Consider the following 72,089-nt stretch of genomic DNA (forward strand, 5'->3'; position numbering starts at 1 on the left):
GCCCTGTTTTCTACTAGTGACGCGCATTCAGTTTTTGTCATCATTTATTCCGAAAATACAAAAAATACTTCAAACCGGACGTGGAGTTTCTACACCTGGGCTCGAATGCTCCGGTTTGAATAGTAAAATGTAAAAAAGAAAAACATTTCAAAAAAATTGATTTTTTTGGCGTACTTTAAGAAATGTTTGTTGTGCATGCAAAATTTCATCACAAAAACATTGGTAGAAGGTGTGGTAAACAAATAAAATCGATGCTCTGAAAATGTTACTTTCAAACTCATTTTGGAGCTTTTTTTTTGCCATGACTTCCACCAATGTGATTTCGTGATGAAATTCTGCATGTACAATAAACATTTCTTAAAGTATGCCACAAAAAAAGTTCATAATTGTTTGGTTAGTTTTTTTATTCTACTGTTCACACCAGGAGTATTCATGAGCTCAAGTGTAGAAAGGTACTTTCGCTTCAAATCTTATTATACGTTAATTACTTGTTGCAGCTAGCAAAGCTAGTGAGCTCGGACGGAGGTCATGTATAACCTCTAGTGTGGGTAGACACTAGAGCGGTCTAAAATTTTCAACTAAGAGCATCTCCAAAGCGGACCCTCAAACCTCCCTTATATGACCGGACCACAGTATTCGGATCATTTCTGTCATTCAATGAGGACCCTTATATGTCCGCTTAGCTGTCTGGACGTATGATTCCGGTATCCTAGCAACAAAAGTGGTGGGTTTTGTGGGAGTGCGGACATCCACTTGACCAATCACATGCATGGCCTTCCTCTTCTCTCTCTCCTCCCAACTGGACACTACACCATAAATTCCACCACATGCATGATCCCCCTCTCCTCTATCTCCTTCCAACTGAATTATTTGGGAATAGCATTGGATGACCGGCTCCCGCATTATGTAGGGAGATTTTATGGTCAGCGCTGGAGATGCCATAATAGGGAGCCACTAGTTAACGAACGCTCCTTCAGGAGCCTCGCAACGATCAGCTCCACTTGGCGCACTCTCAGCCATTCGTCACGTGTCGCGCTGTGGGCGCTCCCTCCGGATTTCTTTTTTTTTCCGCACGCGTTTTCGGCTATTTTAACGGTTTTTTCCCGGTTTTTTTTACGTTTTGGTTTTCCACCGGTCTTTCTTAGCTTTTCGACCAAAAATATTTTGAAAACTTTTTTTTGCGCGAAAAAACGCGTTTTTTTGCCTTTCGCGAGAGTCATGGTTTTGCTTCCACGAGAGGCACGGTTTTGCTTTCGCGAGAGTCACGGCCGTGCCTCTCGAAAACGTAAAAAAACGCATTTTCTGTTTTCTTTTTCCTGTTGCGAGAGTCACGGTTTTGTTTCTGCGAGAGGCACGGTTGTGCTTTCGCGAGAGTCACGGCCGTGCCTCTCGGAAACGAAAAAAAATATTTTTTCCTTTCGCGAGAGTCGCGGTTTTGCTTCCGCGAGAGGCACGGTTTTACTTTCGCGAGAGTCACGGCCGTGCCTCTCGGAAACAAAAAAACTTGTTTTCTGTTTATTTTTCCTTTCGCGAGAATCACGGTTTTGCTTCCGCGAGAGGCACGGGTGTGCTTTCGCGAGAGTCACGGCCGTGCCTCCTCGGAAAGAAAAAAAACATGTTTTCTCTTTTTTTCCTTCCGCGTGTCATGGGTTTGCTTCCGCGAGAGGCACGGTTGTGATTTCATGAGAGGCACAGGCGTGCCTTTTTTGGAAAGGGAAAAAACCCGTGCTCCTGGTTCGGTTTTTTCGTCCGGTTTTTTCGGCCGTTTTTTTTTCGTGAAAAAAAGTTTGTCAAAACCTATCAACATGGGATCTATTTTTGAAGATCTCGACGCGAGGAATCCAACGGTGAAAGTGGTTTGAGATTTGGACGCACGGTTTGAGAGGTAAAACGTTTTGAGTAAATGGATCTACGAAAGAGGGAAAACTTCCAGGTTGCGACAAGTGGCGCGCTGCATCTGCGCCACTTGTTGCAACATGGGTAGTTGGAGTTATCTTTGCAACGAGTACTCCTCAACTAGTGATTTCAGCCATAATATCCTTTACGAAATTTGTCTATTACCCAACCATAAAAATTGTTTGACCCCAGTCCGCCTTCCAGGCAGCTTGGCAAGCCCAAATTTTAGGCCTACTACAACTATAAATTATGCAAGCACGAAAGTCAATAGTTATGCAATAAAATTATATCCTACTTGTGGTGCATTATTCGGTGTTAATTATGCTTAATGCTCGCTTATGAGATTATTCGTTTCTTTGTTGGGCTAGGGATAACTTATTTTAGCATTGATATTTTGAAAGACATGGTTGCTTGTTGGTATGCTTGTCGTGGTATTCTCACGGGGGAGGTGCGAGGCGACAGATGCCACAAGGGTTTAGTGTGAGGGTAAGACTGCTGCTGATAGGACCGGGAGCGGGTATGCGAGTAGCACACGCTAGTTTACCCAGGTTCGGGGCTCTCCGGAGAGATAATACCCCTACTCCTGCATGTCTAAATATATATATCTGGGGTGTACATCGGGCAGTACAAAGTGCTCCTGGAGCTGTATCTGGGATCAGTGCCACGGGCATCTGACTCTGTATATGTGTATGGCCGGAGTGAGCATGCATGCTCTTGTGGCCGAATGGTTATGGCCGTGGGTGTTCATGCGTGAGTGCATGTGTGTGCCCATGGGAGTGGATGGATGGATGTGTGCCTTATATAGGCATGGCTAGCTTACTATGTAAGCTATGTAGTGGCATGGGACAAGTGGGCATGGGGCACCATGCCCATGATGGTGTGGACGTGATGTGCATGCCTACTTGTCCCTGGTGCACTTTATAAACAATGCCCAGGGACAGATACACTGTAGATGATGTCGCGGTACGGTTGTCTTGTCGGTGCAGCAGTTGACTTCGGGCAGCCGGCTGGTTGGCGCAGTCGGCAGGCGGCCGGGTGGAGCAGTCAGACGGGGAGCCGGCAGGAGCGGCCAGGCAGTCGGACTGAGGGGCTTTGCTAGCCCCGATGTCTGGAAATGTTGTCTTGCCGTCTTCGGGGTACCCGTGGTCAATTACTCCGTCAATGCTTGAGTATATTTAAGTCCTCATGTAAAAACTAGATTATTGCTTTTAACCACATAGAAGTCCAAATGTCCATACTATAAAAGAAAAGAATATGTGATGAATATGATAGGTAGCTTTCCACAACAAATATTCCATTTTCAATTGCTACTTTATCATGATAAGTTTTATGAGAAAGAGATGTCGTTATGATGCTAGGAGAAGTGATTGAAATCATTGATCAAACTTATGCACTTTGCTAGCATTCACACTTCATAAATTATTTCTTTTATCATTTACCTACTCGAGGACAAGTAGGAATTAAGCTTGGGGATGCTGATACGTCTCCAACGTATCTATAATTTATGAAGTATTCATGCCATATTTACAATAATTTTATATGGTTTTGGTATGATTTGCATGGAACTAACCCGGACTGACACTGTTTTCAGCAGAACTACCGTGGTGTTGTTTTTTGTGCAGAAATGAAAGTTCTCCAAATGTGCTAAAACTTTTTGATGATTTTTTGGAACAAAAGAGACCCCCAAAGCTTCATTGAACGACCAGAAGGTGAAGGAGTAGGGCACAAGACACCGGGGCGCGCCTAGGCCCTTGCTCGTGCCCCGGTGGGTTGTGCTCACCTTGAGGCCCATCTTTGCGTGAAACTGATGCCAAAAAATCCTATAAATAGAGAAACCATCAGAAATAAACCTAGATCAGAAGTTCCGCCGCCGCATGCCTCTGTACCCACCAAAAACCAATCTAGACCCCGTTCCGGCACCTTGCCCGAGGGGGGAATCATCATCGGTGGCCATCTTCATCATCCCGGCGGCCACCACGATGAGGAGGGAGTAGTCCACTCTCAGGGTTGAGGGTTTGTACCAGTAGCTATGTGTTTAATCTCTCTCTCTCTCTCTCGTGTTCTTGAGATGTCATGATCTTGATGTATCGTGGGTGTAACATCCCAAATTTTCAATTTGGAATGTTATACATTAGATCATCATGCATAACATATTTTATTGCATTTTGTTTTGTGATCCTAGAAATTCTACGCAACTCAAGGACCCACAGAGAGAGTTGGGGATTCATTATTTTCATAATTGGGTTTTCTCAAATTTTGAAAATAGGATCTTTTGTTTTAATTATTTTCTCTCCGAAAATATTTCATATCAAATATATGAGAGGGGATAAAATGATTTCTCCACAAATAATGAAATATTGGAGGAAAAATATTAAAAACAAATATTTGATTTTATTTGGGTTTTATTTGATTTTATTTGAATTAGGAAAAATATGCGTTTTTCAAAAATTGCATTTTAGGCCCAAATAAATGTTCATCTTGTCCGGCTAATTTTTAGAGGACGGGAAAAATTTATTTCGGGATTTTTGGAGTCCGTTTAGTATTTCTTTTCTTTCTTTTTCTGCACATCCGATTTAACAAAAACGAACCGACCTACCGGGCCGTGTCCGGCTAGGACTCTGGCCTGGCCGACCTTTATAAGCCGGGAGGCCGAGCCCCGCAGCCCAGCCCGAGCCGCCCGCCCGCCCCGCTTAACCCTAGCCGCCGCCACCGCCGCCGTCGCCGCTGCCCGCCGACGCCGCCGCCCCGCGCCACTGCCGCCGCCCGTCCCGCCGCCGCCCGTAGCCGCCGTCGCCGGAGCTCCGCCGCCCCTCGCCGGACCTCCCCGCTGCCGGAGGTAGCCACCCGCGCCGCCGCCGGTTTTCTTCGGAAAACCGTGGGTTTTTTGGAAACCGCGGTTTGTTTTTTTATAGATCGGTTTTGGTTTTTTTCCGGTTTATTTATTTTGCGGACGTTCGTCCGTATGTTCGTTTGAACGAACGGTTTTTGTCGTTTAACCGCAGACAGCGAACGTTCGTTCGTTAGCCTGTTCGTCAGTTTTTCTTTTTCTCGGATTTTTCGCGATTATTTTCGATCGCGATTTCCGATCTGTTTTTCGTTTTAGTATAACTTTTCGCTCGTTTATCGGAATCAGGCGATTCAAGCGCCTAGAGTTTCGTCTCGAAACCCTCTTTCTGATTAACCAACTCAAACAAGTTTTTGCTACTGTAAAATTTGACTTAGGTCAATATTAGTAAACGAAGCTTGTTTCTTTCGCCGTTTGAGTTTCGTTGCTTCGTTCGATTTGACTCTTTTTGCAAACCAGAGTTCTTAAGTTGAACTTTCTGGTTAGATCTCTTATTTTGAGTTTTATCCGTGCACCTTGCTTGATTGCTTATGTATGTATTGTTTGTTCGCGATAGAGTACCCGGAGTGTGAAGCGTGCTACTACGAGTCTCTAGGTTTCACGGATAATCAGCAAGGCAAGTAACACTTTGATCATACCTCTTTACCACCCAGTTTTATTGCATTAGATCAATCCTCAAACTATTGCCCTATTTGAAATGTGGGTTTTGGGAAGTAGATGAGGTAGTACCTATTGCCCTGTTTATATCAAACCATTGGGAGTTACTTCTACGTTTGCTTATATTGCTATGCTATGCTCGTAGATGTGGATTGGGTTTGAATGAATTTTTCCATGACAGATGTGAGATTGTTAATTAATGGTTCAACTTAAGGTGGCCACTTTTATTTACATCTGGGTGGATTGAGGCACCTAGAGAACCCAGTGTTGCCTGTATTTTTGGATATCCCGGAGTACCCGTGTGATCATCCTATGGACCGCCACCCAGACTCAAAGGGATCATGAGATTATTCATGCTAGAAACTTCCGTGTGCAGCCACAAGCTATTATGGGCTCTAGCATAGTTGAGTAGGTTACATGACCTCTTGAAGAGGTGGGCTAGCAGATGTAGGGGAAAGTAGGTGTAACTGTCCACCCGGAGTAAAGAGTATTGTTTCTGAAAGACTGTGTCTCGGTCATCCGTTTCTCAAACACCATGTAGTGCGAGAAATCAAGCGGAGGCGATCGAGTCTTGTGGGGAAAAGTGTGCAAACCTCTGCAGAGTGTACAATCTAATCATGGTTAGCCGTGTCCCAGGTTATGGACATCTTGAGTATCTAGTTCTTGGATTATCATGTGAATCTCATCATCATGTTACTTAATTTAATTTGATTCGGTTAATCATGTTATTAATTGGGATTGAGTTGGAGGTACCTTCTCAATGTTTAACAACCACCATGATTGTTAAATAAAATTTATTCCTTTGTGGTAGGGAAAAATTGGCTTTTCGCAAAACTGTAACCATAGAGCTTTCCACCAGCCAAATATGCATATAGTGATAGCATTATTCTGTTCATTACTCTCTATGTGTTACATTGCCAGCATATTCCATGTGCTGACCTTTTTTCGGGCTGCAACGTATCATGTTGCAGACTTTTCAGACGACGAGTAAGGTGCCATAGGTCGTGGTCTTATACTCAGTGATGCCGTTGGAGTTGATGGACTCACTTTATCTTCCAAGCCTTCCGCTGTTATTGTTTTTAGATGGCCTTAAGCTGTATTTATTGTAAATAGTTCTCTTTTTGAGACATTCGATGTAATAAGTGTGTGATTGCTACTCTGTTATAAATCCTTCAAGTACTGTGCGTGTCAGCATTACCGATCTAGGGATGACACTGATGCATAGAGACTAGACTGTTTGAGGTCTGGTCGCTACAGTGGGCTTTGTTAATATAGTTGGATCATATGGTGTTTTCCCCTCTCTATCTTGTTGTGATGAATTGAGTTTTCCCTTTGAGATTTCGTTGTTATTGGATTGAATACTTTTATGGATTTGAGAACACTTGATATATGTCTTGCAATTGAATACTCGTGGTGACAATGGGGTATCGTATTGATTCACTTGATATATGTTTTGGCACTCAACTCGCGGATTCCCGAGGTGACATTGGGGTAATCTATGCATAGGGGTTGATGCAGTTTCTTGTCTTTGTTTCTCCGATAGAAATTTTGGGGCACTCTTTGAAGTTCTTTGTGTTGGATTGAGTATTTTGACTATGAATTTGCTTTGATGCTATTTGAAGGAAATATGCCCTAGAGGCAATAATAAAGTTATTATTTATTTCCATATATCATGATAAATGTTTATTATTCATGCTAGAATTGTATTAACCGGAAACATAATACTTGTGTGAATAGATAGACAAACAGAGTGTCACTAGTATGCCTCTACTTGACTAGCCCGTTGGTCAAAGATGGTTATGTTTCCTAGCCATTGACATGAGTGGCCATTTGATTAACGGGATCACATCATTATGAGAATGATGTGATTGACTTGACCCATTCCGTTAGCTTAGCACTCGATCATTTAGTATGTCGCTATTGCTTTCTTCATGACTTATACATGTTCCTATGACTATGAGATTATGCAACTCCCGTTTACCGGAGGAACACTTTGTGTGCTACCAAACATCACAACGTAACTGGGTGATTATAAAGGTGCTCTACAGGTGTCTCCAAAGGTACTTGTTGGGTTGGCGTATTTCGAGATTAGGATTTGTCACTCCGATAGTCGGAGAGGTATCTCTGGGCCCACTCGGTAATGCACATCACTTAAGCCTTGCAAGCATTGCAACTAATGAGTTAGTTGCGGGATGATTTATTACGGAACGAGTAAAGAGACTTGCCGGTAACGAGATTGAACTAGGTATTGAGTTACCGACGATCGAATCTCGGGCAAGTAACATACCGATGACAAAGGGAACAACGTATGTTGTTATGCGGTCTGACCAATAAAGATCTTCGTAGAATATGTGGGTGCCAATATGAGCATCCAGGTTCTGCTATTGGTTATTGACCGGAGACGTGTCTCGGTCATGTCTACATAGTTCTCAAACCCGTAGGGTCCGCATGCTTAAAGTTTCGATGACAGTTATATTATGAGTTTATGAGTTTTGATGTACCGAAGGTTGTTCGGAGTCCCGGATGTGATCACAGACATGACGAGGAGTCTCGAAATGGCCGAGACATGAAGATTGATATATTGGAAGCCTATATTTGGATACCGGAAGTGTTCCGGGTGAAATCGGGATTTTACCGGAGTACCGAGGGGTTACCGGAACCCCCCGGGGGCTTAATGGGCCATAGTGGGCCTTAGTGGAGAAGAGGAGAGGCGTCTAGGGCAGGGCCGCGCGCCCCTCCCTCTCTAGTCCGAATAGGACAAGGAGAGGGGGGCGGCGCCCCCCTTTCCTTCCTCTCTCCCTCCTCTTTCCCCCTTCTCCTAATCCAACAAGGAAGGGAGGGAGTCCTACTCCCGGTGGGAGTAGGACTCCTCCTGGCGCGTCTCCTCCTGGCCGGCCGCACCCCACCCTCTTGCTCCTTTATATACGGGAGCAGGGGGCACCCTAGAGACACTACAATTGACCGTTTGATCTTTTAGCCGTGTGCGGTTCCCCCCTCCACCATAGTCCACCTCGATAATACTGTAGCGGTGCTTAGGCGAAGCCCTGCGTTGGTAGAACATCATCATCGTCACCACGCCGTCGTGCTGATGAAACTCTCCCTCGACACTCGGCTGGATCAGAGTTCGAGGGACGTCATCGGGCTGAACGTGTGCTGAACTCGAAGGTGCCGTGTGTTCGGTACTTGATCGGTCGGATCGTGAAGACGTACGACTATATCAACCGCGTTGTGCTAACACTTCCGCTTTCGGTCTACGAGGGTATGTGGACAACACTCTCCCCTCTCGTTGCTATGCATCACCATGATCTTGTGTGTGCGTAGGAATTTTTTTGAAATTACTACGTTCCCCAACAGTGGCATCCGAGCCTGGTTTTATGCGTAGATGTCATATGCACGAGTAGAACACAAGTGAGTTGTGGGTGATATAAGTCATACTGCTTACCAGCATGTCATACTTTGGTTCGGCGGTATTGTTGGATGAAGCGGCCCGGACCGACATTACGCGTACGCTTATGCGAGACTGGTTCTACCGATGTGCTTTGCACACAGGTGGCTGGCGGGTGTCAGTTTCTCCAACTTTAGTTGAACCGAGTGTGGCTACGCCCGGTCCTTGCGAAGGTTAAAACATCACCAAATTGACAAACTATCATTGTGGTTTTGATGCATAGGTAAGAACGGTTCTTGCTAAGCCCAGTAGCAGCCACGTAAAACTTGCAACAACAAAGTAGAGGACGTCTAACTTGTTTTTGCAGGGCATGTTGTGATGTGATATGGTCAAGACATGATGCTAAATTTTATTGTATGAGATGATCATATTTTTTAACCGAGTTATCGGCAACTGGCAGGAGCCATATGGTTGTCACTTTATTGTATGCAATGCAATCGTCCTGTAATGCTTTACTTTATCACTAAGCGGTAGCGATAGTCGTAGAAGCATAAGATTGGCGAGACGACAATGATGCTACGATGGAGATCAAGGTGTCGCGCCAGTGACGATGGTGATCATGACGGTGCTTCAGAGATGGAGACCACAAGCACAAGATGATGATGACCATATCATATCACTTATATTGATTGCATGTGATGTTTATCTTTTATGCATCTTATCTTGCTTTGATTGACGGTAGCATTTTAAGATGATCTCTCACTAAATTTGAAGATAAAAGTGTTCTCCTTGAGTATGCACCGTTGCCAAAGTTCGTCGTGCCCAGACACCATGTTATGACCGGGTGTGATAAGCTCTACGTCCATCTACAACGGGTGCAAGCCAGTTTTGCACACGTAGAATACTCAGGTTAAACTTGACGAGCCTAGCATATGCAGATATGGCCTCAGAACACTAAGACCGAAAGGTCGAGCGTGAATCATATTGTAGATATGATCAACATAGTGATGTTCACCATTGAAAGCTACTCCATTTCACGTGATGATCGGTTATGGTTTAGTTGATTTGGATCACGTGATCACTTAGAGGATTAGAGGGATGTCTATCTAAGTGGGAGTTCTTAAGTAATATGATTAATTGAACTTAAATTTATCATGAACTTAGTACCTGATAGTATCTTGCTTGTCTATGTTGATTGTAGATAGATGGCCCTTCCTGTTGTTCCGTTGAATTTTAATGCGTTCCTTGAGAAAGGAAAGTCGAAAGATGATGGTAGAAATTACACGGACTGTGTCCGTAATTTGAGGATTATCCTCATTGCTACACACAAGAATTACATCCTGGAAGCACCGCTAGGTGCCAAACCTGCTGCAGGAGCAACACCAGATGTTATGAACGTCTGGCAGAGCAAAGCTGATGACTACTCGATAGTTCAGTGTGCCATGCTTTACGGCTTAGAACCGGGACTTCAACGACGTTTTGAACGTCATGGAGCATATGAGATGTTCCAGGAGTTGAAGTTAATATTTCAAGCAAATGCCCGGATTGAGAGATATGAAGTCTCCAATAAGTTCTACAACTGCAAGATGGAGGAGAATAGTACTGTCAGTGAGCATATACTCAAAATGTCCGGGTATAACAATCACTTGATTCAACTGGGAGTTAATCTTCCGGATGATAGCGTCATTGACAGAATTCTTCAATCACTGCCACCAAGCTACGAGAGCTTTGTGATGAACTATAACATGCAAGGGATGGATAAGAAGATTCCCGAGCTCTTCGCAATGCTAAAGGCTGCGGAGGTAGAAATCAAGAAGGAGCATCAAGTGTTGATGGTCAATATGACCACCAGTTTCAAGAAAAAGGGCAAAGGGAAGAAGAAGGGGAACTTCAAGAAGAACAGCAAGCAAGTTGCTGATAAAGAGAAGAAACCCAAGTCTGGACCTAAGCCTGAGACTGAGTGCTTCTACTGCAAGCAGACTGGTCACTGGAAGCGGAACTGCCCCAAGTATTTGGCGGATAAGAAAGATGGCAAGATGAACAAAGGTATATGTGATATACATGTTATTGATGTGTACCTTACTAGAGCTCGCAGTAGCACCTGGGTATTTGATACTGGTTCTGTTGCTAATATTTGCAACTCGAAATAGGGACTACGGATTAAGCGAACATTGGCCAAGGACGAGGTGACGATGCGCGTGGGAAACGGTTCCAAAGTCGATGTGATCGCCGTCGGCACGCTACCTCTACATCTACCTTCGGGATTAGTATTAGACCTAAATAATTTTTATTTGGTGCCAGCGTTGAGCATAAACATTATATCAGGATCTTGTTTGATGCGAGACGGTTATTCATTTAAATCAGAGAATAATGGTTGTTCTATTTATATGAGTAATATCTTTTACGGTCATGCACCCTTGAAGAGTGGTCTATTTTTGATGAATCTCGATAGTAGTGATACACATATTCATAATGTTGAAGCCAAAAGATGCAGAGTTGATAATGATAGTGCAACTCATTTGTGGCACCGCCTTTTAGGTCATATCGGTGTAAAGCGCATGAAGAAATTAACTCCATACTGATGGACTTTTGGAACCACTTGATTATGAATCACTTGGTACTTGCGAACCGTGCCTCATGGGCAAGATGACTAAAACGCCGTTCTCCGGAACTATGGAGAGAGCAACAGATTATTTGGAAATCATACACATAGATGTATGTGGTCCGATGAATGTTGAGGCTCGCGGCGGGTATCGTTATTTTCTCACCTTCACAGATGACTTAAGCAGATATGGGTATATCTAGTTAATGAAACATAAGTCTGAAACATTTGAAAAGTTCAAAGAATTTCAGAGTGAAGTTGAAAATCATCGTAACAAGAAAATAAAGTTTCTACGATCTGATCGTGGAGGAGAATATTTGAGTTACGAGTTCGGTCTACATTTGAAACAATGCGGAATAGTTTCGCAACTCACGCCACCCGGAACACCACAGCGTAATCGTGTGTGCGAACGTCGTAATCGTACTTTACTAGATATGGTGTGATCTATGATGTCTCTTACTGATTTACCGCTATCGTTTTGGGGTTATGCTTTAGAGACGGCTGCATTCACGTTAAATAGGGCACCATCGAAATCCATTGAGATGTCGCCTTATGAACTGTGGTTTGGCAAGAAACCAAAGTTGTCGTTTCTTAAAGTTTGGGGCTGCGATGCTTATGTGAAAAAGCTTCAACCTGATAAGCTCGAACCCAAATCGGAGAAATGTGTCTTCATAAGATACCCAAAGGAGACTGTTGGGTACACCTTCTATCACAGATCCGAAGGCAAGACATTCGTTGCTAAGAATGGATCCTTTCTAGAGAAGGAGTTTCTCTCGAAAGAAGTGAGCGGGAGGAAAGTAGAACTTGACGAGGTAACTATACCTGCTCCCTTATTGGAAAGTAGTTCATCACAGAAACCGGTTCCTGTGAGGCCTACACCAATTAGTGAGGAAGTTAATGATGATGATCATGGAACTTCAGATCAAGTTGTTACTGAACCTCGTAGGTCAACCAGAGTAAGATCCGCACCAGAGTGGTACGATGATCCTGTTCTGGAGGTTATGTTACTAGACCATGACGAACCTACGAACTATGAAGAAGCGATGGTGAGCCCAGATTCCGCAAAATGGCTCGAGGCCATGAAATCTGAGATGGGATCCATGTATGAGAACAAAGTGTGGACTTTGGTTGACTTGCCCAGTGATCGGCAAGCCATTGAGAATAAATGGATCTTCAAGAAGAAGACTGCCGCTGACGATAATGTTACTTCTATAAAGCTCGACTTGTTGCAAAAGGTTTTCGACAAGTTCAAGGGATTGACTACGATGAGACTTTCTCACCCGTAGCGATGCTTAAGTCTGTCCGAATCATGTTAGCAATTGCCGCATTTTATGATTATGAAATTTGGCAAATGGATGTCAAAACTGCATTCCAGAATGGATTTCTGGAAGAAGAGTTGTATATGATGCAACCAGAAGGTTTTGTCGATCCAAAGGGAGATAACAAAGTGTGCAAGCTCCAGCGATCGATTTATGGACTGGTGCAAGCCTCTCGGAGTTGGAATAAACATTTGATAGTGTGATCAAAGCATTTGGTTTTGTACAGACTTTTGGAGAAGCCTGTATTTACAAGAAAGTGAGTGGGAGCTCTGTAGCATTTCTAATACTAGATGACTCGTTGCGCCAATGGCGCAAAGGCCGAGAGGGAGCCAAGTATTGTGAGAATATTTAGACACCCAAGTCGAAAACCAAATGTGGCCAACACTCCCGCATCCTCTGCTTGGAAGACGCCTTTTCTCACTGGATCTAACATAGATACATGATTCTTCAAGAGCAAATTTCAGAGAAAATATAAAGCATGGGCGACTTTAAGTTGTACTATTGAGACCATACCACCATATCTTCATTTAGCTTCTTTGGAAATCTAAAGGTCTAAAAGGACGGTACATGTGAGAAGCTGTGAATCCACAACAAAAAACTAAACTAACTTCCAAACAAACATTTCAAGTTTGGAAGCCACAAAGAAGCAACCCAGATCTCTTGTTGTAGTGCAGGTTCAAGAAAATGGGTTGAATGACCATCATAGCAACATGTAGAAGCAGCAAAAATATAGGCTTGGTGTGTAACTGATCATGAAAGATAGCTTGGTCAGTTTCTCCGTTGTTGGCTTATACTGAGCAAGAACATCAGCCTGCAGAGAAGAAAAATGGAGCACTGCTTTATTCTGCGGTACATCCACAATAGTACAACAAATAAAGTAGTTAAATGTGCACTAAGATGTAAGACCTTTTAGATCATTATTTTAGTGATCTAAAAGGTAAGTAGTGACCAAAAGGTGTTGTATTAGTTTGAAGAGGGAGTACTTAATAAGACTGTAAGCCAGTACATCAAAGTAATGACGGCTTCCCATTGATTTGATCAAACCAATAGGACAAAGGGAAGGTGAAACTTCAGAAGACCATATAAATTGACCGCGATGTCTTAATTTAAAACTCTGAAATGAAGTAATAAAGATTAAGTATGAATGTTGTCACTAAAAAAGCATTAAAAAATGCAGACCAGCCAGCAGTGCATCATAATTAGTGGTTCATCATGGGCAAACCAGGCATCAGTAGCCTAATAAGTTAGACGGAAAAAATGCAAGAAGTCAAAGCAAATATGGTCTTCTGAAGGACCGAGCATTGACAGGTAACCGAATAATGAAGGAATATCCCCTTGAAAATCAAGAACGGTAAATTAGCATGCAGAAGTACATAGAAACAAACATTCCGCTTGGTAGAGTGTGATCTCAGTATGATGTCAATAGCTGGGACTAAGAAGGTAACCACGTAGAGTGTCACACCTAAGGGCGTTTTCTTATGTCTCTACTCTCTAGTAATACAACTCACTATTGATTGATTTAACTAAGGTATTCTTCAGCTGGTTATCTATAAAGGAAACTCACTATGCCTTTTTACCAGCAAGTAGAGAGCAACTGAAAGACTTATGTTTCTAAATGCAAGAACAAACCTCACCAGGCTGCTGTGCAAACTTATTGTCAGTGGAAGATGCTACAGCTAAGCAAAATTGGCTTGGGATTTCTTCTATGCCTGCTGCTCCCTCCTGCAGCAATTATTTAGAACAACAAAACAATTTACTGTGAGATGAGAGAAGGTACACTAAAGAAGCACATCCGTAAGTTTATATCTAATAATATAGATTCTACAAATCAATAGATCTAAAATACTCCAGCAATTGGGATCAGCTAGATCTATGTCTACATCACCAAATCAGAAGTTTAGTTACCTCTGGTTCGCTTGATAGCAGTTGCAGGTTTTCATGCGCTGAAGTCAAGAACCGACCAGCAGCGACCAAATCTGAGCACAACCATCCCTCACAATTTGAATTCTACCCCAGCAAGTACAGACACATCCTCTGCAACCTCACACAGATACGAAAGCGTCATAAAGCACACCGCACTATTCTGTTTACCAGTTGGACTGTAAGGCAATAAAGGCCATTCTCTGAACCTTCATGCAAATAATTAATCATCCAAAATGGAAGTAGCTGACTAACAATGGAGCTTTCTCCTCATATCCCTAAAGAAATGAAAAACAAGCAAATGGCTGTCATCTTTTTCTTACCCAATTCAGCATCTCCAACCTTAGGTACACATCATGCCATTGGTCCATAGCAAAGATCAATCATATCACTTGTCGAAATGATGCAGCCGCTGCAAACAATAGAGCTCTCTCCTCATACCCCTAAAGAAGTGAAAAACAAGCAAATCAAATTTTTTGTATAGAAGCACACTCACATAAGCAAACCAGAGGCAATATGCACCATGGCTTGATCAGAATGCAAGGAAACAAGAGGAGAAGAGAAAGGCCACAACCTACAAGCTAGAGAAGCAGAGCATGTCGTTGAGGCGAGGAAGGAGAGAAATCTGAATTGCCACATCGCATCATCTCGGAAGGCGAATCTAAATCGTCAAGTCGCATCATCTCGGAAGACGATAACCACAGACACACCCTCTTCCACCCCCGCTTCGTCGCGCTCTTCCTCGGCCTCCACCCCATGTCGTCGCCCTCTTCTTCGGGCAGCTCTCGCGGCTTCCAGCTTCCGTCATAATCCAGGATGCCTGATTCGCTCCCAGGCCATGAGCCCATGACCATGCTCTTGATCTATGCCACGGTGGTCGTCGCGCCGTGCCTCCGTCATCCTCGATCTGTTGCTTGCTTGGATAGGTTGTGGTGGCAGCGAGTATGTCTAAATAATCAACACACGACAAAAACAAATATCAAAGAAAACGGATGTTCGAGACAAAACTAAACCGGCTGCGGGAAATAATGGCTAATCAGTCAAAGGAGATATGTGTTGCAATTGGCGCCAGGAAGGGGACTCGACACTATTGGAGATGATGGCAAGAGAAAAAATAGTGAGCTCCACAACATGTCCAATAAGGCAAGCGCGCCGCCAAGAATCTCTCTTCCTCCCGCTGTCTCCTTGCTCATCCTCCCCGCCGCCTCCTACCGCTTTTGCTGGCCAAGAGAAAAAATGAAAGAATAAAGTTAGAAACTAAAAAAGGAGATGATAGGAAACATATCACCATGAGAACCAAATCGGACTACCAAACTCTTTTTTTAACGAGCACCATACTCTTAAGAACCATATGGCTGCAGCAAGCTCATGCTATCATGGTGTAGAACAGATATTTGTGGGTACGACACAACACGTACACTACCAAAAAAATCTACAGCCCCCAAGAATCACAGACTGAAGAAGACTCTCCCAAATTCATCTCTCTTTTCCCCCAAATTAGGTACGGACGAGATTTACTTATGTATTCTCACTATATCACTCTCTTCTCTGCATCATCTCATGTTCTTGTACTTCTGCTTGTCTGTACAAGGCTACAACTTATGGTTTATCATGTCTAGAACTGATTATGTCTTGCTTTCTCTCTATCTATTATCAGCTAGAAAGTGTAGGATTCATACTCTTTTAACTCTGCAAATCTTCTCTCTATTCTAATTTCTTGGTTACTCTCTCATTCTTTTTACTCTTAAAACTATGACTTGCTGTTCTATTCTATTCTTCACTGCTTCTTATCTTAGTGCTCTTTCTTCTAAACACGTTTAATCTCTCTTATTACTGCATATTTCAATAGTCCAATAAGGAGCGAGTCCCGAGATCCTCTCTTCCTCCTGCTAGTCTACTTCCTCATCCAAACATGGAGAAAATCATGGCACGAGCAATCAGGGCAGGAGGGGGGTTAAACGGGATCTGACCTAGATCGGGGAGAAAGGAAGAGGAACTCGTCGCGGTGGCCGGCCTCCCTCGCACCATCGGCCGCTGGGCCGTCGTCGTCGGGGAGTACCCCAAGTGCCAACATGTACGGCCTGGTGGGGATCTGCTACATCTCTGAGCGCCATGATGCCCACGAGCGTCGCCGCCATCGCCGGGAAGCTCACCTCAGATGCTCGGATTGTCAGAACTTGTCATCATAATCTTATACTCCGAATATGCATACCTAGCATGATTCTAAGTTTGGTTGTAGAAGTAATCCTGCCAATGAAGAAAGTATTGTGGTGGTGGAAACAAGCAGAAGTTAGTCTTCTTCTGGGATCTGCAATAATACTCGCTTAGGAAGAACTGCAATATACAAGGCATACATACTCAGATGAGAGAGCAGCCCGCAAAGCATTTGTGGTAAGGTGAACTGAAGTGACGCACTGACTCATGAATGTACCTCGAGGAAGACAACCTCAGAATGAACCCGTTGCTACCCATCGCCTCCGACAAATACCACATCAACAGATTGATTGGAATATCAATTCCTAAAAAGCATGATCATACAAAGGGATTTATCAGCAGACGTATACTGATTCCAATGATGGAGCTTCTATATGAAACCAAATTTTAATTATACTGAACTCTTTTGCATCAGATTAAAATTAGCAAAAAATGATTGTAAAACTAATATCATATCCAAATACAACTTTGTGCTCATCAGTATCTACAATCTAACGCAGCTGATCCATCAAAGAAAGTATATACAGTACCTACAATCGAACGCGGTTGATCCATCAAAGAACGTATATACAAGAAAGTCTAATCTAACACAAAATCTAAAGGGTAAACTAAACTTGCATCCAGTTGATAGAAAAGAAAAGGCATCACACGTGTATTGGGCAGAGCAAATCAGGTCAAGCTTAAATTTAGCTAAATATAAAAAATTGAGAATGCTAAATACCACAAAATGACTTGGCAAAGCTGATCAATACAATAATCGGCAACGGGGATGAACCTTTGTGGTCTTCGAGAGAAGAGCAACATCTTTCTCCCCTATAACTAATTATGCCTCTACACTCACAAATATATACAGGCTTCAAAGGTAAAGTGTCGTGGGTACAGGCAAGGTTACATATAGAAAGCCACATCGCTCTAGCCGCTGCCAATACACTCAGATTACGCCCGGATCTCATTTTCCTCCCTAGCGCCATCTCCAAGTCCCTGTGGTGAGGACAAGAGATGAGGAGGCATCGACTGACAGAAGGCGCATCAACGAGGAACAAAGGACACACACAACAAGTACGTGGCAGCAAGTATCGAGGGGAGCAAGGATTGGGAATAAATCACGTACTTACCTTGCTAGGGCATGTCCTAGGTTGTGGATCCAATTTGGGCAGGTCATGGGGAGAGATGGTTGTTGTGGAGGCACGAGCACCGGTGGACCGCCTTCCCTCCAGCAACAGTGCGGCCAAACCCAAATTCATCGGGGCTAAACCCGGATGTTGACCTCCTGCCTGTGACCCTTCCGTTCGAGGAGAAGCGGACGCACGCGCGGAAGGATCCGGTCGGATCTGTACGAAGAAGAGGAGGAGAGGCGGCGCTGGTGGAGGAGAAGGAGGAGAGGCGGCGATGCAGGAGGGGGTGGGGGGAGATGGTCAGGGGGGTGGAGGCGGCTGAGGTGGGAGGAGGAGGAGACGGTGGCTAGGGTTGCTGAGGGAGGGGGAGGCGTGTTTTCGATGCCTCACGCCCTGCTCGCTCGTTCTTTCCTCTTGCCCCGCTCGCTAGCTATGGCGCCCGCCGCTCGATTTATACCCCTACACGTGAAAAGACCAAAATGCCCTCGGCGGGGAACGAAATTTACAGGCAGTGGCAGCAGCACTGTTCATGGCGAGTTAGAGGCGACGTGGCTACCTTCATCCTGCCTATGACTTCTTGAGGGTTTATATGTTCAATTATATGTGGATGACATATTGTTGATTGAAAATGATATAGAATTTCTGGATAGCATAAAGGGATACTTGAATAAGAGTTTTTCAATGAAAGACCTCAGTGAAGCTGCTTATATATTGGGCATCAAGATCTATAGAGATAGATCAAGACGCTTAGTTGGACTTTCACAAAGCACATACCTTGACAAAGTTTTGAAGAAGTTCAAAATGGATCAAGCAAAGAAAGGGTTCTTGCCTGTGTTACAAGGTGTGAAGTTGAGTAAGACTCAATGCCCGACCACTGCAGAAGATAGAGAGAAAATGAAAGATGTTCCCTATCCTTCAGCCATAGGCTCTATCATGTATGCAATGCTGTGTACCAGACCTGATGTGTGCCTTGCTATAAGTCTAGCAGGGAGGTACCAAAGTAATCCAGGAGTGGATCACTGGACAGCGGTCAAGAACATCCTGAAATACCTGAAAAGAACTAAGGATATGTTTCTCGTTTATGGAGGTGACAAAGAGCTAGTCGTAAATGGTTACGTCGATGCAAGCTTTGACACTGATTCGGACGATTCTAAATCGCAAACCGGATACGTGTTTACATTGAACGGTGGAGCTGTCAGTTGGTGCTGTTCTAAACAAAGCGTCGTGGCGGGATCTACGTGTGAAGTGGAGTACATAGCTGCTTCGGAAGCAGCAAATGAAGGATTCTGGATGAAGGAGTTCATATCCGATCTAGGTGTCATACCTAGTGCATCGGGTCCAATGAAAATCTTTTGTGACAATACTGGTGCAATTGCCTTGGCGAAGGAATCCAGATTTCACAAGAAACCAAGCACATCAAGAGACGCTTCAATTCCATCCGGGATCTAGGCCAAGTGGGAGACATAGAAATTTGCAAGATACATACGGATATGAATGTTGTAGACCCGTTGACTAAGCCTCTTCCACGAGCAAAACATGATCAACACCAAGCCTCCATGGGTGTTAGAATCATTACTGTGTAATCTAGATTATTGACTCTAGTGAAAGTGGGAGACTGAAGGAAATATGCCCTAGAGGCAATAATAAATTTATTATTTATTTCCTTATATCATGATAAATGTTTATTATTCATGCTAGAATTGTATTAACTGGAAACATAATACTTGTGTGAATACATAGACAAACAGAGTGTCACTAGTATGCCTCTACTTGACTAGCTCGTTGATCAAAGATGGTTATGTTTCCTAGCCATTGACATGAGTTGCCATTTGATTAACGGGATCACATCATTAGGAGAATGATGTGATTGACTTGACCCATTCCGTTAGCTTAGCACGCGATCGTTTAGTATGTTGCTATTTGCTTTCTTCATGACTCATACATGTTCCTATGACTATGAGATTATGCAACTCCCGTTTACCGAAGGAACACTTTGTGTGCTACAAAACTTCACAACGTAACTGGGTGATTATAAAGGTGCTCTACAGGTGTCTCCGAAGGTACTTGTTGGGTTGGCGTATTTCGAGATTAGGATTTGTCACTCCGATAGTCGGAGAGGTATCTCTGGGCCCACTCGGTAATGCACATCACTTAAGCCTTGCAAGCATTGCAACTAATGAGTTAGTTGCGGGATGATTTATTACGGAACGAGTAAAGAGACTTGCCGGTAACAAGATTGAACTAGGTATTGAGATACCGACGATCGAATCTCAGGCAAGTGACATACCGATGACAAAGGGAACAACGTATGTTGTTATGCGGTCTGACCGATAAAGATCTTCGTAGAATATGTGGGAGCCAATATGAGCATCCAGGTTCCGCTATTGGTTATTGACCGGAGACGTGTCTCGGTCATGTCTACATAGTTCTCGAACACGTAGGGTCCGCACGCTTAAAGTTTCGATGACAGTTATATTATGAGTTTATGAGTTTTGATGTACCGAAGGTTGTTCGGAGTCCCAGATGTGATCACGAACATGACGAGAAGATTGATATATTGGAAGCCTATATTTGGATATCGGAAGTGTTCCGGGTGAAATCGGGATTTTACCGCAGTACCGAGGGGTTACCGGAACCAGCCGGGGGCTTAATGGGCCATAGTGGGCCTTAGTGGAGAAGAGGAGAGGCAGCTAGGGCGGGGCCGCGCGCCCCTCCCCCTCTAGTCCGAATAGGACAAGGAGAGGGGGGCGGCGCCCCCTTTCCTTCCTCTCTCCCTCCTCTTTCCCCCTTCTCCTAATCCAACAAGGAAGGGAGGGAGTCCTACTCCCGGTGGGAGTAGGACTCCTCCTGGCGTGCCTCCTCCTGGCCGGCCGCACCTCCCCCCTTGCTCCTTTATATACGGGGGCAGGGGGCACCCTAGAGACACAACAATTGATCGTTTGATCTTTTAGCCGTGTGCGGTGCCCCCCTCCACCATAGTCCACCTCGATAATACCGTAGCGGTGCTTAGGCGAAGCCCTGCGTCGGTAGAACATAATCATCGTCACCACACCGTCGTGCTGACGAAACTCTCCCTCAACACTCGGCTGGATCGGAGTTCGAGGGACGTCATCGGGCTAAACGTGTGCTGAACTCGGAGGTGCCGTGCGTTTGGTACTTGATCGGTCGGATCGTGAAGACGTACGACTACATCAACCGCGTTGTGCTAACACTTCCGCTTTCGGTCTACGAGGGTACGTGGACAACACTCTCCCCTCTCGTTGCTATGCATCACCATGATCTTGCATGTGCATAGGAATTTTTTTGAAATTACTACGTTCCCCAACACTATTTTAGTACGAACTCTAGGATAGACCGAACGGAAAGAATAGCTTTATGTTATTTTAGTACGAACTCCTGAATAGATCGAACGGAAAGAATAGTTTTGAGGTGGTTTCGTACCCTACAAACAATTTATTCTTATGTTCTCCGCAATGTAGGAACTTTGGAGTGATTCTTCATCGCACTTTGAGGGGTGGTTATATGATCCAATTATATTAGCACTGTTGAGAGATTGCACTAGCGAAAGTACGGACCCTAGGCCTTGTTTCAAGCATTGCAATACCGTTTTTGTGCCCGTTTACTATTTGCTACCTTGCTATTTTTATTTCTTCAGATTATAAAAATATATTTCTACCATCAATATTACACATTTATCACCATCTCTTCGCCGAACTAGTGCACCTATACAATTTGCCATTTTATTGGGTGTGTTGGGGACACAGGAGGTTTCTTGTATTTGGTTGCAGGGTCGTTTGAGAGAGACTATCTTCATCCTACGCCTCCCACGAATTGATAAACCTTAGGTCATCCACTTGAGGGAAAATTGCTACTGTCCTACAAAACTCCGCGCTTGGAGGCCCAACACGTGTCTACAAGAATAAAGTTGCGTAGTAGACATCAACCGCTTTGGAAGGAATTGATGAAGGTTAAGTATTCATTTCTAATAGAGGTTCTTTTATGGTTGGTGATGGCTAATCAACTAGCTTTTGGGACGACACATGGTTGAGGGATATTCCATTAAATCTCCAATACTCAACCATATATAATATTGTGCAATGAAAAGAGGCCTCAGTGCTTGAGGCAGATGATGCGGCTTGAAACCACGTCGGTATTTTCCCAAAGAGGAAAGGATGATGCAGTACAGCTACGGTAGGTATTTCCCTCAGTTATGAAGCCAAGGTATCAATCCAGTAGGATAACCAAGTAACACTATGTAAACGGTACCTGCACACAAAGAACAAATCCTCGCAACCAATGCGTATGAGGGGTTGTCAATCCCACCTTGGTAAAAAGATAGATTAAATTGTAGGTGTTTGCATAAATAGATCTGAAGAAAACACGAAATAGAATAAATAAAGAAAAAGTGCAGCAAGGTATTTTTGGGTTTTTGGAATAATAGATCTAAAAAAATATGGTAAAAGATAGATCTGAAAGCAATATGATAAAAGATAGACCCAGGGGCCGTAGATATCACTAGTGGATTCTCTCGAGAAGATAGCATACGGTGGGCAAACAAATTACTGTTGGACAATTGATAGAATAACAAATATTTATGACGATATCCAAGACAATGATCAATATATAGGCATCACGTCCAAGATTAGTAGACCGACTCCTGCCTGCATCTACTACTATTACTCCACACATCGACCGCTATCCAGCATGCATCTAGTGTATTAAGTTCATTGAGAAATGGAGTAATGCAATACGAATGATGACATGATGTAGACAAGATTTATTCATGTAGGAATAGACCCCATCTTGTTATCCTTAATAGCAACGAGACATACGTGCCTCACTACCCCTTCTGTCACTGGGTGAGGACACTGTAAGATCGAGTCCATCACAAAGCACCTCTTCCCATTGCAAGAAAAAATGATCTAGTTGGCCTAACTAAACCAAATATTCGAAGAATAAATATGAGGCTATAAATAATCATGCATATAAGAGATCAAAGAAGACTCAAATAATATTCATGGATATAGATCTGATCATAAACTCGAACTTCATCGGATCCCAAAAAACACTCTGCAAAAAGTCATTACATCAAATAAATCTCCAAGAGACCATTGTATTGAGAATCAAAAAGAGAGAAGAAGCCATCTAGCTACTACCTACGGACCCGTAGGTCTATGGTGGACTACTCATACATCATCGGACAGGCACCAATGAGGATGATGAACCCCTCCGTGATGGTGTTAGATTGGATCTTATGGTTCTGGAACTTGCGGCCGCTGGAATTGTATTTCGTCGACTCTCCTAGGGTTTCTAGAATATTTGAATATTTATAGAGCTGAGAGGCGGTGGAGAGGACCTCCGTGGGCCCCACGATACATCACGGCGCGCCAGGGGCCTCTGGCGCGCCCTGGTGTATCATGAGCCCCACGGGCCTCCCCTAGGTGCTTCCTTGGCTCCCAAGTTGTCTTCTGGTCAGAAAAAAATCTCCAAAAAGTTTCGCTGCGTTTGGACTCCATTTGATACTGATATTCTGTGAAGTAAAAAACAACCAAAAAACAGCAACTGGCACTGGGCACTATGTCAATAGGTTAGTCCCAAAAAATGATATAAAGTTGCTATAAAATGATTGTAAAACATCCAAGAATGATAATATAACAGCATGGAACAATAAAAAATTATAGATACGTTGGAGACGTATCAGCAAACCCTTTGAATATTCAATTTCGTAGGGCTTTAATTGGTGATAGATGGACATCATGACTCCATTAGATTAATGTCGATCATTTTTATCACAAACGTAAGGGTGCCAATTTACCCATGGGTACCCGCACTACTAGGAAAAGGCCTGCTAGTGGCGCACCTGTTTTGCCTACTAATGGTGCACTACAGGTGCGCCACTAGCATCACGCCATTAGATTTTTTTACTAATGGCGCACCACAGGTGCGCCCTTAGTATACCAGATATTAATGGCGCACCAGGTAGTGCGCCATTAGTATACCATACGGTGCGCCATTAGTATGCCTCCCAGGGGGCCATATTTAACCATGTGCTCTGGCTTACTAATGGCGCACTTGTTGATGATGCGCCACTAGTGTGCATTTTGCAGTGCGCCACTAAAGTGCTGGGTGGTGCGCCACTAGTATGAATATTAGGGATTTTTTCTTTTCTGATATTTGCGCAGGTTACAAAACATATTACTGCACAGAATATAGACAGCACAACATATAAACAACAGAGTTATCGAATACAATAGAAGATTAGTCTCCGAATACAATTCATCATATTAGCCTCCGAATTCAAAAGACCGAACAAAGTTAGAACATTACAAGTCTCGAAACCGCGAGTAGCGAGTTTGTCTTCACATTACAAGTCAATATCGATCATCTAAACTACCATCACATAGAAGAGAGCTGCGGTCATCACGATTAGCATCATCACGGTGAAACTGGTCTTCATCAGGTTCCTCCTCCGCTCCCTCCTCTCTCCCGCTAGATAGCACACGTATCTAGCTTCCGCCTCCGCCCTAGTGGTGTACCCTTTGTAACTATTACCGCTGAAACGGTGAACCTATCTCCGACACTCCTCCCAGTCGTTGTAGACTCCGGGAACCTTACCCTTGTACACGACATACGATGGCATCTCTATGCACTAGCCAAACAAAACGTTAGTAGCAATTCATAGACAATACATAAGCAATATATAAGTATGCAACAAAAGGATCGAAAGAGAAAAGCAAGACATTAATAGCACGATTCATGGTCCTACTAATAAATAGCATCGATTACATATAAGTTGAATGACTGTCCAAAACAATGAGACATACAAGTTCATTAAAGTTTAATATTACAACATGAGCCAATCGACATTTCAGAACTACATAGCATCACTACTTTCGACTCGACTCAGGGACCGGAGCGTGGATGTAGCCACCGTCTTTCGTGATGGTCATGAAATCGCGGGCGTTGTCAGCCTGCATTTGTAGCGTTGTTTCTATCTCACTGTTGGACGGTTGATGTCTGAGATAGAACTGCCCTGAGGTACGAAGGACATCTTGATGGATGATTTCCGCAAACTCCGACTGGATGCGAAAGAATTCTTGTCTGATGTCCGCGTCCTGGATTGCCGACAATCGTGCGGCCCAATCTTTGATATTATTTGGTAGCAGAAGGTGATTATTGTCCCGTACGATCGCCCGCATGTGATGGAGGGCGTAGTAGGCATCCTTCTGACCGCCAGGCGGCTGCTTGACGCAGGGGAACGTCGTATTGTGGGTGAAGATGTGCTTGCCCTACCTACGAACTGGCCTGCTGAAGGTGCCTCCAGATCGGGCGTAGCCGGGGAGAACATCATCAAGAACTTTCTTGATATTTGCGTAGTCTTTCTTCGACTGACGGTTCGGGTCGAAATACGTGGCCATGGAATATTTCGGGCTTAAGATGATGAGTGTGCAATGTGTGTCACTGCACAAAACACAGAATGTTAGAAAAAAAAGAACGATCGAAATCTAAGAAATCATATGTTACGGGGCGGTGAGGGGATGACTTACTCGGGAAAGTAAGGCACGAGGAAGTTATCCTTATCTGGGTTTGCCAGAATGACGCCTTCGAGGTATGAACTCGCGACTTGCCAGTCCCCAGCGCTGCCCAAGATCTTGGCACGCATGTAGAAGGGGTCGACTATCACGATGTCCGGGGTCTTGTCTCTAATGATCCGCATCTCCATACTCAACGAAAATAGCCGAACGAAGGTGTAGTGCAGCGGATGAAGGTTAAACATAGCGAAGATGTCATCAAACCGCAGGACGATCGTACCCCCGATGGCGCTATCCACAAAGCCCTTGCCCTCTGGCACCTTGGCCATGAAAACCGAGTATGCCACATCATTCTCGGAGAGACGCCGCTTCTCCAAGGAAAGAACACTGTCATCCAGACTCCGCATAGCACCGGTTGTAGCATTGAGCAGATTAGTCGGTAGCATCGGCCTACCCGCCACATGCACCCTCCTCGAGATATCCTTAGGTGAAGGTGGCCCGTCCTGAGCACGGATCGTACTCGGTGCCGGCTGGCTCGCACCGCCCTTGTTATTCTTTCGTTTCCGTCCCTTCTTCATCATCTGCTGTAATGGTATCGAGTTCTGCTCAGAGACCGCCTTCTTGAGTGTGTTGGGGCTGATAATATTCCGCACCTCGGCTATCTGAGGCTCGGTGAAGGCGGCAGCTGGAGGCGTCTCCTGAGAACTGAACGCCAGACGCAGCCTGTTGCAATTGGGTTTCTCCGCGGTACCAGCTAGATCGCGGTCGTCTTTTTCAGGGTTGGATTCTTGAGAAGGAGGCCCATAGAATTCGTCACCGTACCCATGTTCGGAAAAGTACTTATCGACGTTGGTAAATGTACCGTCGTCGTTGTCGTCGTCGTCCGGATCCTGTGCCATATGCATGTCCGGATCCTGTGCCATAGGGATGTCCGACATGTCCGGTAGCGTTGCTGCGGTCTTGCCATGGCTTGGGGACGGCACGACTGGCGGTGTTGTCTGTGGGGTGGTGTCCCCCGCCCCCAAACGAATCTGGCTCTTCGGCCAAAGCAGGGGCCAGCTTACGCAGGCGCTGAGGTGTTGGAGATATGCCCTAGAGGCAATCATGTGATGATGATATTTCCATATGTATTCATGAGTCCTTTGTATTGTCCTTGAACATCATCAATGATATGTATCAATAAGTATGTGACTTGTTTGTGGAACTATGTATTGTATGATGATTATTTTAATGGTCCCTAGTTGATAAGGTTATGCGGACACATATCCTTGACAAGTATACGACTCGGTTGATGACTATGTTTTACAAGTCATGTGCATGGAGATGCTAAACCGATAGTATGGGCTCGAGGTGGAGATCACCGAGCCGGAAACACCCACTTTGAGACGCAGCAAGATATAGTCATCTGTTAGTCTCAAGTGCAATGTCTATGCCATGTCCTAGACCTGAGGTCCTCGCATGTTCTCGGGATGAGGATCGACTCACTTATGGTCTATCAAACGCTACTCCGTCACTGGGTAGTTATAAAGGTAGCTTTCAGGTGAGTCGTGAGACATGCCGCGAGACATGGTTGACCAAGATGGAATTTGCCCCTCCTATTTGGAGAGATATTCTCTGGGCCCTCTCGAGTGATCAGATTCGGAAAGCATGGACATGCGACTTGGGTTTAAGTGTTAACCCAGTTCGGGAATCTGTATCATGGTTTCGAGAAGAGAGGTCGAGCTAACACAAGGGTGACAAGTACTCGCCTTCAGCTCGACAACAAATATCGTGAGGCAAAAGGAATGTTGCATATGCCACATTGTTGAGGTTCGTCAAACGACTTTACGCCCACATGGGAGTTGGCACGTTCTGCTAGGAGCCGCTACCAACTATCGACTCTGGTCGTGTCCATGTGTACGTGAACCTATAGGGTCGCACACTTAAGGGGCTGCAGCCCATTCGGATTGGATCTGAGTGGAAAATGGATGTGGACTCCTAATGGGCTCAAGTGTTGAGCCCACCTCGGAGGTCTATATAAAGGGGAGTGGGCACACCACTTAGGGTTGACAGCATTGAACCCTGGTTAGCCACCGCCACTCCCCATGCCCATGCCGCGCGACCGGATCTAGCAGTCCGCCGCTCGACGCTGCTCCCCGTACGTGTGGATACCTTGGAGGCATCGCATCTGCGGTGCTTGGACGAACCGTTCAAGGGAACCACGAGGTGCCGTTCGCGGGAGATCATCGTTCACGGGTCTTCGCTGTTTCGCGGGAGATCGGCAACGCGAGGAGGAGACGGCCCGGGAGATCGGTTACATGCATCACCAACTCTACTTCCGCTGTGGTGACTGCGCGTCTAGTGGTAAATCCGATCCCGTGATCTATTTCCAGCAGCATGATCTTGGGTGCGCGGTAGAAAATTTTATTTGGCGCTAGCGTAGCGTACCGCGTGTTCCAACTGTGGTATCAGAGCCTCTGCTGTGTGGTAATAGATTCGATGATATGCATATGAGATATGTAGATCGGTTCAGGTGCGGGTCGATGAGATCGGTCGCGCATGTCAGTGTTGAAGGTTGGTTTCGTGATCTTGTTTCCGTGATCGTGATGCAGAGGTCGTGACACGACTTACCCCTACCGGTCGGTTGTCCGCCATCGGGGTAGACAGTGGAACGTAAATCTGGATGCAGCACGCGAAGATCAATGAGATTGATCGAATCGAACATAGATCAACACCTTGGAAATGTGATTTCCGCGGTGTTGAAATATGTTGGAGCGGTCTCGGTAAAACGGCTGTAACTTTAGCATATGAACTCCGATTTTGCTCCACGACCTGTCAAACTGAAGCTAACAGAAAGTTGGATTAGCGGCGAAATTCTGGAACAGAAATTTCGGCGCTTCTGGCTAGGCCAAAATCCGCTTGGAAGGTAGAGTTTTAGGAGGTTTTATCTTCGGTGGTAGAACGCCTGACTTGTTTTTGCAGGGAATGACTGTGATTTGGTATAGCCCATGTATGTTGCTTGTATATTATTGTTTCATGACCTGCGTGTCATGAGTGCGGCAACCGGCAGGAGCCATATGGTTGTCCCATTATTGTATTAATGACAAGCGTGTCAACATGAGAAGCCATGTAATGTAATTTACTTTCAGTAGCTATTAGTTTTTAATAGCATAGTATCTTATGTAACACTTGGCGGTTGACACCATGGCGTGGAGATGGAGATCACCACGAGAACAACCATGCATGGGCAGACTGCGCACGTGGAGATGGAGATCACCACGCACTGTGAAAAGGGGCTATACCATATCACACATACATAAACTGCCTGTGAAAGTTTATCCCTTTTATGCACCCTTCCTTTTGCATGGTAGATGTTTTAAGTAGGGTGATCCCTCAAAGAATGTCAAGTACAAATGCCTCCCCAATTGCTGTACCTTCACATGTCAAGTATATTTAGTGGCGGGCCTATGAAGTTAGGGTGCCACTAGATCTCCTTGAAGTGATGGGTTTGTGTCGGACACTTATACGCGGAGCATTGGTTGACTTGTCGTGGCTATCAAAACAGTTTTCGGCTACGAGGCATAGGAGTTGGCGAGGCATGAGATGTCCCCAACAACAAGAGTCGTATGGAGATACGATTAGAAAGAGTTGCTTACCGAGTGATCTTGTCCTCTAGCGGCGATGCAAAAGCTCACTAGTTGACATGTTGATCTTGGATCTTGAATCACTAAATATCAACCGAGGGATGTTGATTTTACTGGGAGTAATGATCTTATTAAAATGTTTAATATGAATTACTCTTCATGAATACATGTCTTAGTGTTTTGCATATTTCTGTTGTAGATCAATGGCACCACCTCCTCAAGTTACCCCTTTTGCGTTGAAATCAATCCTGGAAAAAGATAAATTGAATGGAACAAACTTTACCACCTGGTATAGAAACCTGAGAATTGTTCTGAGGCATGAGAAAAAGGAACAAGTTCTAGAGAATCCGCTTCCAGAGGAACCTGCCGATAATGCTAATGCCACAGCCAGAAATGCCTACCAGAAACTCGTTGATGAATCAAACGAGATCAGCTGTCTCATGCTGGCTTCTATGGAGCCCGATCTGTAGCAGCAGTTCGAAAATATTGAGGCTTTTGATATGATCGAGAACCTTAAGAGCATGTTTCAAATGCAGGCTAGGACCGAAAGGTTCAACGTCTGGCGATCCTTGATGGATTGTAAGCTGAAAGAGGGTGATCCATTGAGCCCACATGTGATCAAGATGATCGGGTACATGCAAGCTCTGGATAGGCTGGGCTTCCCACTTGGGGATGAGTTGTCCACAGATAAAATTATGGGTTCTCTTCCGGACAGCTATGGGCCGTTCATCTCGAACTACCATATGCACGGGATGGAAAAGAAGCTCACTGAATTGCATGGGATGCTCAAAGTGGCAGAGCAGGATATCAAGAAAGGTACACATCCTCAAGTGTTGATGGTGCAGAACTCAACTAAGTTCAAAAAGAGCTAGTCCAAGAAAAATGCTAAGGAAAAGGGCAAAGAGAAGGAGGCAACTCCAACTACAGCCGCTGCGCCTAAGTTAGGGACGGCTTCGGGGAGTATTTGCTTTCATTGCAAGGAACCCGGACACTGGAAAAGGAACTGTAGCAAGTGGCTTGCCGAGAAGGGCAAGAAGACTGGAAGTATGACTTCTTCTTCAGGTACACTTGTTGTATATGTTATAGACATTTATCTTGCTGATGTTTCTAGTAGCTCTTGGGTATATGATACCGGATCAGTTGTTCACATATGCAACTCGATGCAGGGGCTAAGCAGAACTAGGAATGTCGCAAGAGGAGAAGTTGACATTCGCGTCGGGAATAAAGCAAGAGTTGCTGCATTGGCCGTCGGCACTATGCAACTTAATTTACCTTCAGGATTTGTAATGGAACTTGATAATTGTTATTATGTTGCTGCTTTGAGTCAAAACTATATTTCTGCCTCATGTTTGATGAGACAAGGTTATGAATTCAGTATTAAGGACAATGGTTGTTCTATTTACTTGAATAATATGTTTCATGGCTTTGCACCCATTGTAAATGGGTTATTTATCCTAGATCTTGAAGGTGAATCAGTCTATAACATAAATGTCAAGAGGCATAAGCCTAATGAGATAAATCCGACTTACATCTGGCATTGTCGACTAGGACACATTAGTCAAAAGCGCATGAAGAAGCTCCATGATGATGGAATTCTAACTTCGTTTGAGTTTGAATCATTCGAGACATGCGAGTCTTGCCTACTCGGTAAGATGACTAAGACTCCTTTTGCAAAGAGTTGCGAGAGGGCGTCCGAGTTGTTGGAACTTATACATAGTAATGTATGTGGACCAATGAGCACGGCAGCCAGAGGTGGTTTCCAATACTTCGTGACTTTCACCGACGACTTGAGTAGATACGGATATGTCTACTTGATGAGGCACAAGTCAGAAACTTTTGAAAAGTTCAAGGAGTTTCAGAACGAAGTGGAAAATCAACTCGGCAAGAAAATGAAACTTCTACGATCTGATCGTGGCGGTGAGTATATGAGCCAGGAGTTTGATGATCATCTGAAGAATCGTGGAATAGTTCCACAACTGACTCCTCCGGGTACGCCACAGAGAAATGGTGTGTCAGAACGGAGGATTCAGACCTTGTTGGACATGGTCCGATCGATGACGAGTCAGTCGGATTTACCCTTGTCATTTTGGGGATACGCTCTAGAAACTGCAGCTTTCACACTAAACAGGGTACCATCTAAGTCTGTAGATAAGACACCATATGAGATATGGACTGCGAAGAGTCATAGTTTGTCTTTTCTGAAAATTTGGGGATGTGAAGCATATGTCAAGCGACTCCAATCGGATAAGCTCACACCCAAATCGGACAAGTGCATATTCGAGGGATATCCAAGAGAAACCTTGGGATATTACTTCTACAACCGTGAAGAGGGCAAAGTGTTTGTCGCTTGACATGGAGTTTTCCTTAAGAAAGAGTTCCTCAATCGGAAGGCTAGTGGGAGAACGGTCCGACTAGAAGAAATTCGAGAACCACACGGGGACGTTCTGGTAGGTGATATTGTCACACCGGAGTTAGTCAGGGAACCCGTAGTGGAGTCGACACCGGCTCCACGGAGGTCGGAAAGGTTACGCAATTTGCATGACTGCAATGTGTTGTTCTTGGAGAACAACGAGCCGACTACGTATGCGGAAGCGATGGAGAGCCCTGATTCCGAGTTATGGCTTGAGGCCATGAGATCCGAATTAAAGTCCATGGATGACAATCAAGTTTGGAACTTGGTTGATCTGCCAGATGGCATTCGAGCCATTGAGTGCAAGTGGATCTTTAAGAAGAAAACTGATATGGACGGAAATGTCACAGTCCATAAGGCTCGACTTGTTGCTAAAGGTTATCGACAAGTTCAAGGAGTTGACTACGATGAGACTTACTCACCGGTAGCGATGCCTAAATCAATTCGGATCATTCTTGCTATAGCGGCATATTTCGACTATGAAATATGGCAGATGGATGTCAAAACGGCTTTCCTTAATGGAAATTTAACCGAGGATGTGTATATGACACAACCCGAGGGTTTTGTCGATCCAAAGAAGTCTAGCATGGTATGCAAGCTTCAGAGATCCATTTATGGATTAAGGCAAGCATCTCGGAATTGGAACATTCGTTTTAATGAAGTTGTCAAAGAGTATGGCTTCATCAAGAATGACTGTGATCATTGTGTATTCAAGAAGGTCAGTGGGAGCTCAGTTGCATTTCCGATCTTATATGTGGATGACATATTATTGATTGGACACTACTACAAAAACCTCTATGGCCAATATGGACACTAATGGCGCACTGTGCATGTGGTGCGCCATTACTAAATAGTAATGGCGCACCATGTGTCGGTGCGCCATTAGTGTGTAAATACTAATGGCGCACCACATGCACGGTGCGCCATGAGTAAAAAACTTATTTTTTTTATTTTTTCAAAACTAGTAATGGCTCACCACACCCACAGTGCGCCATTAGTAACTATGGTTCAAATTTTTTTTCAAATTTTTTTATTTTCTTTTCAAACTACTAATGCCGCACTGTGGGAGTGGTGCGCCATTACTAGTTGAACTACTAATGGCGCACCACTCCCACGAAGCGCCATTAGTAATTTGGCCCAAACATTCCCCCGAAGAAACTGAAACTTCTGCGATCTGATCGTGGCGGTGAGTATATGAGCCAGGAGTTTGATGATCATCTGAAGAATCGTGGAATAGTTCCACAACTGACTCCTCCGGGTACGCCACAGAGAAATGGTGTGTCAGAACGGAGGAATCGGACCCTGTTGGACATGGTCCGATCGATGATGAGTCAGACGGATTTACCCTTGTCATTTTGGGGATACGCTCTAGAAACTGCAGCTTTCACACTAAACAGGGTACCATCTAAGTCCGTAGATAAGACACCATATGAGATATGGACTGTGAAGAGTCATAGTTTGTCTTTTCTGAAAATTTGGGGATGTGAAGCATATGTCAAGCGACTCCAGTCGGATAAGCTCACACCCAAATCGGACAAGTGCATATTCGTGGGATATCCAAGGGAAACCTTGGGATATTACTTCTACAACCGTGAAGAGGGCAAAGTGTTTGTCGCTCGACATGGAGTTTTCCTTGAGAAAGAGTTTCTCAATCGGAAGGCTAGTGGGAGGACGGTCCGACTAGAAGAAATTCGAGAACCACACGGGGACGTTCTGGTAGGTGATACTATCACACCGGAGTTAGTCAGGGAACTCGTAGTGGAGTCGACACCGGCTCCACGGAGGTCGGAAAGGTTACGCAATTTGCATGACTGCAATGTGTTGTTCTTGGAGAACAACGAGCCGACTATGTATGCGGAAGCGATGGAGAGCCCTGATTCCGAGTTATGGCTTGAGGCCATGAGATCCGAATTAAAGTCCATGGATGACAATCAAGTTTGGAACTTGGTTGATCTGCTAGATGGCGTTCGTGCCATTGAGTGCAAGTGGATCTTTAAGAAGAAAACTGATATGGACGAAAATGTCACAGTCCATAAGGCTCGACTTGTATCTAAAGGTTATCGACAAGTTCAAGGAGTTGACTACGATGAGACTTACTCACCGGTAGCGATGCCTAAATCAATTCGGATCATTCTTGTGATAGCGGCATATTTTGACTATGAAATATGGCAGATGGATGTCAAAACGGCTTTCCTTAATGGAAATTTAACCGAGGATGTGTATATGACACAACCCGAGGGTTTTGTCGATCCAAAGAAGTCTAGGAAGGTATGCAAGCTTCAGAGATCCATTTATGGATTAAGGCAAGCATCTCGGAATTGGAACATTCGTTTTAATGAAGGTGTCAAAGAGTTTGGCTTCATCAAGAATGACTGTGATCATTGTGTATTCAAGAAGGTCAGTGGGAGCTCAGTTGCATTTCTGATCTTATATGTGGATGACACATTATTGATTGGACACTACTACAAAAACAGCTATAGCCAATATGGACACTAATGGCGCACTATGCATGTGGTGCGCCATTACTAAATAGTAATGGCGCACCATGTGTTCGTGCGCCATTAGTGTGTAAATACTAATGGCGCACCACATGCACGGTGCGCCATTAGTAAAAAAATTACTTTTTTATTTTTTCAAAACTAGTAATGGCGCACCAGGGGATAGTGCGCCATTACTAGTTAAACTAGTAATGGCGCACCACACCCACAGTGCGCCATTAGTAATTATGTTTCAAAAAAATTTCAAATTTTTTTTATTTTATTTTTTAAACTACTAATGGCGCACCGTGGGAGTGGTGCGCCAAGCCATTACTAGTTCAACTAGTAATGGCGCACCACTCCCACGGTGCGCCATTAGTAATTTGGCCCAAACATTCCCCCGAAGAAAATGAAACTTCTACGATCTGATCCTGGCGGTGAGTATATGAGCCAGGAGTTTGATGATCATCTGAAGAATCATGGAATAGTTCCACAACTGACTCCTCCGGGTACGCCACAGAGAAATGGTGTGTCAGAACGGAGGAATCGGACCCTGTTGGACATGGTCCGATCGATGATGAGTCAGTCGGATTTACCCTTGTCATTTTGGGGATACGCTCTAGAAACTGCAGCTTTCACACTAAACAGGGTACCATCTAAGTCCGTAGATAAGACACCATATGAGATATGGACTGCGAAGAGTCATGGTTTGTCTTTTCTGAAAATTTGGGGATGTGAAGCATATGTCAAGCGACTCCAGTCGGATAAGCTCACACCCAAATCGGACAAGTGCATATTCGTGGGATATCCAAGGGAAACCTTGGGATATTACTTCTACAACCGTGAAGAGGGCAAAGTGTTTGTCGCTCGACATGGAGTTTTCCTTGAGAAAGAGTTTCTCAATCGGAAGGCTAGTGGGAGGACGGTCCGACTAGAAGAAATTCGAGAACCACACGGGGACGTTCTGGTAGGTGATACTATCACACCGGAGTTAGTCAGGGAACTCGTAGTGGAGTCGACACCGGCTCCACGGAGGTCGGAAAGGTTACGCAATTTGCATGACTGCAATGTGTTGTTCTTGGAGAACAACGAGCCGACTACGTATGCGGAAGCGATGGAGAGCCCTGATTCCGAGTTATGGCTTGAGGCCATGAGATCCGAATTAAAGTCCATGGATGACAATCAAGTTTGGAACTTGGTTGATCTGCCAGATGGCGTTCGAGCCATTGAGTGCAAGTGGATCTTTAAGAAGAAAACTGATATGGACGAAAATGTCACAGTCCATAAGGCTCGACTTGTTTCTAAAGGTTATCGACAAGTTCAAGGAGTTGACTACGATGAGACTTACTCACCGGTAGCGATGCCTAAATCAATTCGGATCATTCTTGCTATAGCGGCATATTTCGACTATGAAATATGGCAGATGGATGTCAAAACGGCTTTCCTTAATGGAAATTTAACCGAGGATGTGTATATGACACAACCCGAGGGTTTTGTCGATCCAAAGAAGTCTAGCATGGTATGCAAGCTTCAGAGATCCATTTATGGATTAAGGCAAGCATCTCGGAATTGGAACATTCGTTTTAATGAAGTTGTCAAAGAGTATGGCTTCATCAAGAATGACTGTGATCATTGTGTATTCAAGAAGGTCAGTGGGAGCTCAGTTGCATTTCCGATCTTATATGTGGATGACATATTATTGATTGGACACTACTACAAAAACCTCTATGGCCAATATGGACACTAATGGCGCACTGTGCATGTGGTGCGCCATTACTAAATAGTAATGGCGCACCATGTGTCGGTGCGCCATTAGTGTGTAAATACTAATGGCGCACCACATGCACGGTGCGCCATGAGTAAAAAACTTATTTTTTTTTATTTTTTCAAAACTAGTAATGGCTCACCACACCCAGAGTGCGCCATTAGTAACTATGGTTCAAATTTTTTTTCAAATTTTTTTATTTTCTTTTCAAACTACTAATGCCGCACTGTGGGAGTGGTGCGCCATTACTAGTTGAACTAGTAATGGCGCACCACTCCCACGAAGCGCCATTAGTAATTTGGCCCAAACATTCCCCCGAAGAAACTGAAACTTCTGCGATCTGATCGTGGCGGTGAGTATATGAGCCAGGAGTTTGATGATCATCTGAAGAATCGTGGAATAGTTCCACAACTGACTCCTCCGGGTACGCCACAGAGAAATGGTGTGTCAGAACGGAGGAATCGGACCCTGTTGGACATGGTCCGATCGATGATGAGTCAGACGGATTTACCCTTGTCATTTTGGGGATACGCTCTAGAAACTGCAGCTTTCACACTAAACAGGGTACCATCTAAGTCCGTAGATAAGACACCATATGAGATATGGACTGTGAAGAGTCATAGTTTGTCTTTTCTGAAAATTTGGGGATGTGAAGCATATGTCAAGCGACTCCAGTCGGATAAGCTCACACCCAAATCGGACAAGTGCATATTCGTGGGATATCCAAGGGAAACCTTGGGATATTACTTCTACAACCGTGAAGAGGGCAAAGTGTTTGTCGCTCGACATGGAGTTTTCCTTGAGAAAGAGTTTCTCAATCGGAAGGCTAGTGGGAGGACGGTCCGACTAGAAGAAATTCGAGAACCACACGGGGACGTTCTGGTAGGTGATACTATCACACCGGAGTTAGTCAGGGAACTCGTAGTGGAGTCGACACCGGCTCCACGGAGGTCGGAAAGGTTACGCAATTTGCATGACTGCAATGTGTTGTTCTTGGAGAACAACGAGCCGACTATGTATGCGGAAGCGATGGAGAGCCCTGATTCCGAGTTATGGCTTGAGGCCATGAGATCCGAATTAAAGTCCATGGATGACAATCAAGTTTGGAACTTGGTTGATCTGCTAGATGGCGTTCGTGCCATTGAGTGCAAGTGGATCTTTAAGAAGAAAACTGATATGGACGAAAATGTCACAGTCCATAAGGCTCGACTTGTATCTAAAGGTTATCGACAAGTTCAAGGAGTTGACTACGATGAGACTTACTCACCGGTAGCGATGCCTAAATCAATTCGGATCATTCTTGTGATAGCGGCATATTTCGACTATGAAATATGGCAGATGGATGTCAAAACGGCTTTCCTTAATGGAAATTTAACCGAGGATGTGTATATGACACAACCCGAGGGTTTTGTCGATCCAAAGAAGTCTAGGAAGGTATGCAAGCTTCAGAGATCCATTTATGGATTAAGGCAAGCATCTCGGAATTGGAACATTCGTTTTAATGAAGGTGTCAAAGAGTTTGGCTTCATCAAGAATGACTGTGATCATTGTGTATTCAAGAAGGTCAGTGGGAGCTCAGTTGCATTTCTGATCTTATATGTGGATGACACATTATTGATTGGACACTACTACAAAAACAGCTATAGCCAATATGGACACTAATGGCGCACTATGCATGTGGTGCGCCATTACTAAATAGTAATGGCGCACCATGTGTTCGTGCGCCATTAGTGTGTAAATACTAATGGCGCACCACATGCACGGTGCGCCATTAGTAAAAAAATTACTTTTTTATTTTTTCAAAACTAGTAATGGCGCACCAGGGGATAGTGCGCCATTACTAGTTAAACTAGTAATGGCGCACCACACCCACAGTGCGCCATTAGTAATTATGTTTCAAAAAAATTTCAAATTTTTTTTATTTTATTTTTTAAACTACTAATGGCGCACCGTGGGAGTGGTGCGCCAAGCCATTACTAGTTCAACTAGTAATGGCGCACCACTCCCACGGTGCGCCATTAGTAATTTGGCCCAAACATTCCCCCGAAGAAAATGAAACTTCTACGATCTGATCCTGGCGGTGAGTATATGAGCCAGGAGTTTGATGATCATCTGAAGAATCATGGAATAGTTCCACAACTGACTCCTCCGGGTACGCCACAGAGAAATGGTGTGTCAGAACGGAGGAATCGGACCCTGTTGGACATGGTCCGATCGATGATGAGTCAGTCGGATTTACCCTTGTCATTTTGGGGATACGCTCTAGAAACTGCAGCTTTCACACTAAACAGGGTACCATCTAAGTCCGTAGATAAGACACCATATGAGGTATGGACTGCGAAGAGTCATGGTTTGTCTTTTCTGAAAATTTGGGGATGTGAAGCATATGTCAAGCGACTCCAGTCGGATAAGCTCACACCCAAATCGGACAAGTGCATATTCGTGGGATATCCAAGGGAAACCTTCGGATATTACTTCTACAACCGTGAAGAGGGCAAAGTGTTTGTCGCTCGACATGGAGTTTTCCTTGAGAAAGAGTTTCTCAATCGGAAGGCTAGTGGGAGGACGGTCCGACTAGAAGAAATTCGAGAACCACACGGGGACGTTCTGGTAGGTGATACTATCACACCGGAGTTAGTCAGGGAACTCGTAGTGGAGTCGACACCGGCTCCACGGAGGTCGGAAAGGTTACGCAATTTGCATGACTGCAATGTGTTGTTCTTGGAGAACAACGAGCCGACTACGTATGCGGAAGCGATGGAGAGCCCTGATTCCGAGTTATGGCTTGAGGCCATGAGATCCGAATTAAAGTCCATGGATGACAATCAAGTTTGGAACTTGGTTGATCTGCCAGATGGCGTTCGAGCCATTGAGTGCAAGTGGATCTTTAAGAAGAAAACTGATATGGACGAAAATGTCACAGTCCATAAGGCTCGACTTGTTTCTAAAGGTTATCGACAAGTTCAAGGAGTTGACTACGATGAGACTTACTCACCGGTAGCGATGCCTAAATCAATTCGGATCATTCTTGTGATAGCGGCATATTTCGACTATGAAATATGGCAGATGGATGTCAAAACGGCTTTCCTTAATGAAAATTTAACCGAGGATGTGTATATGACACAACCCTAGGGTTTTGTCGATCCAAACAAGTCTAGCATGGTATGCAAGCTTCAGAGATCCATTTATGGATTAAGGCAAGCATCTCGGAATTGGAACATTCGTTTTAATGAAGGTGTCAAAGAGTTTCGCTTCATCAAGAATGACTGTGATCATTGTGTATTCAAGAAGGTAAGTGGGAGCTCAGTTGCATTTCTGATCTTATATGTGGATGACACATTATTGATTGGACACTACTACAAAAACAGCTATAGCCAATATGGACACTAATGGCGCACTATGCATGTGGTGCGCCATTAGTGTGTAAATACTAATGGCGCACCACATGCACGGTGCGCCATTAGTAAAAAAATTTACTTTTTTATTTTTTCAAAACTAGTAATTGCGCACCAGGGGATAGTGCGCCATTACTAGTTAAACTAGTAATGGCGCACCACACCCAGTGCGCCATTAGTAATTATGTTTCAAAAAAAAATTCAAATTTTATTTATTTTATTTATTAAACTACTAATGGCGCACCGTGGGAGTGGTGCGCCATGCCATTACTAGTTCAACTAGTAATGGCGCACCACTCCCACGGTGCGCCATTAGTAATTTGGCCCAAACATTCCCCCGAAGAAAATGAAACTTCTACGATCTGATCGTGGCGGTGAGTATATGAGCCAGGAGTTTGATGATCATCTGAAGAATCGTGGAATAGTTCCACAACTGACTCCTCCGGGTACGCCACAGAGAAATGGTGTGTCAGAACGGAGGAATCGGACCCTGTTGGACATGGTCCGATCGATGATGAGTCAGTCGGATTTACCCTTGTCATTTTTGGGATACGCTGTAGAAACTGCAGCTTTCACACTAAACAGGGTACCATCTAAGTCCATAGATAAGACACCATATGAGATATGGACTGCGAAGAGTCATGGTTTGTCTTTTCTGAAAATTTGGGGATGTGAAGCATATGTCAAGCGACTCCAGTCGGATAAGCTCACACCCAAATCGGACAAGTGCATATTCGTGGGATATCCAAGGGAAACCTTGGGATATTACTTCTACAACCGTGAAGAGGGCAAAGTGTTTGTCGCTCGACATGGAGTTTTCCTTGAGAAAGAGTTTCTCAATCGGAAGGCTAGTGGGAGGACGGTCCGACTAGAAGAAATTCGAGAACCACACGGGGACGTTCTGGTAGGTGATACTATCACACCGGAGTTAGTCAGGGAACTCGTAGTGGAGTCGACACCGGCTCCACGGAGGTCGGAAAGGTTACGCAATTTGCATGACTGCAATGTGTTGTTCTTGGAGAACAACGAGCCGACTATGTATGCGGAAGCGATGGAGAGCCCTGATTCCGAGTTATGGCTTGAGGCCATGAGATCCGAATTAAAGTCCATGGATGACAATCAAGTTTGGAACTTGGTTGATCTGCTAGATGGCGTTCGTGCCATTGAGTGCAAGTGGATCTTTAAGAAGAAAACTGATATGGACGAAAATGTCACAGTCCATAAGGCTCGACTTGTATCTAAAGGTTATCGACAAGTTCAAGGAGTTGACTACGATGAGACTTACTCACCGGTAGCGATGCCTAAATCAATTCGGATCATTCTTGTGATAGCGGCATATTTCGACTATGAAATATGGCAGATGGATTTCAAAACGGCTTTCCTTAATGGAAATTTAACCGAGGATGTGTATATGACACAACCCGAGGGTTTTGTCGATCCAAAGAAGTCTAGGAAGGTATGCAAGCTTCAGAGATCCATTTATGGATTAAGGCAAGCATCTCGGAATTGGAACATTCGTTTTAATGAAGGTGTCAAAGAGTTTGGCTTCATCAAGAATGACTGTGATCATTGTGTATTCAAGAAGGTCAGTGGGAGCTCAGTTGCATTTCTGATCTTATATGTGGATGACACATTATTGATTGGACACTACTACAAAAACAGCTATAGCCAATATGGACACTAATGGCGCACTATGCATGTGGTGCGCCATTACTAAATAGTAATGGCGCACCATGTGTTCGTGCGCCATTAGTGTGTAAATACTAATGGCGCACCACATGCACGGTGCGCCATTAGTAAAAAAATTACTTTTTTATTTTTTCAAAACTAGTAATGGCGCACCAGGGGATAGTGCGCCATTACTAGTTAAACTAGTAATGGCGCACCACACCCACAGTGCGCCATTAGTAATTATGTTTCAAAAAAATTTCAAATTTTTTTTATTTTATTTTTTAAACTACTAATGGCGCACCGTGGGAGTGGTGCGCCAAGCCATTACTAGTTCAACTAGTAATGGCGCACCACTCCCACGGTGCGCCATTAGTAATTTGGCCCAAACATTCCCCCGAAGAAAATGAAACTTCTACGATCTGATCCTGGCGGTGAGTATATGAGCCAGGAGTTTGATGATCATCTGAAGAATCATGGAATAGTTCCACAACTGACTCCTCCGGGTACGCCACAGAGAAATGGTGTGTCAGAACGGAGGAATCGGACCCTGTTGGACATGGTCCGATCGATGATGAGTCAGTCGGATTTACCCTTGTCATTTTGGGGATACGCTCTAGAAACTGCAGCTTTCACACTAAACAGGGTACCATCTAAGTCCGTAGATAAGACACCATATGAGATATGGACTGCGAAGAGTCATGGTTTGTCTTTTCTGAAAATTTGGGGATGTGAAGCATATGTCAAGCGACTCCAGTCGGATAAGCTCACACCCAAATCGGACAAGTGCATATTCGTGGGATATCCAAGGGAAACCTTGGGATATTACTTCTACAACCGTGAAGAGGGCAAAGTGTTTGTCGCTCGACATGGAGTTTTCCTTGAGAAAGAGTTTCTCAATCGGAAGGCTAGTGGGAGGACGGTCCGACTAGAAGAAATTCGAGAACCACACGGGGACGTTCTGGTAGGTGATACTATCACACCGGAGTTAGTCAGGGAACTCGTAGTGGAGTCGACACCGGCTCCACGGAGGTCGGAAAGGTTACGCAATTTGCATGACTGCAATGTGTTGTTCTTGGAGAACAACGAGCCGACTACGTATGCGGAAGCGATGGAGAGCCCTGATTCCGAGTTATGGCTTGAGGCCATGAGATCCGAATTAAAGTCCATGGATGACAATCAAGTTTGGAACTTGGTTGATCTGCCAGATGGCGTTCGAGCCATTGAGTGCAAGTGGATCTTTAAGAAGAAAACTGATATGGACGAAAATGTCACAGTCCATAAGGCTCGACTTGTTTCTAAAGGTTATCGACAAGTTCAAGGAGTTGACTACGATGAGACTTACTCACCGGTAGCGATGCCTAAATCAATTCGGATCATTCTTGTGATAGCGGCATATTTCGACTATGAAATATGGCAGATGGATGTCAAAACGGCTTTCCTTAATGAAAATTTAACCGAGGATGTGTATATGACACAACCCTAGGGTTTTGTCGATCCAAACAAGTCTAGCATGGTATGCAAGCTTCAGAGATCCATTTATGGATTAAGGCAAGCATCTCGGAATTGGAACATTCGTTTTAATGAAGGTGTCAAAGAGTTTCGCTTCATCAAGAATGACTGTGATCATTGTGTATTCAAGAAGGTAAGTGGGAGCTCAGTTGCATTTCTGATCTTATATGTGGATGACACATTATTGATTGGACACTACTACAAAAACAGCTATAGCCAATATGGACACTAATGGCGCACTATGCATGTGGTGCGCCATTAGTGTGTAAATACTAATGGCGCACCACATGCACGGTGCGCCATTAGTAAAAAAATTTACTTTTTTATTTTTTCAAAACTAGTAATTGCGCACCAGGGGATAGTGCGCCATTACTAGTTAAACTAGTAATGGCGCACCACACCCAGTGCGCCATTAGTAATTATGTTTCAAAAAAAATTTCAAATTTTATTTATTTTATTTATTAAACTACTAATGGCGCACCGTGGGAGTGGTGCGCCATGCCATTACTAGTTCAACTAGTAATGGCGCACCACTCCCACGGTGCGCCATTAGTAATTTGGCCCAAACATTCCCCCGAAGAAAATGAAACTTCTACGATCTGATCGTGGCGGTGAGTATATGAGCCAGGAGTTTGATGATCATCTGAAGAATCGTGGAATAGTTCCACAACTGACTCCTCCGGGTACGCCACAGAGAAATGGTGTGTCAGAACGGAGGAATCGGACCCTATTGGACATGGTCCGATCGATGATGAGTCAGTCGGATTTACCCTTGTCATTTTTGGGATACGCTGTAGAAACTGCAGCTTTCACACTAAACAGGGTACCATCTAAGTCCATAGATAAGACACCATATGAGATATGGACTGCGAAGAGTCATGGTTTGTCTTTTCTGAAAATTTGGGGATGTGAAGCATATGTCAAGCGACTCCAGTCGGATAAGCTCACACCCAAATCGGACAAGTGCATATTCGTGGGATATCCAAGGGAAACCTTGGGATATTACTTCTACAACCGTGAAGAGGGCAAAGTGTTTGTCGCTCGACATGGAGTTTTCCTTGAGAAAGAGTTTCTCAATCGGAAGGCTAGTGGGAGGACGGTCCGACTAGAAGAAATTCGAGAACCACACGGGGACGTTCTGGTAGGTGATACTATCACACCGGAGTTAGTCAGGGAACTCGTAGTGGAGTCGACACCGGCTCCACGGAGGTCGGAAAGGTTACGCAATTTGCATGACTGCAATGTGTTGTTCTTGGAGAACAACGAGCCGACTATGTATGCGGAAGCGATGGAGAGCCCTGATTCCGAGTTATGGCTTGAGGCCATGAGATCCGAATTAAAGTCCATGGATGACAATCAAGTTTGGAACTTGGTTGATCTGCTAGATGGCGTTCGTGCCATTGAGTGCAAGTGGATCTTTAAGAAGAAAACTGATATGGACGAAAATGTCACAGTCCATAAGGCTCGACTTGTATCTAAAGGTTATCGACAAGTTCAAGGAGTTGACTACGATAAGACTTACTCACCGGTAGCGATGCCTAAATCAATTCGGATCATTCTTGTGATAGCGGCATATTTCGACTATGAAATATGGCAGATGGATGTCAAAACGGCTTTCCTTAATGGAAATTTAACCGAGGATGTGTATATGACACAACCCGAGGGTTTTGTCGATCCAAAGAAGTCTAGGAAGGTATGCAAGCTTCAGAGATCCATTTATGGATTAAGGCAAGCATCTCGGAATTGGAACATTCGTTTTAATGAAGGTGTCAAAGAGTTTGGCTTCATCAAGAATGACTGTGATCATTGTGTATTCAAGAAGGTCAGTGGGAGCTCAGTTGCATTTCTGATCTTATATGTGGATGACACATTATTGATTGGACACTACTACAAAAACAGCTATAGCCAATATGGACACTAATGGCGCACTATGCATGTGGTGCGCCATTACTAAATAGTAATGGCGCACCATGTGTTCGTGCGCCATTAGTGTGTAAATACTAATGGCGCACCACATGCACGGTGCGCCATTAGTAAAAAAATTACTTTTTTATTTTTTCAAAACTAGTAATGGCGCACCAGGGGATAGTGCGCCATTACTAGTTAAACTAGTAATGGCGCACCACACCCACAGTGCGCCATTAGTAATTATGTTTCAAAAAAATTTCAAATTTTTTTTATTTTATTTTTTAAACTACTAATGCCGCACCGTGGGAGTGGTGCGCCAAGCCATTACTAGTTCAACTAGTAATGGCGCACCACTCCCACGGTGCGCCATTAGTAATTTGGCCCAAACATTCCCCCGAAGAAAATGAAACTTCTACGATCTGATCCAGGCGGTGAGTATATGAGCCAGGAGTTTGATGATCATCTGAAGAATCATGGAATAGTTCCACAACTGACTCCTCCGGGTACGCCACAGAGAAATGGTGTGTCAGAACGGAGGAATCGGACCCTGTTGGACATGGTCCGATCGATGATGAGTCAGTCGGATTTACCCTTGTCATTTTGGGGATACGCTCTAGAAACTGCAGCTTTCACACTAAACAGGGTACCATCTAAGTCCGTAGATAAGACACCATATGAGATATGGACTGCGAAGAGTCATGGTTTGTCTTTTCTGAAAATTTGGGGATGTGAAGCATATGTCAAGCGACTCCAGTCGGATAAGCTCACACCCAAATCGGACAAGTGCATATTCGTGGGATATCCAAGGGAAACCTTGGGATATTACTTCTACAACCGTGAAGAGGGCAAAGTGTTTGTCGCTCGACATGGAGTTTTCCTTGAGAAAGAGTTTCTCAATCGGAAGGCTAGTGGGAGGACGGTCCGACTAGAAGAAATTCGAGAACCACACGGGGACGTTCTGGTAGGTGATACTATCACACCGGAGTTAGTCAGGGAACTCGTAGTGGAGTCGACACCGGCTCCACGGAGGTCGGAAAGGTTACGCAATTTGCATGACTGCAATGTGTTGTTCTTGGAGAACAACGAGCCGACTACGTATGCGGAAGCGATGGAGAGCCCTGATTCCGAGTTATGGCTTGAGGCCATGAGATCCGAATTAAAGTCCATGGATGACAATCAAGTTTGGAACTTGGTTGATCTGCCAGATGGCGTTCGAGCCATTGAGTGCAAGTGGATCTTTAAGAAGAAAACTGATATGGACGAAAATGTCACAGTCCATAAGGCTCGACTTGTTTCTAAAGGTTATCGACAAGTTCAAGGAGTTGACTACGATGAGACTTACTCACCGGTAGTGATGCCTAAATCAATTCGGATCATTCTTGTGATAGCGGCATATTTCGACTATGAAATATGGCAGATGGATGTCAAAACGGCTTTCCTTAATGAAAATTTAACCGAGGATGTGTATATGACACAACCCTAGGGTTTTGTCGATCCAAACAAGTCTAGCATGGTATGCAAGCTTCAGAGATCCATTTATGGATTAAGGCAAGCATCTCGGAATTGGAACATTCGTTTTAATGAAGGTGTCAAAGAGTTTCGCTTCATCAAGAATGACTGTGATCATTGTGTATTCAAGAAGGTAAGTGGGAGCTCAGTTGCATTTCTGATCTTATATGTGGATGACACATTATTGATTGGACACTACTACAAAAACAGCTATAGCCAATATGGACACTAATGGCGCACTATGCATGTGGTGCGCCATTAGTGTGTAAATACTAATGGCGCACCACATGCACGGTGCGCCATTAGTAAAAAAATTTACTTTTTTATTTTTTCAAAACTAGTAATTGCGCACCAGGGGATAGTGCGCCATTACTAGTTAAACTAGTAATGGCGCACCACACCCAGTGCGCCATTAGTAATTATGTTTCAAAAAAAATTTCAAAATTTTTTTATTTTATTTTTTAAAGTACTAATGGCGCACCGTGGGAGTGGTGCGCCAAGCCATTACTAGTTCAACTAGTAATGGCGCACCACTCCCACGGTGCGCCATTAGTAATTTGGCCCAAACATTCCCCCGAAGAAAATGAAACTTCTATGATCTGATAGTGGCGGTGAGTATATGAGCCAGGCGTTTGATGATCATCTGAAGAATCGTGGAATAGTTCCACAACTGACTCCTCCGGGTACGCCACAGAGAAATGGTGTGTCAGAACGGAGGAGTCGGACCCTGTTGGACATGGTCCGATCGATGATGAGTCAGTCTGATTTACCCTTGTCATTTTGGGGATACGCTCTAGAAACTGCAGCTTTCACACTAAACAGGGTACCATTTAAGTCCGTAGATAAGACACCATATGAGATATGGACTGCGAAGAGTCATAGTTTGTCTTTTCTGAAAATTTGGGGATGTGAAGCATATGTCAAGCGACTCCAGTCGGATAAGCTCACACCCAAATCGGACAAGTGCATATTCGTGGGATATCCAAGGGAAACCTTGGGATATTACGTCTGCAACCGTGAAGAGGGCAAAGTGTTTGTCGCTCGACATGGAGTTTTCCTTGAGAAAGAGTTTCTCAATCGGAAGGCTAGTGGGAGGACGGTCCGACTAGAAGAAATTCGAGAACCACACGGGGACATTCTGGTAGGTGATACTATCACACCGGAGTTAGTCAGGGAACTCGTAGTGGAGTCGACACCGGCTCCACGGAGGTCGGAAAGGTTACGCAATTTGCATGACTGCAATGTGTTGTTCTTGGAGAACAACGAGCCGACTACGTATGCGGAAGCGATGGAGAGCCCTGATTCCGAGTTATGGCTTGAGGCCAAGAGATCCGAATTAAAGTCCATGGATGACAATCAAGTTTGGAACTTGGTTGATCTGCCAGATGGCTATCGAGCCATTGAGTGCAAGTGGATCTTTAAGAAGAAAACTGATATGGACGAAAATGTCACAGTCCATAAGGCTCGACTTGTTTCTAAAGGTTATCGACAAGTTCAAGGAGTTGACTACGATGAGACTTACTCACCGGTAGCGATGCCTAAATCAATTCGGATCATTCTTGTGATAGCGGCATATTTCGACTATGAAATATGGCAGATGGATGTCAAAACGGCTTTCCTTAATGGAAATTTAACCGAGGATGTGTATATGACACAACCCGAGGGTTTTGTCGATCCAAAGAAGTCTACATGGTATGCAAGCTTCAGAGATCCATTTATGGATTAAGGCAAGCATCTCGGAATTGGAACATTCGTTTTAATGAAGGTGTCAAAGAGTTTCGCTTCATTAAGAATGACTGTGATCATTGTGTATTCAAGAAGGTCAGTGGGAGCTCAGTTGCATTTCTGATCTTATATGTGGATGACACATTATTGATTGGACACTACTACAAAAACAGCTATAGCCAATATGGACACTAATGGCGCACTATGCATGTGGTGCGCCATTAGTGTGTAAATACTAATGGCGCACCACATGCACAGTGCGCCATTAGTAAAAAAATTTACTTTTTCATTTTTTCAAAACTAGTAATTGCGCACCACGGGATAGTGCGCCATTACTAGTTAAACTAGTAATGGCGCACCACACCCACAGTGCGCCATTAGTAATTATGTTTCAAAAAAAATTTCAAAATTTTTTTATTTTATTTTTTAAAGTACTAATGGCGCACCGTGGGAGTGGTGCGCCAAGCCATTACTAGTTCAACTAGTAATGGCGCACCACTCCCACGGTGCGCCATTAGTAATTTGGCCCAAACATTCCCCCGAAGAAAATGAAACTTCTATGATCTGATAGTGGCGGTGAGTATATGAGCCAGGCGTTTGATGATCATCTGAAGAATCGTGGAATAGTTCCACAACTGACTCCTCCGGGTACGCCACAGAGAAATGGTGTGTCAGAACGGAGGAGTCGGACCCTGTTGGACATGGTCCGATCGATGATGAGTCAGTCTGATTTACCCTTGTCATTTTGGGGATACGCTCTAGAAACTGCAGCTTTCACACTAAACAGGGTACCATTTAAGTCCGTAGATAAGACACCATATGAGATATGGACTTCGAAGAGTCATAGTTTGTCTTTTCTGAAAATTTGGGGATGTGAAGCATATGTCAAGCGACTCCAGTCGGATAAGCTCACACCCAAATCGGACAAGTGCATATTCGTGGGATATCCAAGGGAAACCTTGGGATATTACGTCTACAACCGTGAAGAGGGCAAAGTGTTTGTCGCTCGACATGGAGTTTTCCTTGAGAAAGAGTTTCTCAATCGGAAGGCTAGTGGGAGGACGGTCCGACTAGAAGAAATTCGAGAACCACACGGGGACATTCTGGTAGGTGATACTATCACACCGGAGTTAGTCAGGGAACTCGTAGTGGAGTCGACACCGGCTCCACGGAGGTCGGAAAGGTTACGCAATTTGCATGACTGCAATGTGTTGTTCTTGGAGAACAACGAGCCGACTACGTATGCGGAAGCGATGGCGAGCCCTGATTCCGAGTTATGGCTTGAGGCCATGAGATCCGAATTAAAGTCCATGGATGACAATCAAGTTTGGAACTTGGTTGATCTGCCAGATGGCGTTCGAGCCATTGAGTGCAAGTGGATCTTTAAGAAGAAAACTGATATGGACGAAAATGTCACAGTCCATAAGGCTCGACTTGTTTCTAAAGGTTATCGACAAGTTCAAGGAGTTGACTACAATGAGACTTACTCACCGGTAGCGATGCCTAAATCAATTCGGATCATTCTTGTGATAGCGGCATATTTCGACTATGAAATATGGCAGATGGATGTCAAAACGGCTTTCCTTAATGGAAATTTAACCGAGGATGTGTATATGACACAACCCGAGGGTTTTGTCGATCCAAAGAAGTCTACATGGTATGCAAGCTTCAGAGATCCATTTATGGATTAAGGCAAGCATCTCGGAATTGGAACATTCGTTTTAATGAAGGTGTCAAAGAGTTTCGCTTCATCAAGAATGACTGTGATCATTGTGTATTCAAGAAGGTCAGTGGGAGCTCAGTTGCATTTCTGATCTTATATGTGGATGACACATTATTGATTGGACACTACTACAAAAACAGCTATAGCCAATATGGACACTAATGGCGCACTATGCATGTGGTGCGCCATTAGTGTGTAAATACTAATGGCGCACCACATGCACAGTGCGCCATTAGTAAAAAAATTTACTTTTTCATTTTTTCAAAACTAGTAATTGCGCACCACGGGATAGTGCGCCATTACTAGTTAAACTAGTAATGGCGCACCACACCCACAGTGCGCCATTAGTAATTATGTTTCAAAAAAAATTTCAAAATTTTTTTATTTTATTTTTTAAACTACTAATGGCGCACCGTGGGAGTGGTGCGCCAAGCCATTACTAGTTCAACTAGTAATGGCGCACCACTCCCACGGTGCGCCATTAGTAATTTGGCCCAAACATTCCCCCGAAGAAAATGAAACTTCTATGATCTGATAGTGGCGGTGAGTATATGAGCCAGGCGTTTGATGATCATCTGAAGAATCGTGGAATAGTTCCACAACTGACTCCTCCGGGTACGCCACAGAGAAATGGTGTGTCAGAACGGAGGAGTCGGACCCTGTTGGACATGGTCCGATCGATGATGAGTCAGTCTGATTTACCCTTGTCATTTTGGGGATACGCTCTAGAAACTGCAGCTTTCACACTAAACAGGGTACCATTTAAGTCCGTAGATAAGACACCATATGAGATATGGACTGCGAAGAGTCATAGTTTGTCTTTTCTGAAAATTTGGGGATGTGAAGCATATGTCAAGCGACTCCAGTCGGATAAGCTCACACCCAAATCGGACAAGTGCATATTCGTGGGATATCCAAGGGAAACCTTGGGATATTACGTCTACAACCGTGAAGAGGGCAAAGTGTTTGTCGCTCGACATGGAGTTTTCCTTGAGAAAGAGTTTCTCAATCGGAAGGCTAGTGGGAGGACGGTCCGACTAGAAGAAATTCGAGAACCACACGGGGACATTCTGGTAGGTGATACTATCACACCGGAGTTAGTCAGGGAACTCGTAGTGGAGTCGACACCGGCTCCACGGAGGTCGGAAAGGTTACGCAATTTGCATGACTGCAATGTGTTGTTCTTGGAGAACAACGAGCCGACTACGTATGCGGAAGCGATGGCGAGCCCTGATTCCGAGTTATGGCTTGAGGCCATGAGATCCGAATTAAAGTCCATGGATGACAATCAAGTTTGGAACTTGGTTGATCTGCCAGATGGCGTTCGAGCCATTGAGTGCAAGTGGATCTTTAAGAAGAAAACTGATATGGACGAAAATGTCACAGTCCATAAGGCTCGACTTGTTTCTAAAGGTTATCGACAAGTTCAAGGAGTTGACTACGATGAGACTTACTCACCGGTAGCGATGCCTAAATCAATTCGGATCATTCTTGTGATAGCGGCATATTTCGACTATGAAATATGGCAGATGGATGTCAAAACGGCTTTCCTTAATGGAAATTTAACCGAGGATGTGTATATGACACAACCCGAGGGTTTTGTCGATCCAAAGAAGTCTAGCATGGTATGCAAGCTTCAGAGATCCATTTATGGATTAAGGCAAGCATCTCGGAATTGGAACATTCGTTTTAATGAAGGTGTCAAAGAGTTTCGCTTCATCAAGAATGACTATGATCATTGTGTATTCAAGAAGGTCAGTGGGAGCTCAGTTGCATTTCTGATCTTATATGTGGATGACACATTATTGATTGGACACTACTACAAAAACAGCTATAGCCAATATGGACACTAATGCGCACTATGCATGTGGTGCGCCATTAGTGTGTAAATACTAATGGCGCACCACATGCACAGTGCGCCATTAGTAAAAATATTTACTTTTTTATTTTTTCAAAACTAGTAATTGCGCACCACGGGATAGTGCGCCATTACTAGTTAAACTAGTAATGGCGCACCACACCCACAGTGCGCCATTAGTAATTATGTTTCAAAAAAAATTTCAAAATTTTTTTATTTTATTTTTTAAACTACTAATGGCGCACCGTGGGAGTGGTGCGCCAAGCCATTACTAGTTCAACTAGTAATGGCGCACCACTCCCACGGTGCGCCATTAGTAATTTGGCCCAAACATTCCCCCGAAGAAAATGAAACTTCTACGATCTGATCGTGGCGGTGAGTATATGAGCCAGGCGTTTGATGATCATCTGAAGAATCGTGGAATAGTTGCACAACTGACTCCTCCGGGTACGCCACAGAGAAATGGTGTGTCAGAACGGAGGAATTGGACCCTGTTGGACATGGTCCGATCGATGATGAGTCAGTCGGATTTACCCTTGTCATTTTGGGGATACGCTCTAGAAACTGCAGCTTTCACACTAAACAGGGTACCATCTAAGTCCGTAGATAAGACACCATATGAGATATGGACTGCGAAGAGTCATAGTTTGTCTTTTCTGAAATTTGGGGATGTGAAGCATATGTCAAGCGACTCCAGTCGGATAAGCTCACACCCAAATCGGACAAGTGCATATTCGTGGGATATCCAAGGGAAACCTTGGGATATTACTTCTACAACCGTGAAGAGGGCAAAGTGTTTGTCACTCGACATGGAGTTTTCCTTGAGAAAGAGTTTCTCAATCGGAAGGCTAGTGGGAGGACGGTCCGACTAGAAGAAATTCGAGAACCACACGGGGACGTTCTGGTAGGTGATACTATCACACCGGAGTTAGTCAGGGAACTCGTAGTGGAGTCGACACCGGCTCCACGGAGGTCGGAAAGGTTACGCAATTTTCATGACTGCAATGTGTTGTTCTTGGAGAACAACGAGCCGACTACGTATGCGGAAGCGATGGAGAGCCCTGATTCCGAGTTATGGCTTGAGGCCATGGGATCCGAATTAAAGTCCATGGATGACAATCAAGTTTGGAACTTGGTTGATCTGCCAGATGGCGTTCGAGCCATTGAGTGCAAGTGGATCTTTAAGAAGAAAACTGATATGGACGAAAATGTCACAGTCCATAAGGCTCGACTTGTTTCTAAAGGTTATCGACAAGTTCAAGGAGTTGACTACGATGAGACTTACTCACCGGTAGCGATGCCTAAATCAATTCGGATCATTCTTGTGATAGCGGCATATTTCGACTATGAAATATGGCAGATGGATGTCAAAACGGCTTTCCTTAATGGAAATTTAACCGAGGATGTGTATATGACACAACCCGAGGGTTTTGTCGATCCAAAGAAATCTAGCATGGTATGCAAGCTTCAGAGATCCATTTATGGATTAAGGCAAGCATCTCGGAATTGGAACATTCGTTTTAATGAAGGTGTCAAAGAGTTTCGCTTCATCAAGAATGACTGTGATCATTGTGTATTCAAGAAGGTCAGTGGGAGCTCAGTTGCATTTCTGATCTTATACGTGGATGACACATTATTGATTGGACACTACTACAAAAACAGCTATAGCCAATATGGACACTAATGCGCACTATGCATGTGGTGCGCCATTAGTGTGTAAATACTAATGGCGCACCACATGCACAGTGCGCCATTAGTAAAAAAATTTACTTTTTTATTTATTCAAAACTAGTAATTGCGCACCACGGGATAGTGCGCCATTACTAGTTAAACTAGTAATGGCGCACCACACCCACAGTGCGCCATTAGTAATTATGTTTCAAAAAAAAATTCAAATTTTTTTTATTTTATTTTTTAAACTACTAATGGCGCACCGTGGGAGTGGTGCGCCAAGCCATTACTAGTTCAACTAGTAATGGCGCACCACTCCCACGGTGCGCCATTAGTAATTTGGCCCAAACATTCCCCCGAAGAAAATGAAACTTCTACGATCTGATCCTGGCGGTGAGTATATGAGCCAGGAGTTTGATGATCATCTGAAGAATCGTGGAATAGTTCCACAACTGACTCCTCCGGGTACGCCACAGAGAAATGGTGTGTCAGAACGGAGGAATCGGACCCTGTTGGACATGGTCCGATCGATGATGAGTCAGTCGGATTTACCCTTGTCATTTTGGGGATACGCTCTAGAAACTGCAGCTTTCACACTAAACAGGGTACCATCTAAGTCCGTAGATAAGACACCATATGAGATATGGACTGCGAAGAGTCATAGTTTGCCTTTTCTGAAAATTTGGGGATGTGAAGCATATGTCAAGCGACTCCAGTCGGATAAGCTCACACCCAAATCGGACAAGTGCATATTCGTGGGATATCCAAGGGAAACCTTGGGATATTAATTCTACAACTGTGAAGAGGGCAATGTGTTTGTCGCTCGACATGGAGTTTTCCTTGAGAAAGAGTTTCTCAATCGGAAGGCTAGTGGGAGGACGGTCCGACTAGAAGAAATTCTAGAACCACACGGGGACATTCTGGTAGGTGATACTATCACACCGGAGTTAGTCAGGGAACCCGTAGTGGAGTCGACACCGGATCCACGGAGGTCGGAAAGGTTACGCAATTTGCATGACTGCAATGTGTTGTTCTTGGAGAACAACGAGCGGACTACGTATGCGGAAGCGATGGAGAGCCCTGATTCCGAGTTATGGCTTGAGGCCATGAGATCCGAATTAAAGTCCATGGATGACAATCAAGTTTGGAACTTGGTTGATATGCCAGATGGCGTTCGAGCCATTGAGTGCAAGTGGATCTTTAAGAAGAAAACTGATATGGACGAAAATGTCACAGTCCATAAGGCTCGACTTGTTTCTAAAGGTTAGCGACAAGTTCAAGGATTTGACTACGATGAGACTTACTCACCGGTAGCGATGCCTAAATCAATTCGGATCATTCTTGCTATAGCGGCATATTTCGACTATGAAATATGGCAGATGGATGTCAAAACGGCTTTCCTTAATGGAAATTTAACCGAGGATGTGTATATGACACAACCCGAGGGTTTTGTCGATCCAAAGAAGTCTAGCATGGTATGCAAGCTTCAGAGATCCATTTATGGATTAAGGCAAGCATCTCGGAATTGGAACATTCGTTTTAATGAAGTTGTCAAATAGTTTGGCTCCATCAAGAATGACTGTGATCATTGTGTATTCAAGAAGGTCAGTGGGAGCTCAGTTGCATTTCTGATCTTATATGTGGATGACACATTATTGATTGGACACTACTACAAAAACAGCTATAGCCAATATTGACATTAATGGCGCACTATGCATGTGGTGCGCCATTACTAAATAGTAATGGCGCACCACGTGTTGGTGCGCCATTAGTGTGTAAATACTAATGGCGCCCCACATGCACGGTGCGCCATTAGTAAAAAATTTTACTTTTTTATTTTTTCAAAACTAGTAATGGCGCACCAGGGGATAGTGCGCCATTACTAGTTAAACTAGTAATGGCGCACCACACCCACAGTGCGCCATTAGTAATTATGTTTAAAAAAAAATTCAAATTTTTTTATTTTATTTTTTAAACTACTAATGGCGCACCGTGGGAGTGGTGCGCCATGCCATTACTAGTTCAACTAGTAATGGCGCACCACTCCCACGGTGCGCCATTAGTAATTTGGCCCAAACATTCCCCCGAAGAAAATGAAACTTCTGCGATCTGATCGTGGCGGTGAGTATATGAGCCAGGAGTTTGATGATCATCTGAAGAATCGTGGAATAGTTCCACAACTGACTCCTCCGGGTACGCCACAGAGAAATGGTGTGTCAGAACGGAGGAATCGGACCCTGTTGGACATGGTCCGATCGATGATGAGTCAGTCGGATTTACCCTTGTCATTTTGGGGATACGCTCTAGAAACTGCAGCTTTCACACTAAACAGGGTACCATCTAAGTCCGTAGATAAGACACCATATGAGATATGGACTGCGAAGAGTCATAGTTTGTCTTTTCTGAAAATTTGGGGATGTGAAGCATATGTCAAGCGACTCCAGGCGGATAAGCTTACACCCAAATCGGACAAGTGCATATTCGTGGGATATCCAAGGGAAACCTTGGGATATTACTTCTACAACCGTGAAGAGGGCAAAGAGTTTGTCGCTCGACATGGAGTTTTCCTTGAGAAAGAGTTTCTCAATCGGAAGGCTAGTGGGAGGACGGTCCGACTAGAAGAAATTCGAGAACCACACGGGGACGTTCTGGTAGGTGATACTATCACACCGGAGTTAGTCAGGGAACTCGTAGTGGAGTCGACACCGGCTCCACGGAGGTCGGAAAGGTTACGCAATTTGCATGACTGCAATGTGTTGTTCTTGGAGAACAACGAGCCGACTACGTATGCGGAAGCGATGGAGAGCCCTGATTCCGAGTTATGGCTTGAGGCCATGAGATCCGAATTAAAGTCCATGGATGACAATCATGTTTGGAACTTGGTTGATCTGCCAGATGGCGTTCGAGCCATTGAGTGCAAGTGGATCTTTAAGAAGAAAACTGATATGGACGAAAATGTCACAGGTCATAAGGCTCGACTTGTTTCTAAAGGTTATCGACAAGTTCAAGGAGTTGACTACGATGAGACTTACTCACCGGTAGCGATGCCTAAATCAATTCGGATCATTCTTGTGATAGCGGCATATTTCGACTATGAAATATGGCAGATGGATGTCAAAACGGCTTTCCTTAATGGAAATTTAACCGAGGATGTGTATATGACACAACCCGAGGGTTTTGTCGATCCAAAGAAGTCTAGCATGGTATGCAAGCTTCAGAGATCCATTTATAGATTAAGGCAAGCATCTCGGAATTGGAACATTCGTTTTAATGAAGGTGTCAAAGAGTTTGGCTTCATCAAGAATGACTGTGATCATTTTGTATTCAAGAAGGTCAGTGGGAGCTCAGTTGCATTTCTGATCTTATATGTGGATGATACATTATTGATTGGACACTACTACAAAAACAGCTATAGCCAATATGGACACTAATGGCGCACTATGCATGTGGTGCGCCATTACTAAATAGTAATGGCGCACCATGTGTTGGTGCGCCATTAGTGTGTAAATACTAATGGCGCACCACATGCACGGTGCGCCATTAGTAAAAAAAATTACTTTTTTATTTTTTCAAAACTAGTAATCGCGCACCAGGGGATAGTGCGCCATTACTAGTTAAACTAGTAATGGCGCACCACACCCACAGTGCGCCATTAGTAATTATGTTTCAAAAAAAAATTCAAAATTTTTTTATTTTATTTTTTAAACTACTAATGGCGCACCGTGGGAGTGGTGCGCCATGCCATTACTAGTTCAACTAGTAATGGCGCACCACTCCCACGGTGCGCCATTAGTAATTTGGCCCAAACATTCCCCCGAAGAAAATGCAACTTCTGCGATCTGATCGTGGCGGTGAGTATATGAGCCAGGAGTTTGATGATCATCTGAAGAATTGTGGAATAGTTCCACAACTGACTCCTCCGGGTACGCCACAGAGAAATGGTGTGTCAGAACGGAGGAATCGGACCCTGTTGGACATGGTCCGATCGATGATGAGTCAGTCGGATTTACCCTTGTCATTTTGGGGATACGCTCTAGAAACTGCAGCTTTCACACTAAATAGGGTACCATCTAAGTCCGTAGATAAGACACCATATGAGATATGGATTGCGAAGAGTCATAGTTTGTCTTTTCTGAAAATTTGGGGATGTGAAGCATATGTCAAGCGACTCCAGTCGGATAAGCTCACACCCAAATCGGACAAGTGCATATTCGTGGGATATCCAAGGGAAACCTTGGGATATTACTTCTACAACCGTGAAGAGGGCAAAGTGTTTGTCGCTCGACATGGAGTTTTCCTTGAGAAAGAGTTTATTAATCGTAAGGCTAGTGAGAGGACGGTCCGACTAGAAGAAATTCGAGAACCACACGGGGACATTCTGGTAGGTGATACTGTCACACCGGAGTTAGTCAGGGAACCCGTAGTGGAGTCGACACCGGCTCCACGGAGGTCGGAAAGGTTACGCAATTTGCATGACTGCAATGTGTTGTTCTTGGAGAACAACGAGCGGACTACGTATGCGGAAGCGATGGAGAGCCCTGATTCCGAGTGATGGCTTGAGGCCATGAGATCCGAATTAAAGTCCATGGATGACAATAAAGTTTGGAACTTGGTTGATCTGCCAGATGGCGTTCGAGCCATTGAGTGCAAGTGGATCTTTAAGAAGAAAACTGATATGGACGGAAATGTCACAGTCCATAAAGCTCGACTTGGTGCTAAAGGTTATCGACAAGTTCAAAGAGTTGACTACGATGAGACTTACTCACCGGTAGCGATGCCTAAATCAATTCGGATCATTCTTGCTATAGCGGCATATTTCGACTATGAAATATGGCAGATGGATGTCAAAACGGCTTTCCTTAATGGAAATTTAATCGAGGATGTGTATATGACACAACCCGAGGGTTTTGTCGATCCAAAGATGTCTAGCATGGTATGCAAGCTTCAGAGATCGATTTATGGATTAAGGCAAGCATATGGGAATTGGAACATTCGTTTTAATGAAGATGTCAAAGAGTTTGGCTTCATCAAGAATGACTGTGATCATTGTGCATTCAAGAAGGTCAGTGGGACCTCAGTTGCATTTCTGATCTTATATGTGGATGACATATTATTGATTGGACACTACTACAAAAACAGCTATAGCCAATATGGACACTAATGGCGCACTGTGCATGTGGTGCGCCATTATTAAATAGTAATGGCGCACCATGTGTTGGTGCGCCATTAGTGTGTAAATACTAATGGCGCACCACATGCACGGTGCGCCATTCGTAATTTTTTGTTCAAAACTATTAAAGGCGCACTAGGGGATAGTGCACCATTACTTGTTAAACTAGTAATGGCGCACCACACCCACAGTGCGCCATTAGTAATTATGTTTCAATTTTTTTTCAATTTTTTTTTATTTTTTAAACTACTAATGGCGCACCACTCCCACGGTGCGCCATTAGTAATTTTGCCCAAACATTCCCCCGAATGCACCCCCCCTGTGGACCGCCTTTTCAGTTTCAAAAAAAAAATAAAAGAAAATGATAGAAATGTCAAAAAAATGAAAGAAAATAAGATTCCCATGTGATATGTGGTCTAGTTGTTAGCAAAATTTACAAACATGAATTTTCGACTTTTTTGCAAAATCTCTCGAGAATTTGTAAAATGGGCATAACTTTTGCATACGAACTCGGATGAAAAAGTTTTTATATGAAAAATAATCTACTCGAAAAGATACATCCGAATTTAACCGGGGGAACCCCGCTAAACATTTTCAAAATCCTCAAAAACCTAACAGAAAAAAAGATACGGGGCTTTTAAGATCTGGAGAGGCAAAAAAATTCAAAACAATTCAAACTTACTAAAGGCGCACCTGCAATGGTGCGCCGTTACTATCTTCCCGCCTTCAAAATTCAAAAAAAAAATAAAAAAAAAGTAATGGCGCACCTGCCCACGGTGCGCCATTACTATGCCGTATATATGGCTGGGCGTGGTCCTCTCCTCCTTATCTCTTCATTCTTCTCCTCCACTCCGCCTCTCCTCCACTCCATGTCCTCCTCTCCTCCACTCCATCTCCCCTTATCTCCTCCACCATACTACCCTCTTCCTCTCCGGCGACCTCCTCCTCCTCCTCTCCGACGAACTCCTCCTCCCTCCTCTCCTCCCCTCCCCTCACGGTTTCTCCTCCCTCCTCTCCGGTGAGCTCCTCCTCCCTCCTCTCCGATGAGCTCCTCCCTCCCTCCTCTTCGGTGAGCTCCTCCTCCCTCCTCTCCGGTGAGCTCCTCCTCCCTCCTCTCCTACCCTCCCCTCATGGTTTCTCCTTCCTCCTCTCCGGCGACCTCCTCCTCCTCTCCGGCGATGTAGGCGAGCGCCGCTCTGGTGACCTCGGCCCTCCTCTCCGGCGAACTCCTCTCCGGCAAAAGAACACGGCAAAAGAACGTACAAGATCCAAAAACGAGAACAAAATTTGAAAAAAAATGAGCAAAAAATGGGCAAAAAATCGCGATCCAAATCCAAATTCAAAATTCAAAAATAGCAATGGCGCATGGTGGGGGTTAGACGGTGTGCCACTACTATTTTCCCGCCTTCAAAATTCAAAAATACTAATGGCGCACCGTGGCATGTACTAATGGCGCACCAGTGGTGCGCCATTAGTATACCAGATACTAATGGCGCACCAGTGGTGCGCCATTAGTAAAAAATACTAGTGGCGTGGTACTAGTGGCGCACCAGTAGTGCGCCATTAGTAGGCAAAACTGGTGCGCCACTAGTAGGCCTTTTTCTAGTAGTGGGAAATGATGTTCAAATGCTTGAATCTTTCAAGGACTCATTGAAAAATAGTTTTTCTATGAAGGAGTTGGGAGAAGCAGCTTACATTTTGGGAATCAAGATCTATAGAGATAGATCGAGAAGGCTTATTGGATTAAGCCAGAGTGCCTATATTGATAAGGTGTTGAAGCGGTTCAACATGCAAGATGCCAAGAAAGATTTCTTGCCCATGTCACATGGCATTAGTCTTAGCAAGACTCAGAGTCCTACGACTCCTGATGAGCGAAGACGCATGGATGGGATTCCGTATGCTTCGGCTGTTGGGTCCATCATGTATGCTATGGTATGTACTCGTCCTGATGTTAGTTTTGCTCTTAGCGTGGTGTGCAGATACCAGGCTGATCCAGGGGAGAGTCACTGGACAGCGGTTAAGAATATCCTTAAGTACTTGAGAAGGACTAAGGATATGTTCCTGGTTTATGGAGGTGAGGATGAGCTCCTTGTAAATAGTTACACCGATGCTAGTTTCCAAACAGATAGGGATGATAGTCGATCGCAATCTGGGTTTGTGTTCATTCTGAACGGAGGAGCAGTGAGCTGGAGGAGCTCCAAGCAAGATACTGTAGCTGATTGTACAACAGAGGCCGAGTACATTGCGGCTTCTGAAGCTGCAAAAGAAGGTGTTTGGGTGAAGAATTTTATTTCTGATCTTGGTGTGGTTGAGGGCGCGTCTAATCCATTGGACCTCTATTGTGATAATAGTGGTGCCATTGCGCAAGTCAAGGAACCACGGAACCATCATAAAACCCAACACATACTCAGGCGTTTTAACCTTATTCGCGACATTGTCGAAAGAGGTGATGTAAACATATGCAAGGTACACACGGATGCAAATGTTGCTAATCCATTGGCGAAGGCTCTCCCACGTCCGAAGCATGAGGCGCACATGAGCTCCATGGGCATACGATGCCTAAATGATTGACTCTAGTGCAAGTGGGAGACTGTTGGAGATATGCCCTAGAGGCAATCATGTGATGATGATATTTCCATATGTATTCATGAGTACTTTGTATTGTCCTTGAACATCATCAATGATATGTATCAATAAGTATGTGACTTGTTTGTGGAACTATGTATTGTATGATGATTATTTTAATGGTCCCTAGTTGATAAGGTTATGCGGACACATATCCTTGACTAGTATACGACTCGGTTGATGACTATGTTTCACAAGTCATGTGCATGGAGATGCTAAACCGATAGTATGGGCTCGGGGATGGAGATCACCGAGCCGGACAGACCCACTTTGAGACGCAGCGAGATATAGTCATATGTTAGTCTCAAGTGCAATGTCTATGCCATCTCCTAGACCTGAGGTCCTCGCATGTTCTCGGGATGAGGATCGACTCACTTAGGGTCTATCAAACGCTACTCCGTAACTGGGTAGTTATAAAGGTAGCTTTCAGGTGAGTCGTGAGACATGCCGCGAGACATGGTTGACCAAGATGGAATTTGCCCCTCCTATTTGGAGAGATATTCTCTGGGGCCTCTCGAGTGATCAGATTCGGAAAGCATGGCCATGCGACTTGGGTTTAAGTGTTAACCCAGTTTGGGAATCTGTATCATGGTTTCGAGAAGAGAGGTCGAGCTAACACAAGGGTGACAAGTACTCGCCTTGAGCTCGACAACAAATATCGTGAGGCAAAAGGAATGTTGCATATGCCTCATTGTTGAGGTTCGTCAAACGACTTTATGCCCACATGGGAGTTGGCACGTTCTGCTAGGAGCCGCTACCAACTATCGACTCTGGTCGTGTCCATGTGTACGTGAATCTATAGGGTCGCACACTTAAGGGGCTGTAGCCCATTCGGATTGGATCTAAGTGGAAAATGGATGTGGACTCCTAGTGGGCTCAAGTGTTGAGCCCACCTCGGAGGTCTATATAAAGGGGAGTGGGCACACCACTTAGGGTTGACAGCATTGAACCCTGGTTAGCCACCGCCACTCCCCATGCCCATGCCGCGCGACCAGACCTAGCAGTCCGCCGCTCGACCCTGCTCCCCGTACGTGTGGATACCTTGGAGGTATCGCATCTGCGGTGCTTGGACGAACCGTTCGAGGGAACCGCGAGGTGCCGTTCGCGGGAGATCACCGTTCACGGGTCTTCGCTGTTCGCGGGAGATCGGCAACGCAAGGAGGAGACGGCCCGGGAGATCGGCTACACGCATCACCAACTCTACTTCCGCTGTGGTGACTGCGCGTCTAGTGGTGAACCCGATCCCGTGATCTATTTCCAGCAGGGTAGAAAATTTTATTTGGCGCTAGCGTAGCGTACCGCGTGTTCCAACATCAGGGTCATCACATCATCTTCTCGGCCCCAGCGGGTCGAATCGGAGGTAACAACTCGTCGCAGCCTGGCAGCACCCGAACCAGTTCAACCCTATACACGGTGGGTGGCATCGGATTACCGTGGAACACGGGGTTGCCCGGTTGAACGATTCTGCCCTTGGCGACATCGATCAACTCGCCGCCCACGAAGTGCAGGAGAGTGCATGGAACGTCGGCGGCACCCTGCGAAAACATGTAGGGCGTCAGGGATGCCCAGTCAAAGGCAAGGAGATGAAGTCATCGGCCGAGAGGCTTAGTTACCGTGATGGCGTCGAGCTCGGCTAATGTCGAGGCACCGCCAACGGCGGGCGTGCAACTGATGGAGGGGCCGCTTGCTGCCGAGCTGCCGGTCGGCGTACACCCGGGTGCATTAAGCTCCAATGCCCGTGCCGGCGCTGGAGACACCAATACCACCTCCGCCGGAGACACCAATGGCGCCGCCTGCGCGTTGTGCGAGTTGCTGGCCATGAAGCTGGGAACCGGGGGCGGCCCCTGTTGGCCGCCCGCAATCCACGTCTACAGCCCCTGAATCAAGGCAGGCAAAATGGCGGTGAGCGTTGTTCCTAGTTGTTGTTGCACTTGCTCTTGGACAATCTTCGGAATCCGCGCCACTTGTGCCTTGAGTTCTTGAACCTCGCGTGACTGGCTTTCCGAGCTGGTCTTTTTCTCCTTTCGCCCACCAGCGTTATAGTATGACGACAATTTTGTGGACAAGCCTTTGCTGGCCACACGACCAGCTGACGATGGCTTACTGAGCTTATCCTTGTTTTTCATTATGTTCAACGCCCTATTTAGAGTGCTGTCCCAAGGGGAGCTCTGAGACGACCCCGCGCTACTGCTTTCAGTCTCCTGCGGAAGGAATGTGAACCATTTAGAAATTTGGCTTCATTAATTAGAATGCAACCATATGGAGCTAATTACGCGGGGGTGTATTCCTTACCAGAACACGCTCAAGCACCTTGGTCTTCGGATCCGTGGTAAGCTCCTTTGTTACCGGGTCCTCCTTGTACCAGGCCCTCACATAGTTCCTGGTCTGCTTCTCACGGTATTTCTCGAAGCGGGGCGGTAGGCCTTGCTCGGCACGCTCCGCGTCCTCCTTGTCCCATATAGGTTCCGCCACTCTGTAACCGCCGGGTCCGAGTTTGTGGACCCCTAAGTTCAAGTCCCGCATCTCTTTCCCCCACTGACTTGATTCCTCGGATGCGCCGCTCTCGCACTTGATCTTGAACTCCTTGTAGTCATCTTCGCTGATCGAAGAATTTTTCGCCTTGATCTTCTCATAACTATCACCTTTGTTAATCATTCTCTTCACCGCGCTTTTCCAAGTAGACAGGGCCGTGCTCATCTTCGTGAGGGCGGCACTGTTCACTTTATTCCCTGAGGCATGTGTTTGCAAAGTCAGCGGGGAACTTGTATCGTTCATGCAGCTTCGTGAAGAGGAGGTTGCGCAAATTCCCTCGGTCCTTATGCCTTAGGTTCTCGGTGTTGATCGAGACGGTGCTCCGGAGAATGCACCCGAGCTGAACTGAGTACCCCTTGACTAATTCTTTGGGCGCCGTTGGATCCCCGTCGCAATTCACTTCATTAAATTCCTCCTTGACGGTGCCGAGCACGTTCGGGCGCCGGTCCTTCCGTTGCGTCTTCGGTTGGCTGCCATCTGTGCGTGCGCTGCCATCATCAGTGGTGGCATCCTCGGCGGCACCATCAGTGGTGTCATCCCCGACGCCACTAGGGGTTGTGTAGCCAGGATCTGTGTCTTCCGTGGCGTCCTCATAGCGGTGAGGTTCTTCCTCCATCTCCTGGGACAGCTCCCAGAATGCCTTGCCGCCCGAACCGCCGGCTTCTTCGTTGTGGGCCATGTTTCGCTCTAAATAGGAAAAAAGTTTTGTCAAAAAGTTGGTTATTGTCAAGGAACAAGATCTCTAAGTTGACCAAATAACCTAATTCTCGAGGAATTCGCTGTTAGTGTGTTGTTGCTAAGGTCCATGTCCCTTCCTAACCCCCTTCTTCTTGTCTCCTCTCACTATCTCTCTCACACACATGGCAAGCAAGGGTGTCTGAGTGTGTGAAAAAATACTAAACTAATCCAAGGGCTGAAAATTGATCATCTGTTTCAGATTGCAGTTTTCTTTCTTGGGGCTTTGGTGTGTGGTACAAAACTGAATTTTGGAAATCTACAGAATGAACAAGCTAAGGGCTAAGCATTCATCATTTAGGTTTTTATCGACACCGAAGCACCCTAAAAGCCAAGGTTTTATCATTTAGGGTTTGACTCTTGGCTAACCAACCTCACCTCCTCCTCCTCCTCCTCTTCTTCTTCGTCGTCTTCCTCTGATTAAATGGATTTCCAAGATGTAGGTGGATTCATGTGTATATATACACCTACACTAACTACTAGCTAGCCAGTGTGTTTAGACTTGATTGGGGGGTATTGTCTTCTGTTGTGTCATTTTCATAGTTTCTTTCTGGTCACAGTGGATGAGGAGCTTGATTGGTTACTTTAATGGCGGTCAGGGCCAGGTAGGGGAGGTGGGCAGGCAGAACAGGAGCGAGGTCAACGGCTCGTGGATGGCTCACATGTGGCCGCCCCAGCTCCAATCGTGAGATTACGCAGGCAAATAAACAAAGAGGATCCTACTTAATTAAGTACTAAGATACCCCGGCCCATGCATTAGTCGCAAGTACCCCATATGTCCTATTTTTAGCAAAGTCTTTCTAAAATTCACGGAAAATTTCAGCATGACCTTTGCTGAAAATAGGACATATGGAGTACCCGAATTTGCCGGAACGGAAGTTAATCGACATTCCGGCAAACTCAAGGGCCTCTCGGGGTACCTGCAAAATCATTATCCAATGAAGGAATTGCGCCGCACACTGCTGCCTCACACTGCTGCCAAAATCATTATCGACATGCTGGTACTGTGTTTCTCAAAAAACATCTTGCCAGCTAGTAGACCATCATTTGCGAGGCCAAATTGAGGCCAAACACAAAAGCACAGTAGACTGCGGAATCAAGATGACATTTCAGAACAAGTATAAATGCTCACTGCACATCAACATCGCAAGTCATAACAGATAAACAACAACAGTAAACATCCCCAAGTTGCAGGCTATACTGATCTTCATGGTGTAGATAAAGTAAAAAATGTATATCTAGCTAAACAACATACAAACATAAGAAGAAGAAAATACTGAATAGCGGTCACATGCTTCAGCAAGTCCATGAGTACAAGGCAATTAATAACATTCGATACTACAAAATGGACAAAGCAGCACACCATCTATGCTATCACATTACAATTGGGAAAAGGAGTGACAGAACATACCCTCAATGGCTTCCTTGGGAGTCTTGAAACCAAGGTCAACACTCTTCCAGAACCTGTTGCCCTCCTTGTCAGGCTTATTATTCCCCTTTGTGGTCTTCTTTGAGCTATAATTGCAAATCAAGTCATGATCACCAATTCAGGACACACATTTTACCATCTTACTTATATAATGAAAAAACAACAGTTCCTCGTACTAGAGGAACACCTTAGGCTGCTTCAGGAAAGCCTTCTCAGTCTGCAAAACCAGCAAAACTGTTTAGGACATGTTGTTTGATAAAGCCTGAGAATAACTAAGCATCCCAACTATTTTGTCTAATATGGCTACCTTGTGACCAAGAAATATAGAGCCAGTAGCGTGGCAAGCTTATCCAAGAACTTTAGCTTATTGACACATGGGCAATGGGGATTAGAGGGTGACAGTGAGTAGAACAATAGCCTAACTTTCACAAGTTAATATAAAAAATCCATCTACGACAGAAACTGAAAGTCCGCCTGCAGAACATTGAAATTAGCAAATGCAAGGAGCAGTGATCAAACGTATATATGCCACTACGCTACTATTTTGGAATGTCCAGTCTCACTCACTTGAAGTAACAAGAACAAGAAGAGCAAGCAGGAGCATATTATGGGGCGGCTACTACTCGAACTTCTTGATGAGTGAGAGGTCGTTGAGCATCTTGTCGACAACAACAATGTCGCCTACTTGCCGACAGGCAACTAGATGTCATCACTTCAGCAAAAAAAATTAAGCCACTAAGCAACATTGAAACGGTAAGCACAGTTAGCAAGGAGAGCAGAGCACAAAGGCAGCAGCTCCCAGGCTCCCAGCTGATTTTACTCCAAGAGATCACATACTAGTTAGTAACCATAGCCACTAATTAAGCAACAGCGTCAGAATGCTACCATAACAACAGTTAATAAATAGAGCAGCACAAAGGAGGCAGTAAAGGTAATAAGTAATAACTCATGGCTGATTCAATTGCAAGTGACCACAACAACAGTTCAGTTACTAGTTCATCACCGGTTGAGGAAGAATATAGTCACCTTGCCAACGCAATCCAGACTCCAGCAAGCTAGGGATGGTCGCACACTCACAGATCCACCACCTGCGCAAGAAAACCACGGGATATACCATCAGAAACAGAAGTGAAAATCCGAAGACGCAAATATGTATGTCACCATAGATCAACCAAGCAGCAGTAGCGACACGACAGGGCGGCGGCGGCGAGCTCCTACACCTAACCCTAGGTCGCCCCCCCGTCGGGGCATGGGGATGAGCGGGGGAGAGAGGGAGGGAGGGAGAGAGACTAACCAAAGGCCACGCGGGGAGGCTCGCGCTGCCGTCGAGGAGCGCGTCCGACGAGGCTAGCCGCTGTCGAGGGGCAGCTCCGACGAGGCAGCCGCCGCCGGGAGCGAGAGAGAGATTTGGGGGCGGCGGCGGTCTGGTGCGGGTCGGGGGCGTCCGGGGTCGGCGTCGGGGGCGGTAGGGCGATGGGCAGCGAGGCGCCGGGGCGTTGGGGGTGGTGGTGGTCGGGTGCAGGGCGCGGGGGCAGCGGCGGCGCAGTACGGGTCGGGTCGGGGCGGGGCAGTGGGCGGGTGAGAGATAGAAAGGGCACTGGGGATTTTAGTGGGGGGGGGGGAGGGTTAGCAATGGCGCACCCCCGAGCGGTGCGCCATTAGAATATTTTTTATAGCAATGGCGCATCCACACGCGGTGCGCCATTAGTAATCTTTTTTTGTATAGCAATGGCGCATCCCAGAGAGGTGCGCCATTAGTAATCTTTTTTTTGGATAGCAATGGCGCACCCCAGAGAGGTGCGCCATTAGTAATCTTTTTTTGTATAGCAATGGCGCTCGGGGGGAGGGAGGGGGAACCGAGCGAGGAGACAGGGGAGGGTGCGGGGGGTCGTCGGCGGCGGTGGAGCGGGCCCGGGGAAGGGTGCAGGGGGTGCTCGGCGACGGTGGAGCGGGGCGGGGAGGGTGCGGGGGGTCGGCGGCGGCGGTGGAGTGGGGGAGGGTGCGGTGGGTGCTCGGCGGCGATGGAGCGGGGGAGGGTGCGGGGAGTCGGCGGCGGCGGTGGAGCGGGGGAGGGTGGGGTGTGCTCGGCGGCGAGGGGGATCTGGCGAGGGGGGATAGCGATCGAGATGGAGGGGGATCGAGATCGAGTGTCCTCATGAATATTCAATATTTTTTCATATTCAATATGAAAAAATATCATCAAATTTGAAAAAATATTCATGAATTCAAAAAGTGCCCATGAAATTTAAAAATATTCATGAGTTCAAAAAATATTAACAAATTCAATACTTTTTGTGAGTTAGAAATTCAATATCATAATAAACATAAATAAATATTCATGAGGACACTAGAACAGAAGAAATATCATTTCAATATGTCGAAATACAATCGAGAAATGAAGGCTAGAATTTAAATACAGTCGATCTTAGCTAGCTATCTGTTCACAGTCTTCTTGCCCTTATTTTTCGTAAATGGAGTTCTTCTCTTGAACGGACGTCCTTTAGGTAGGGTGGTCCTGCTTCTTCTTGTGGTGTATGCTGGTACTTCATCGTCATCGTCATGTTCCATCTTCGGGTCGCCGTACTTGTCGAAGTCTTGCTCATTAATTGGCGAATCCATCCATTCCGATGATCTTCCTTTTGCCTCTCCTCATGACAACACGACTGGGCTTTGACGGGTCGGTAATGAAGAAGCATTGGTCCACTTGGGAAGCCAGTACCCATGGCTCATTTTTCGCGGTGACGTTTGCGCCCGCGGTCTTGGATTTGGCTTTGGGTATAACCATGGTGGTGAAATACCGGTCTTCTTTTAGGACGCTCTTGGCCCATCTGACACGGAACATCGGGACCTTCTCTCTAGCGTAGCTCAGCTCCCAGATCTCCTCGATCCTTCCGTAGTATCTGTCCTTGTCGTTACCGGTGTAGGATTCCATCGTTACCCCGGAGTTCTGATAACCATCGCTCTTCATGTCCTTTCCCTCGGTGTAGAATGTGTAGCCGTTGATATCGTACGCCTCATACGTCATCAGGTTGTGCTCGGCGCCTTGTGACAAGGCGAATATGAGTTGTTCTTCTGCGGAAGAATCCTCATGTAAACGGTACGACAAAAGCTTCTACTTGAACCAACGCGTGAAACATGAGTTGTGCTCTTTGATTATATCTCCGTCCGTCCTCTGTTGGCCTCGGTCATTGTACGTCTTCTCAATAAAGGTTTTGTGCTCTACCACGCAAGGATCGACCACGTCTATGTGTTGTAGCGCGACTAGGTTTGCTCTTTCAATGTCGGCGAGTCGACCCTCGAAGTCGACATGCATTTCGAGGCGACCCTCACGGTGACCCCATCCAGCGAGCCTGCTGAGGTGCCTGTTGACGGGCAGACCAACGGGGTTCTCGATGCCTAGATAATTCACGCAGTAGGACATGCACTCTTCGGTCAGAAAGCCCCTGGCTATGCTTCCCTCTGGACATGACATGTTGCGAACGTATCCTTTGATGACACCATTCATCCTTTCAAACGGCATCATGCTATGCAGGAACCTCGGCCCGAGTTGGATGATATCCTCCACTATATGGACCAGCAGATGCACCATAACGTCGAAGAATGCGGGTGGGAAGTACATCTCAAGCTCGCATAGTATCACCACGATCTCTTCCTGTAGCCTTCTGAGTTGCCTCACGCCAACCGACTTCCGAGAGATGACGTCGAAAAATTTGCATAGGCCAAATAGCGTTTCACGGACGTGCGCGTCCATGATCCCACGGATTGCAACTGGAAGTATCTGCGTCATCATCACGTGACAGTCGTGAGACTTCATCCCGCTGAACTTCTGCTTCGCTGAGTCTAGGTATCTGCTTATCTTCCCCGCGTAACCGTAAGGAAGTTTTACTCCTACGAGGCAGGTGAAAAACTGATCGATCTCCTCCTGACTTAGAGTGAAGCACGCGGGAGGGAAGTCATTTCCGGTCTTCTTGGCCTTTTTTCCTTTGCGACGACTTTCCTTGTCCTGCTTCGCCTCATCATCATCATCATTAGCGTGAAGCTCCTCCCTGATGCCCATTGATTTCAAGTCTGCCCTTGCTTTCGGCCCATCTTTGGTCCTCTCTGGCATGTTGAGCAGGGTACCAAGCAGACTTTCGCACACGTTCTTCGTGATATGCATGACATCAAGGCTGCGAGGCACACGGTGGATCTTCTAGTACGGCAAGTCCCAGAAAACAGACCTCGTTTTCCATTCCTTCAGCAGCGGCTCTTGCGCCTGTCGCTTCTTTCCCGGCTCAGGCGCCTTTTGCTTCTTTCCCGGCAGTGGGCAATCTTTCCAATTTTTCAACAGCTCGCCTATTTCCTCGCCGCTCCTCGTACGCGGGCGTCTTCGGGTTTCGGTTTCACCATCGAACAGATCCTTGCGTTTCACCATCGAACAGCTCGCCTATTTCTTCGGGTTTCGATGTCCCATGAACACGGTTTTCGAAGACCCGGGATCTCTATCTAGCTGGCGATACGTTGTGTCATCCATGCACCTGACGCATCCAGAAAATCCGTGGACCACCTGCCCCGCGACATATCCGTAACCGAGATAGTCGTGCACCGTCGTGAGCAGTGCGGCTCTCATAGGGAAATATTCTTTCTCTGCGGCGTCCCACGTATTGGCTGGCGTTTTCCACAGCGTGTCTAGCTCCTCTTTCAGCAGCCCCAGATACAGATTGATGTCGTTCCCTGGTTATTTCGGCCCTTCAATTAGCATACTCATGTGAATGTACTTCCTCTTCATGCACAACCAGGGGGGAAGGTTGTACATCCACACAAACACATGCCAGGTGCTATGTGTGCTTCTCTGGCTGCCAAACGGATTGACTCCATCGGTGCTTGCGCCCAGCACGATGTTCCTTGGATCGTTCCCAAATTCTGGGTGTTCGAAGTTCAACGCTTGCCACTGTCTCCCATCCTTAGGGTGACTCAGCATCTTGTCTTTTTTATTTATCTCCGGATCATTTGCGTCATCTTCTCGCTTCTTCTCCTCCCTATCCGCGTGCCAACGCAAGAGCTTTGCTACCTTAGGGTCCGCGAAATACCGCTGCAGACGAGGAGTGATCGGAAAGTACCACACCACTTTTCGAGGAGCTTTCTTCCTCTTCTTGTATCGAGTGACGCCGCACACCGGACATATGGTAGACTCCGCGTGCTCGTCCCGATAAATGATGCAATTGTTCATGCACACATGGTATTTCACGTGCGGTAAATCTAGAGTACACACGATTTTCTTCGCCTCCTCGAAACTGGTCGGGCACTTGTTCCCCTTGGGAAGACGTTCGTGCCAGAATGGCATGTTCTCGTCGAAGCATGTGTCGGTCATTTTGTGTTTTACCTTCATCTCCAGAGCCATGAGCGTTACTTTCAGGCGGGTATCCTCGGGCCTGCATCCTTCATACAATGGAGTAACCGCGTCTATCTCCAGTTGATCCAGCTTGGCTTTCTCTCGGGCGGCAGCTCTTGCGTTATCCGTCTGCTTGAGAAGCAGCTCTTGAATATGAGGGTCCTGCACCCAGCCCATCGATGGTCCATCGTCGTCTACTCCGGCATCTTCATCTTCATGATCATGCCCTTCCTCTGCTCCGGCATCTTCCTCATCATCATGTCCGGCATCTTCTACATGATGACTATGTACTGCATCTACTTCGTGATCATGTCCTGGAGATTCTTCGTCTTCTTGCCCGCCCTCACCGCGGTTGTCTTGCTGCCCTTCCTCATTTCTTGCCCGGCCCCCATGGACGACTTCATAATCATCTTCATCACCTTGCCACCGATAGCCATCCATGAAACCACGCAAGAGCAGGTGGTCCCGCACCTGTACGGAATCCGGGTCCATAAGGCTCCTCAGCTTGCATCTTCGACACGGACATCTTATCTCCGTCTCGTTCTTTTGAAGCATCTCGGCCTTCGCGGAGCTCAAAAACCTATTCACGATGCCTTCGGTCATCGTGCGGACCATGGTCGCCTGTGGGGTAGAGAAAAACGATATTTTAGAACCAAGAAAAAATTTGGCATGACTTTGCCTAAAAATAGGACCAAAAAGAATGCATAGTGCCAAAATTCTCGCCGAAACGGAAATGAATCAACATTCTGGCAAAATATTGGCAACTATCGCATTTCAAATACCGGTACCTGCAAACACAAACATATATGCAACACCACAAACAAATGCAACACCACAAACATACATAGATCTAGCTAGGCCATAAAAAGTGCATGTGCACGTTGTTGGAGGGAGAAAGAAGTAGACGTACAACATAAAGAAAGCTTTCCCTTTACTTACCTATCAAAAAAAGGTAATTTAACCACTTAATTTGGATGAATCTATGGTGCAAATGAGGTGAGGAGGAGGAGGCAGCCGAGACAAACTTGGAGGAGGAGGTGGAGAGAATGAAGTGGGGAAAGTGAGTGTGTAGGTGGCTGTCCAAAATATCTAGCTGGTCCCAGGTTACTAATGGTGCACCACCCACAAATGCGCCATTAGTAACCCTGGTTACTAATGGCGCACCAGCTGGCGATGCGCCATTAGTAGTTTTGAAAAAAATTACTAAGTAGTGGCGCACGGGGTGACTGGTTCGCCATTACTAGTTAAAACTAGTAATGGCGCACTGTGCCCCGGTGCGCCATTAGTATTTTTGGAAAAAAGAAAAAAAATGTTAGTAGTGGCGCACCATGGTTGTGGTGCGCCATTAGTGTCTATCACACTAATGGCGCACTAACACACGGTGCGCCACTGCTATATAGTAGTGGCGCACCGCATGTCTGGTGCGCCATTAGTGTCCATATTATCTATAGCCCTTTTTCTAGTAGTGCCGACTTGCATGGGTTGGGTATGGGCATAT

The sequence above is a fragment of the Aegilops tauschii genome, chromosome 5 (genome assembly GCF_002575655.3).
Source record: "Aegilops tauschii subsp. strangulata cultivar AL8/78 chromosome 5, Aet v6.0, whole genome shotgun sequence".
Lineage (NCBI taxonomy): Eukaryota > Viridiplantae > Streptophyta > Magnoliopsida > Poales > Poaceae > Aegilops > Aegilops tauschii.